This window comes from Oryctolagus cuniculus, unplaced genomic scaffold, assembly GCF_964237555.1.
Source record: "Oryctolagus cuniculus unplaced genomic scaffold, mOryCun1.1 SCAFFOLD_112, whole genome shotgun sequence".
NCBI classification, from domain to species: Eukaryota; Metazoa; Chordata; class Mammalia; order Lagomorpha; family Leporidae; genus Oryctolagus; species Oryctolagus cuniculus.
In genome coordinates, this window is record NW_027208386.1 from 73,338 (window position 1) to 145,426 (window position 72,089).

At 41.8% G+C, this 72,089-nt stretch overlaps 1 protein-coding gene across 2 annotated transcripts; it reads right to left on the reverse strand.

The window, feature by feature from the left end:
* Positions 1–19,612: 19,612 nt before the first annotated feature.
* On the reverse strand, positions 19,613–50,058 carry LOC103347594 (zinc finger protein 585A-like). Of its 2 annotated transcripts, XM_070067867.1 has the most exons (5): positions 49,758–50,058; positions 27,396–27,522; positions 27,059–27,151; positions 21,390–23,606; positions 19,613–21,221 (listed from the first exon to the last, which is right to left on the reverse strand). In XM_070067867.1, the coding sequence occupies exons 1-5, from the start codon at positions 49,782–49,784 to the stop codon at positions 20,950–20,952; spliced, it is 2,736 nt and encodes a 911-aa protein (XP_069923968.1). In that variant the 5' UTR covers positions 49,785–50,058; the 3' UTR covers positions 19,613–20,949. The 2 variants fall into 2 exon arrangements, with proteins under 2 accessions (XP_069923968.1, XP_069923965.1); XM_070067864.1 differs by having other exon boundaries at positions 19,613–23,606.
* Between the last annotated feature and the right edge of the window lie 22,031 nt (positions 50,059–72,089).

The window sequence follows — 72,089 nt, forward strand, 5'->3', positions numbered from 1 at the left end:
GGAAGTTCTCTCCTCCCTTAAGAGAAAAGTACATCCTTCTTCGATGGCCCCTTCTTTCTTTTTTTTTGTTTTTTTTTTGTTTTTTTTTTTGACAGGCAGAGTGGACAGTGAGAGAGAGAGACAGAGAGAAAGGTCTTCCTTTTGCCGTTGGTTCACCCTCCAATGGCCGCCGCAGCCGGCGCGCTGCGGCCGGCGCACCGCGCTGATCCGATGGCAGGAGCCAGGAGCCTTTCCTGGTCTCCCATGGGGTGCAGGGCCCAAGGACTTGGGCCATCCTCCACTGCACTCCCTGGCCACAGCAGAGAGCTGGACTGGAAGAGGGGCAACCGGGACAGAATCCGGCGCCCCGACCGGGACTAGAACCCGGTGTGCCGGCGCCGCAAGGTGGAGGATTAGCCTAGTGAGCCGCGGCGCCGGCCTATGGCCCCTTCTTTCTACTGGGATCTCACTCACAGAGATTCTTCATGTAGATCATTTTTTTTTTTTTTTTTTGCCACAGTGTCTTTGCTTTCCATTCCTGAAATGCTCTCATTGGGTTTTCAGCAGCTCTATGTTTTTAAGAATTATAATTCTCAGGCCAGCACTGTGGTGCAGTGGGTTAATGCCCTGGCCTGAAGCACTGGCATCCCATATGGGTGCCGATTCAGGTCTCGGCTGCTCCACTTCCTATCCAGCTCTCTGCTGTGGCCTGGGAAAGCAGTAGAAGATGGCCCAAGTCCTTGGGTCCCCGCACCCATTGGCAGACCAGAAGAAGCTCCTGGCTCCTGGCTTCAGGTCGGCACAGCTCCAGCTGCAGTGGCCATCTAGGGGGTGAACCAGTGGACAGAAGACCTTTCTTCTCTGTTTCTCCTTCTCACTGTCTGTAACTCTAACTCTCAAATAGATAAAATCTTTAAAAAAGAATTATAATTCTCTATACTCAGCTGCAAGTAAAGCCAGAACAAGCCTGTGACAACATCTGAGAAAATTTGTACTATGAGGTTCCTGAGTTAAAGGGATTTAAGTAAATAGATGTGGTTGATTTCCAATGAATCTTTATTTACAAAAAGAGGTGAATCTTGTTTTTTTCAGAATATCTTGCATGCATGTTATTACCCATTTTACAGATACCAATGTGTGCCACACCACATTTTTCAAGTGAAAATTCAAATAAAACTTTCAAATCTTTAATTATAAAATAAAGTTTCTTTCTGCTTTTTTTCTTTTATTTTTTAAGTAATTCAAAATTTAAATATGATTAAGAAATTTTATATTTGACTAGGGTAGAACTACCAAGTCTTTAAGATTTTCAAACATTTTATGGTATCTACAAATCTAAGCAAGATGATAAATAGTATACATAATACATATTTGGGAATTTTGAAGAGGTCGTTTTATTCTTTAGCTTTAGATGTGTATCATTTAGTACCTTGATCTGCCTGTTACTGCTATATATTCATTTTGCAGTATAAAAGCTTTGAAATATTGCCAATATAATTTGTAACTGTTATTTAAAGATTGGAAAACTCAGATAAAGTAAAATTAGATTGAGTATGATTATGTCACTCAGCAATGATGACTGTGAAAGGACTGTCTTTACGCATTGTCTCAAATATCCTTTTCCTTTAGTCCTTAACTCATTCCAGTAATTTCCAGTCCCCTGACCAATCAAAGTTTGTTCTCTCCAGGTTGACAGTTATTTTTATAAAATTAGAGGTCATTTCTTCAATGTCATTTAATATAACCTGTCAGTAGTATTGTTCTCAACAGAAAACTCTTCTCCAAAATAGCTTCCTCATTTGTCTTCCAAAATATTTGCATCTAGGGAGTGATTTTAGCTCATTTGTCAAATGTTAGTTGGTTGTCAATGTGTGTGTTCATTTCTGGGGGTTCTATTCTGTCCCATTTGTTTACATGTCTATTTTGTTCCAGTACTAGGCTGGTTTGATTACAGCAGACCTCGATTATGTCTTGGAATCTGGTATTCTGATGCCTCCAGCTTCGTTTCTGCTTAAAATTGAGTAATTGGGGTCTTCTTTTTTTCCATATGAACTTTAAAATCAGTTTTTTCCATAATCGTGAAGAATGTCCTTGGTATTTTGATTAGGATTGCTTTGACTCAATCAATTCCTTGGGGTAGTATGGACATTTTGATGATATTACTTTTTCCATTCTATGAACATGAGAGATTTTTCCCATTTTTATGTCTTTTGTTTCTTTAATTAAGGTTTTATAATTTTCATTGTAGAGATCATTCACATTCTTGATTAAATTTATCCCAAGGGTCTTTTTTTTTTTTTTTCTACTGTGAATGGGCCTAATCTTACAGTTCTTTCTCAGGCAGAGAATTGTTCATGTATAAGAATGACTCTGGTTTTTTGTGTGTTGATCTTACATCCTGAAAATTTTCTTAATTCTAGTATGAGTTCTAATAGTCTCTTAGTGGAGTCTTTTGGTTCCTGTATATAAAGGATTATATTATCTGCAAACAGGGATAATTGGAATTCCTCCTTTCCAACTTGTATCACCTTTTTTTTTTTTCTTAATGCCTGACTAAAACTTTCAGAAGTCTACTGAAAATATAATAATGAAAATGGTCATCTTTGGTTCCAGACTTAGTGAACTTCCTCACAGCTTTTCCTCATTCAATATGATGCTGCCTGTGGTTTAGTCATATATTGCTTTGTGTCAATGTATGCTTCTTCTATCCCGAATTTTAAGAGTTTTTATTATGAAAGGATGTCATTTTATCAAATGGTTCTCTACATCTATCGAGAAAATCAAATGACTTTATCTTTCATTTTATTGATTTTAAATAACATATTTATTCATTTGCATATGTTGAACTACCCCTGAATCCCTTGAATAAATTCTACTTGGGGTCTTATTGATGTATTATTGATGATTTTATTGGCGTATTTCATACCATTTTGTTGAGGATTTTGAATCTATGTCCATTATGGATATTGGTATGTAGTTCTTATTTATTGCATCTCTGTGCTTTTGTAATTGAGCTAATTCTTGTCTCAAAGAATAGATTTGGATTGATTTTATTCCTTTCAATTGTTTTGAATAATTTAAGAATGGGGATCAGTTCTTCCTTCAAAGTTTGATAAAATTCAGCTGCTTCTGGGCTGGCTCTGGGGCATAGAATGTCAAGCTTCCACCTGCAGTTTCTGCATCCCATCTGGGTGCTGGTTCAAGCCTCAGCTGCTCCATTTCCAATCCACCTTTGTTCTAATGCACCTTGGGTCCCAGCTCCCATGTGAGAGACCCAGAAGGAGCTCTGTGCTTCTGGATTTTACCTGGCCCAGCCCTGACAATTGCAGCCATTTGGGGAGAGAACCAGCAGACTGAAAATCTCTTTCTCTGTCTCTCTATCTCTCCCCCACCCCGTATCTCTGTCTTTTAAATAAATAAATAAATATTTTAGAAATGAATTCTGTCTCTTCTATAAATGATGTTTGGAAAGTTGGATTTCCACTGCTGTAGTTCAAAATCAAACCTATATCTTACTCCCTATACAAGAATCACAATGGATCAAGGATCTAAACCCAATACCTGAAACCATCACATTACTGATAAACAACATAGGGGAAAGGCTATTGGCCTAAGCAGTGAATTCTTGAATAAGATAGCAGAAGCACAAGTAATAAAACAAACACCAATAGACTAATGTGATTACATCAATCCAAGAAATTGTTTCACAAAAAAGAAAATAATTAACAAAGTGAAGAGGTAATCAAAACAATGAGAGAAAATATTTGGAAACTATGCATCCAATAAAGGATTAATATCAAGAATATATAAGGAGTTCCAGAAACTCAACAACAACAAAATAATCCAGTTAAAAATGTGCCAAGGCAGGAACCAGCATTTTCAAAGGATGAAATAAAAAGGGCCAACATAGGGCCAGTACTGTGGCATAGCAGGTAAAGCCACCACCTGCAATACCTGTATTCCATATGGGTGCTGGTTCAAGTCCTGGCTGCTCCACTTCTGATCTGGCTCTCTGCTATGGCCCAGGAAAGCAGTAGAAGATGGCCCAAGTCCTTGGGCCCCTGCACCCACATGGGAGACATAGAAGAAGCTCCTGGCTCCTGGCTCCAGACTGGTTCAGCTCTGGCCATTGCAGTCATTTGGGGAGCGAACCAGTGGATGGAAGCCTCCCCCCCTTCTCTCTGTGTGTAACTCTGACTTTGAAATAAATAAATAAATCTTAAAAAAAAGGCCAATAGACAGATGAAAAAACTCCATGATCACTGCCATCAGGGAAATGCAAATACAAATTACAGTGTGAGTCCCCTCACCCCAGTTAGAACAGCTGTCATTCAAAAATCAAAAATGGAAAATGCTGGTCATTATCACTCATAAACATTCTGAAATAAGTATTAAAACTATCACTCACCTGACTTTCCTATTGCTTTTCTAGTGTATCCATAATAGCCTGTTTCTTTTGATTTTTTCTCATCTCTTCCTTTTTAAAGAGAAGTGCTGTAGAGCTCAATCTTTGATATTCTTTCTAATGACTTTTACATCCTTGTTTGTACTAATGGTTTCCAAATTTGTATCTCCAGCCCAGGAACCCCTCCTTAATTTCAGATCGGTATATCACACTGCCTACTTGAGACCTCTCTTTGATTATCTATTGTGTATTTAAATCCCAACAGGTCCAAAATATTATTAATGTTATTCTTTCTCATACCTGTCCTTTAGGTAGTTTTCCCTATGTGAGTTAATGGCAACTTCTGCTGAGATCCACAGTGCAATTATTTATTTATTTATTTATTTGCCAGGCAGAGTAGACAGTGAGAGAGACAGAGAGAGTTATAGACAGTGTGAGAGAGAGACAGAGAGAAAGGTCTTCCTTCCATTGGTTCATCCCCCAAATGGCCACTACAGCTGGCATGCAGCACTGATCTGAAGCCAGGAGCCAGGTGCTTCCTCCTGGTCTCCCATGCGGATGCAGGACCCAAGCACTTGGGCCATCCTCCACTGCACTCCTGGGCCACAGCGAAGAGCTGGACTGGAAAAGGAGCAACCGGGACAGAATCCAGTGCCCCAACTGGGACTAGAACCTGGGCTGCTAGTGCTGCAGGTGGAGGATTAGCCTAGTGAGCCACAGCACTGGCCCACAGTGCAATTCTTGATTAATCTCTCTTTAACAACTCCTCTCTTGTCTGTAAACAAATCCTATCAAGTTTACCTCAAAAATGTTTCCAGAGACGAGAAATATCTACCTTTAGTTCACCAACAGATGCAGTCTATATTAGTAGGCTAATTGCTTTTCTTCATTGTTTTTTTTTTTAAATGAAATGCTCAGTTAATTGATTTTAATACAGGAGTCTGCTACAAGTGAATGATGAAAACTGTTTATGTGATCAGGATAAAAAAAGGTAAACTAAATCCGTCATTTTCTTTTGCAAAAATGTTAGCAGTGACAACTTTTCTGGAAATAAAACAGGATTGTATCTCCCCTGGGTCAAAGCAAGAAAATATTTCACTATATCAATGACCTTGAATGCTTTACAGCTAGCTGATAATTGAATTTGTTAAGGAACCATTTCAATAGATGGTTGCTATAGAATTTTGACTGATATGGTTAAGTTCAGAGAACTTAAAACAGTTTTACTAAGCAAGGCAATAGAAAAGTTGGTGATAATTGAGAAATGTGGAATTCTAAGAAGTTTTCTTTTAAAAATTAATCAATTACAATATGTTTTTACAGTGCTTTAAGTGATCTGGTAGAGAAGGCTGTGTTTATTCTATATACTTTTGTTTGCATGTGTAGGCAGTACAAATCTTGAAACATATTTTATAAATTTACTGTGACAAAATATACGTATGTTAGCAAAATTGAGACTGTAAAATGTGCATATTGTTTACTGCCCTTGTCTATACTCTTGAAGAACAGTGGTTTTCTTACTTGATATCTATTGAATTCTTTACTTAGTGGAGTTTTAAAAGTATGTCATTGTAAAAATTAAAAGAAAAATTAAGAAGAGAAGGAAGAGGGAAGAAGGGAGCTAGGGCAAGAGTGAGAGTTGGTGGGAAGTATTACTATGCTCCTAAATCTGTACATATGAAATGCATGGATTTGTTCACCTTATGTAAATAAAAAATTAAAAAAGAATTCTGTTTAGAACTTCAATTGCTTTATAGTTCATGGTTAGATGTGATTCTTTATTAAATGGCTCAGAAATAGAATTACTGTCATTTTTTAAATTTGGAAGGCATAGAGACAAAGAGATAGGAATGTAATGAAAGAGCTAAACTCTTCATGTCCACTCCATGAGTGCCTGAACACTTGGGGTTAGGTCAGCAGAAAAGGCACTCAATCAAGGTCTCCTAGGTGGGTAGCAAGAGCACTTATCTGTCTCCCAGGGTCTGGATTATCAGGAAGCTTGAGCCAGGTTCTAGAGCCAGAAATGAAACCTAGGTACTCTGACCTCTGACATGGGATGCAGGCATCTTAACTGCTAGGTTACATACCTGCTCCACAAATGAAATATTCTAGCACAACTGAACACTGAAATGCTGAACTGAAAGTTGACCTATCATAAATTTATGTGATAATAAACAGAAACACTAAGGACATTCTGAATATAATTTAGCCATTTCTTTCCCTCCCTAGGACTCCTGGAAAAGGATGACATGAGGCAGCTGTGACAATCTCTTCGGTGTAGACACTTGAAAATTAACTTTTTTTATTGGCAAGATAATACTGGGTTATGCTGCAAATTTGGGCTTTAGGTTTTGTAATTCACTTTCATGAAATTAATTTTATTTTCCATTTAGAGTTCTGATGGTTTCTTGTAGTAATAATTATTCCTTTTTATGCAGAAGTGTAAGTTTACTTACTTAGAGCTTTGAATGTAGTAAATTATCCAAAGGAGATAGCTGCTGTTGAGAGCACTGCATTTCTAGTAATAATGTCTATTACTGTATGAGTGTCTCTAGAGTAGTTGCCACAGACTTGGTGTTCTTTTCCTTTTGAGAATTACCCTAACAGTTACCCCAGGAGGCCAATGAAGTGATCTTAACCACCCCCAAACTTAGAGAAAGCAAATGAGGACATTGATTACATCCTGGAAGGTCTTTATTTGTGGTGAAGAAATAAGCAGAACTCATCATACATTTTGGTTATTAACATCAGTTTTGTTTAGATAATTCTGATTTCCTAAGCTGGGAATTTGTACAACTGTTGCATGTGCATGTATATTTTGCTGCATCAAAGTAGCTGCTATATGTTATTCAGATTTTTTTATATTCTCAGAGTTATATTGTAGGATTTGTGTCTAGTAAAATATAATTCTTGCCTCACGTGCATTTGGGATTGTCTTTTAATAAAGAAATAAGAATTTTAATTACTGTTTTCTGAAGGCCAACCTCATATGTATTTAAATTTCATAGTAGCTCTGCAAAGTCAGTGTTTTATCTCTGCAGATGAGGAGACAGATGCTGAGGAGCAAGATAATTGGCTCAAAGTCTTGTTACAGACTAACATGTTGTAGGACCTGGATTGGAACCAAGACTGGTGAGTTAAGTACATGTTGTCTCTAATACTCAAACCTGAATTACACACTTCTCCATATTTCTTTTTATTGTGCCTTGTCTTCACTCGAGTTTGGCTTACCCGTCTCTCTGGTCCATCCAGCTACAGAAGCTGGGGATGTTGAAGTAGGGCTTGGGGATAGGGTATAGGCTTCAGTGCTGCTGACCAGGGTAGGGGCCAGCCAATGAATGATGATGGCTACAGTTCAGCTAGGGGAGAAGTATGGCATCTGTTTGATGGCTGACATTACCAAGAAGGCACCAGACCCTGGACAGATGCTTCATGAGGTGGAGAACATACTTCAAGCATCATGTTGAAAAATGTGTTTCTCTTCTGGTCTCACTGGAGTCAGCCTAATTGGATTCTTTAGCTGTCTTTTCTTCCTGGGGCATCTCAGTTTCTGGGAAGCTTGCTTCTGAATTTTGAAAAGCAAGAACTTTTGGTGTGGACCATCACTCTTTCAGCTAGGGTTGGCTTTTGCTGGTTCAGAGCTTGCACTCTTGTCCAAACTCTTTTCTTCCTCAAACTGCCAGCTGCCTCCATGAAAAAAGGAAAAAATAGCAGCACCCTAGGTTCATTTTCTATTCATTCCATGATGCTATGTTATCTCTTTGTCCTAATGTAGTAGGTAGCTGATCTAATAATCTAACACATTTTAATTGGCTAACACAAATGTGTTAGAGGAAGACCTGACTTTTTTTTTTTTTTTAAATAGGGAACTCTATGCTGTCTGTCTTGATCCAACTCCTTGGTGACCTTAGCCATGAGAATTTTAATCTACAAGCTCTGGGAAGACACAAAACCCATGAAGTGTGGGATTCTCTTGTCTTTTTTTTTTAGTGCCTGTTTGTTGAAGGACGTAACAGTGACCGTTGAATGACAGAGTGGCTGTTTTTGGAGGTAGAAGCACACAAGTGTCCGAAAAACAGCATCTAAACAGGAGATGAAGTGATTTGCTCTTCACATTAGTTGGCAGGTGCATTCTTTTTCAGAGAGTGAAGATGATACAGAATCCAAGTTAGAGAGGGCAGTTTGTAGGGAGGGAGGTGCGGTTGGGAAAATGAGCTTAGGGTGAAGCCTTTCTAATAGTGTTCTCACAAGCATGCATCCAATAAAAGCAATTTGAAAGATAAAATTTAGCCATTCCTTAGCATTATATATATGACAGTGTCATTGACCCTGTTATCATAAACGGCTATGATTTTTCAGGGTGCTGTATAATAGTTGTTTATACTCTAGGGAAAATGAGAAGACTTGGTATATGTACTTTAGAAAATAAAATATTGGCAATCTATCACAGATTATCATTTTTATTATAAAATTTTAAAATTTAAAAGCCATGTTTCTTTCCACCGTGACTATTATGGACATGCATTGGTTGTTCAACAAGTATTTGTTGAACCCAATAATAAACAATTGAACAGATGAGTAAAAGCCTATTGATGAATTTCTTGAGAAAAAATAAATCAAGGATTGGATTAAGATGGAGGAAGAGAGGGAGCTTACTGTTGTAGAAGATAGTATGAAAAAAGTGGAGAGAGTACAGTCTCAAGGAAGAGTTAGGGAAAAAATGGCAGAGGAAACTCCACACAAATTAGAGGGACACTGTGGACCATGTGCAGGGTGTGGACATGCACAACTCAGAAACCCAGCAGCCAAGAACCTCATCAGCAGCTCAGGAAGTGAGACCAGACTGGAACAACCCAAGCCACTGGTGATGAAGTTGCAGAAAGATCCTGGTGGGAATCCAGCTAGGAGCCCTAGGTAGGACAGTGTACCTGCCATGTTTCTGTCTCCCTGACCACCCTGAAACTGGCATTCTGTAACAAGCTGATAGAGAGCAGGCATCATTTTGGACATATGTAATAGATGCACCAGTGTCTGCACACCCAACAAACAGCAGAGCAGAGAAACTTGAATTTGGTGGAGAGAACTGATGGAGGGCTGAGTGCTCATGACTGTGGGAGGCTTGTGTGCTGGGACTGTGAAAACACTGATGCTGTGTGGGAGGGCTCAGTGTGTGGCTGGGACTTTGGGCAGTCACTGTGGGAAGTTGCATGTACTCAGGGCTCGCTGATTATCTGGTGAGGATCACTGCATATCAGCCTCCCACATATGTGCCAGGGGGTCAGAATATGTGTGGAATCCACTGCTGCTTTCCCAGGAGCATTACTATAACTGGTTTGGAAGTATAGCAGCCAGAATTCAAATCAGCACTCATATAGAATCCCAGTAGTGTAGGAGATGGCTCAAACCCATTATTAAACAACAGCTCCCTCTCCTGTCTTCTGTGGTGAACTATTTCTAACATGCTTACTATTTTAGAATTAAGCGTTGTTTTGTTGGCATCTTATGTATTGCACTATAAAATTTAATTTATCAGGTACATTTTTCCTTTTTCTTTTTTTAAAAAAAGATTTATTTATTTACTTGAAAGTCAGAGTTACACAGAGCGAGAAGGAGAGGCAGAGAGAGATAGGTCTTCCAACTGCTAATTCACTCCCCAGTTGGCTGCAATGGCTAGAACTGTGCCTATCCAAGCCAGGAGCCAAGCATTTCCTCCGGATCTCCAATGAGGGTGCAGGGGCCCAAGGATTTGGGCCATCTACTACTGTTTTCCCAGGCTATAGCAGAGAGCTGAATCAGAAGTTGAGTAACTGGTACTCAAACTGGTGCATATATGGGATGCTGGTACTCTGGGCAGAAGCTTTACCCACTATGCCACAGAGCTGGTCTCATAGTATATTTTTCAAGGATTTTTTTTTGCTTTGACTTTCATTCTTTAAACAGCATTTTTTTTAACTTTTCTTTAATGAATATAGATTTCCAAAGTATAGCTTATGGACTGCACTGGCTTCCCCCACCCCCCCTGATGACTTCCCTCCCACCCGCAACCCTCCCCTTTCCTGCTCTCTCTCCCATTCATATCAAGATTCATTTTCAATTTTCTATATATACAGAAGATCAGTTTAGTATACATTAAGTAAAGATTTCAACAGTTTGCACCCCCATAGAAACACAAAGTGAAATATAATGTCTGAGTACTCATTATAGCATTAAATCTCAATGTACAGCACACTAAGGACAAAGATCCTACATGAGGAGTAAGTGCACAGTTACTCCTGATGTTGACTTAACAAACTGACACTCTTGTTAATGGCATCAGTAATCTCCCTATGCTCCAGTCATGAGTTTCCAAGGCTATGGAAGCCTTTTGAGTTCTCTGACTCTTATCTTGTTTAGACAAGGTCATAGTCAAAGTGGAGGTTCTCTCCTCCCTTCAGAGAAGGGTACCTCCTTCTTTGAAGACCTGTTCTTCCCACTGAGATCTCACTCATGGAGATCTTTCATTTAGGTCATTTTTTTCTTTTTTGCCAGAGTGTCTTGGCTTTCCATGCCTGAAATACTCTCTTGGGCTTTTCAGCCAGATCTGCATGCCTTAAGGGCTGATTCTGAGGCCAGAGTGCTGTTAAACAGCATTTTGAAAAGAAGTTTTTGGGGCCATGCTATGGCATAGTGGGTAAAGCTGCTGCCTGCAGTGCTGGCATTCCATATGGGTATGACTTTGAGTCCTGGCTGCTCCATTTCTGATCAAGCTCACTGCTACAGCCAGGGAAAGCAGTAGAAGATGGCCCAAGTGCTTGGGTTCCTGCACCCACATGGGAACTTCAGAAGAATCTATTGGCTCCTGACTTCAGATCAGCCCAGCTCTGGTCATTGTGGCCATCTGGGGAGTGAACCAGCAGATGGATGATCTCTCTCTCTCTGCATCTGCCACTCTGTAATTCTGCCTTTCAAATAAATAAGTAAGTCTTGAAGAAAAGAAGTTTTAGACTTTGATTAAGTGTAAATTATCCCTGTACTCAATTATAGATTTTAATTTTTTCTTGTATCTAGGAAATCTTTGCCTAACTTAAAGTAAAAAAATTTCTTCTATGATTTTTTTTCTGGAAGTATTGTAGTTTTCAGAACTACAGTTAGATCTGTGGCATATTTTCAATTTTGTAAATAGAAGCTATTTTCTTGGAAATTAGTATCTCATTGTGCTAACACCAAGTGTTGAAAATGCTATACTTTCTCCCCTGCACTGCAATAGTGCCTCTGTAGAAAACCTGTTCACTGTGTTTGGATCTTCTCTGGAACCTCTTTTGTGTTCCAGTCATCTGGCTTTCTGTATGACAACAGCACACTTCAGGTTAGTATAAATTTATAACACTTAAAAATCATCCCTTTGATTTTATTATTTTTTCAGAGTTATTTTGGCTATCCTAGATTCTTTGCATTTTCATATGCACTTATATCAGCTTGTTACTTTAAAAATAACCAGGTTGCTAAATGAAAGATCTCTGTGAGTGAGATCCCAGCAGAAAGAATGGGCCATCAAAAGAGATACCATTCTCTGATGGGAGGAGAGAACTTCCACTATGATTATGGCCTTATCTAAATAAGATCAGAATTTGTGAACTCAAGAGGCTTCCATAGCCTTGGCAGCTCGAGATAAGAGCCTTGAGTGATTACTGACATCATAAACAAGACTGTCAATTATTAAATCAACAATGGGAATCACAGTGCACCTGCTTCCCATGTAGGATCTCTGTCCTCAATATGTTGTACTATGTGAATTAATTGTAAAACTACTACTCAGGCTGGTGCCATGGCTCACTGGGCTAATCCTCTGCCTGTGGCACCAGCACACTGGGTTTTATTCCCAGGTGGGGTGCCGGTTCTGTCCCGGTTGCTCCTCTTCCAGTCCAGCTCTCTGCTGTGGCCCAGGAAGGTAGTGGTCATTTGGGGGGTGAACCAATGGAAGGAAGTCCTTTCTCTCTGTCTCTCTCTCTCTCTCTCACTGTCTAACTCTGCCTGTCCAAAAAAAAAATCAGGCAGATTTTATCTTTTTTTTTAAGATTTTATTTATTTATTTGACAGGTAGAGTTACAGACAGAGAAAAAGAGAGACAGAGAGAAAGATCTTCCATTTGCTGGTCACTCCCCAAATGGCCAGAACTGGGCCAATCCAAAGCCAGGAGCTTCATTCCGAGTCTCCCACCTGGGTGCAGGGGCCCAAGGACTTGGGCCATCTTCCACTGCTTTCCCAGGCCAAAGGAGAGAGCTGGATGAGAAGTGCAGCAGCAGGGACTCAAACTGGAGCCCACATGGGATTACAGCACTGTAGGCAGAGGCTTAGGCCACTACACCACAGTGCCAGGTCCCAGATTTTATCTTGAAACTTAACTTTACTCTGACTGAAGTTATCCCATCTCACAGATATTCATCTGCATGTTCAGGCTGTTGAAACAGGATGTGGTATAAAATGCTAATGGACCACATGATTTGTGAGCTCATTTCCTTTAGCAATAAAATTTTTTGTATGATATGTTATGCCCACTTAGATTGTCCCCAAAGACCACCAAGGAGCCTATACTGTTGTAAAACACATGAGTTTTATTGCAGGTCTGGGCTTGGGTGATCAACTATCACTGATGCCTTGGGTCTGGTTGAAAGCCCCAACTTCAGTGAAGGGGGTTTTTATAGGGTTTTCAGAGACAATCTATACATTCTAGCACCATTCAGCAAATCATCTCATTCCATGAGAAATTTAAAGAACATCTCTTAAAATTGATTAGTGCATCCAGCGGCAGGCGTGGACCTATTAAAAGTGGTGGGATGGCTTCGGGGTTGATGCCTTTTAAAATGATTGGCTAAAGTATAGGGTCTGAGCCACTAGGGTATATGTGCCAAACTGCAGGGTCTCAGGATATAATCAGTTACCTTAAGTGCCTGAAAAGACACCTGAAACTTTAGGTATCTCCCTGCTATCTGATGATTGGCTGTTGCTAGGTGGGGCTTATTGCAAGGGGAGTTCATTTATTTATTTTTTCTTTCATGAGCTTCAGGGTTCAGGGCCGGTCAGGCCCGAGTTACAAGATGGAGGCCTATTCTAAAATAGCTGTGCCTTGATCCAGGCTCAGGTCTCTCAGAGATACAACACAGTCTACTCATACATTCACCTATTGAAGAATATCCTGTTTCAAAATTTAGTTTGATTTTTATATTATTGCTCATGTGGAAATTTGATTTCTTCAGTCATTGCAGTTGGATAATGTTTGCATTTTGGATTAGTCCGGATGTATTCTTCTTCTTTGTCTTTTGAAAAGTGTGTAGAATTACATTAGTTTTTCCCACTTTTTCTCCAGTTTTATGGACGTCTTCATCCTGTCACAATGAAATTGATTATGAAAACAGGCTGGTGTTCAGACATCGGGATAGACAAGTGCTTTTGGGAGCTTGGCTCAGGGGCAGTGGTGTGGCTTCTTTATGTTGACACTATCCTTGCTGACAGAGGCCATGCCATGCACTGAGCAGTGCTCTGGGGCCTGTTTGGCCATGTCTGAGATTAATTCTAGGCAGCCAAGGCATGAGCCAAAATTTGCATGGAGCTAAGGCCTCACAGCCAGCATGATTCATGTAGTAACCAGTCCTGAAGTGAGCAATCCTCTGCCTGCAACAGGAAGTCCACCAGAGGCACACTCACTGTCCTCTGTGAGACATGGGGAACTCCTGGCCACACTGCCATGGGTCCTTGCCCCTTGTAGAGACTCCAGCTCCAGGCTCCACCTCTGTCACTATGGGACTGTCCTGTTCTCTGCAGTGATGCTGGCAACCCAGTTTCCTGTAACAGAGAATGGGGAGCCATGCTGGGATCATGCTGAGGTCAAGGTGGTCAAAGTCAGAGGGGCCTCTGGGTCCATGCAGGAGGTGCTGCAGATCCTCAGGCTAAGTTTTACTGATTTTCAAGTGCAAATGATCTATGGCCTGACCAGAGTCACTCCATTTTGTCCCTGATTGTCCTCTATTTTTTTCTAACCAGTCCCACAACTGCTAGCTACTCAAAAACTAATCTTCTGAGAGGTTTTTTGGTAAGTTTATTTACATTAAGTACTGGGAAACTTGTTAATATCCCCAAGATAAGCATAATGTTGCTTGCTCTAGCTCCTGTAACAAATGCTTGGCTTTGTAATTAACTTCAACAAGATATGGTTTTGGCCTTTAGAAGCTTAACCTTGAGCTCCTTCAGGGCAGTATGATTTGGAGAGTACACGCCCCTGTGCAGCCACTGGCTTTTAGAAATAAAAGACTCCATAATTAGGCCCTGAGACTTCAGCACTTATTAATATTTCTGAAATTAATAATCTGTGGGTTCTTGCCATGAATTCAGAGACAAATTCTGAATACTGGCTCAAATAGACCAGATGATAAGCTGAGTTTTTAAGCTTTTATTCAGTGAGAGAAACACATAGGAGAGTGAGGGTTCTATCTAAAGGAGAAAGGAAAGTTTGGAAATTAAGTAGGGGCCATACCAAGCAGGGAGCAGGCCAAGAGCTGTGGACTTGTCCTGTGAGGCCCACACCATCGGGGAGGGTGAGGCAATGGTGTTCTTCCACAGGAAGCACCGGGGACAGGCTTCAGTGAACATGTCCACCTTTATTAATGACCATGTACATTTTCAAAGGGCAGGCAGAAGGGGCATAACTAATTCAGGGCGACCCTAACTCTATACGATAGAACCAACACTGGCACCAATATGCATCTCCAATTAGCTTGAAGGTCTCATAGTTAGGGTAGCTTTCCATGTGGGCCTGGACCACCCCAGAAACAGTTTACCTAATTGGCAGAAGGTGAAGGTGGGAGAAAATGTGCCCGAGGTTCCCACCTCCTACTATCAGTCAGGCTAGCCACATGGGCTAGGCAGAAAGTCTCACAGGATCACCCACATCTCTCCCCTTTGTTTTAGGGCAAGTGTGACTCTGGTTAGTGTGGCACGGCAACAAGCCACAGCCCACAATAAGCTTTAAATTAAATTGAAGAACGCCTAGCATGGTGATTAAGGGCAGGGCGGAAAAGAAGGGCAAAGGGAAAAAGGCCAGGCCCACCATGTTTCAGGCCTTTGTAATTGGCAGGCGGTGCACAGGTATGGGAAAGCAGGGGCATGAGATCACACAGCGGCTGAGGACAGTGTGATGAAGGTGTAGCCTTCCAGTTCTGAAGTCTAATGATATATGACTGCCTGCATCATCCCCCTTCAGAGACTCCATTCCCTTAATCCTAGGGATGTTGAAGGGTGTAGAATCATCACATCTTCTATAGCTGCTTCCTGTTTATGAGGGATGTAGTGCAGTCCCTATCTCTGCCTATCTCATCTAACAAATTCTCTCTGTGAGCTGGAGCAATCTTGGTCACCACCAATGTCTGTGTCCCCTGCATGGTCAGTGACTCCCAGAAGTTGTTGAGTTCTGGAACATATAAGTTTGTAAATTCATATGAGCAAAACTGGAACATGACCAATTGTAAGTGGAGTGCCCCTTTAAGATGAAAAGACCACATCCTACAGACTCCCAGATAGTGGGTGGTGATACATAAACCCATTTAGCTTGAGTATAGAGAATTATATTAGAAGAACACATTAGGAGTTTTATTGTTAATAACAGAGAGAATCAAAGAGGCAGGTACACCATGCTTGCCTTCAGGTGCAGCACTCTTGATGTGAGGAAAGCAAAGGCTTTACTTTTCTTTTTGCTTAAGATCTCTGGCTTACAAGAATAATCAGGCATGTCTTTTGAGTACACCTGTGAGGACTTGAGAGGCAGACAATCCTAATTTTACTAAGGTAGTCATGTTCAGTAGCACCTGGTAAGGTCCCTTCCATTTAAGCTGTAGCCCATCTGAAGAGGATCTTTCTATGAATGGCTTGTTCAGGGAAAGGTGCTGAAGTTGGTTTGTAGAGGGTCAGCTTTCAGAGACTGAGTCCAGGGTTTGGCATTTCAGGCTGCCCTCCACACAGGCTGCAGAGTGATCTCTGGAAAGCACAAGCAAAACCTTTGCCCATCATTATGAGGGGATCAGGCCCCTTCCATTGTTGGGTGGTTGGGTCCCTCCATCAAACCAGAGGCAATTGGGTTGCACCTGTGAAAGGTCTCCAGTGTCTCACTGCTGGTGGCTCTCCAGGGGGTGAGACCAGTAAGAACTTTACGGTGAAAGGAGCAAAGTTAATACACTCATAGTGGGGGTACCGTACTCTCCCCTCTGTTTTTTAAGCATAGTCTTAAGGTCCGGCATGGGAAGTTAATGCAGTGACTCCTATGGTTAATTTCACAATTTACACTCTTTTGTGTGCTGTCAGTGATCACCCAAGGCTCTTGACATGAACTGTCTAGGCTATGGAAGCCTTCTGAATCCACAAACTCCATCAATATTTAGAGAAGGCCGTAAGCAAAGTGAAAGTTCTCCCTTTGAAGAGAGTACATCCTTCTTTGATGACCACTTCTTTCCACAGGAGTCTCACCCAGGGAGACTCTCCATGTAGGCACACCTTTTTGCACAAGTGTCCTGACTTTCCATGCCTGAAATGCTCTTGTGGGCTTTTTAGCCAGACCAGAATGCCTTTAGGGATGACTCTGAGGTCATTGAGCGTTACTTAGAGCAATTGCCATTCTATGAGTCTGCTGTATGGACTACTTCCCATGTTCAAGCATTTACTACTCTTTAATTCTGTTGATATGATCACTTTAACAATGGCTCCTACATGATCAACTTAAAACTTAAAGCAATCAAATACAGTCACTTTTAAACGTAATCATATATATATATAAATGTTAATACTTAAGATGTCACTTTCACCATGTAGCCCAAGGACCAGATTTGATCAAATCATAACTCCTTTAAAACTCAGTTGTTTTAAAAAATTAGAACTTAAGAGGCAGTAAGAGAGCATAGTAGATTACTTTAAAATAACACAGAATCTGTCTCTTTGGTTGTTCAAAAGTCAGGAAATAAAACCTTAAATTTAAGACCTGGTGCATTGAATCAAATCCCATAATTTGGAACAGTTTTAAGAGTCAGAACTAGGGAAGAAAGAATAGCACCCACATGGGAGACCAGGAGGAAGCACCTGGCTCCTGGTTTCAGATCAGCACAGCATGCTGGCTGCAGCGCGCCAGCCGTAGTGGCCATTTGGGGGGTGAACCAATGGAAGGAAGGCTTTCTCTCTGTCTCTCTCTCTCTCGCACTGCCTAACTCTGCCTGTCAAAAATAAATAAATAAATAAATAAATAAATAAAATAAATCAACAAATGACAAAACTGATGAGGATGTGGAAAAAAGTTACCCTGGCCCACTGTTGGTGGGAATGTAAACTGGTGCAAGCCACTGTGAAAGACTGTATGGAGATATCTTGCAAATCTGATCATAGGCCTACCATTTGATCCAGCCTTCCCACTCCATGGAATTTACCCAAATGAAAAGAAATTAGCATATGCAAGAGTTATCTGTAACCCCATGTTCATTGCAGCACAATTCACAATAGCTGAGATCTGGGAACAATCCAGATATCAATCAATTGTTGACTTGATAAGAAAATTATGGTATATACACACTATGGCATACTACTCAGTTATTAAAAAAGAAAGAAAGAAAAAGAAACCCTGTCTTTTGCAACAAGATAGATGAAACTGGAAACCATTATACTTATATCCTATGTTTTCCCTGATCTGAGGTAGCTAATAGAGTACCTAAAATGTAATGTATTGGAGTTAGATACACATTTTGAGATTTGATGATTGTTTAGAGCCCTTGTCTCTTCCATTGAGGAACAGTGATTTTTTTTTAATTTATTTTTTTGCTTCATACTATTTGCTGACTTGTTGAACTCTTACTTAGTGTAGGGTTAACTATATAATCATTAAGTAAACTGAAAACAGATTTTGTAAAAGTTAAGTGGGAATGTGAGAGGGAAGAGGAGAAAGGGTTGGAGTGTGTGTGGGAGGGAGGGTATCAGGGGACATGTCACATACATTCATTAGTCTGTATATATGAAATATATCAAACTTATATTAAATAAAATTTTAAAAGTAAATATTTAAAATTCAAAATATTTATACCAATAACAAGAAGAATTTTAAAGGTGTTTATATATATAATATATATGTGTGTGTGTTTAATTTATGACATTACAATATAAATGTACATATAATTTGTAATATAAATATATAGAGCAACCTTTTGAAATTTTTATAATGTATTTATCATCAGAAAAGAATAGCTCAGCTTTCTGTAATAATCCAGTTTCTGATCATTACAAGAATGAAGAGTAAGCCACAAAGTTGTAGCTCATAATCTCTGTTTTTCTGTGTCTCCAAGTCTACTAACCTCTAAAATTAAACACACACACATAATTCTGGGATAAAAATCACATTAAGATCCCACTATTTTCCTGCATAATTTTCAGGAAATATATTAGTATCTAGACACACAGTGGCAAATTTATCTATGTATAAAATATATGTATGTTATATGTTACATATATTCATATATATATATATATATATATACTACATTGAGAAGAAAGAATTATTACCCTTGGCTAATATGGCCCTGATACACTGTGTACCTGACAGTTTCCAGGGCAACTTACAGAATGTTGGGGGTGATGATGATCTTACAATAAAAGTGAAATCACCATGGCCATGGTACATGACTTTTCTATGCATGTATGTTTTCTCATTTTGGAGTCTCTTCATGTGAATTGATTAATGGCAGAAAAATTTTTTCACATGCATTAAATTGAAATTTTACTGTATGAATTCTCTGTTAGTTGATGTTTAATTTCTTGTTTTTTTTTTTTTTTTAAGATTTTTATTTATTTGACAGGTAGAGTTACAGACAGTGAGAGACAGAGATAAATTCTTCCTTCTGTTGCATCACTCCTCAAATGGCCACAATGGCCAGAGCTGCACTGATCTGAAGCCAGGAGCCAGGTGCTTCTTCCTGGTCTTCCATGTGGGTGCAGAGGCCCAAGCACTTGGGCTGTCTTCTACTGCTTTCCCAGACCACAGTAAAGAGCTGGATTGAAGAGGGGCAGCTGGGACTAGAACTGGCACCTATATTTATGCAAGCCTGAATTCTATGAAAATATACTTCCACATTCATTACACTCCTAAGAAACCCCTTGTGTGAATTTTGATGTATAATGCCATTTCTGACAAATGGCTTTTTGTCACACTAATAATATTTCTGAACTTCTTCATTTTTTTTTAACAATTTTTTTATTTGAAAGACAGAGTTAGAGAGAGACAGAGAAGCAGAAAGAGGTCTTCCATCTGCTAGTTCACTCCCCAGATGGATGCAATGGCTAGAGCTGCAGCGATCCAAAGCCAGGAGTCAGGAGCTTCTTCTGGGTCTCCCATGTGGGTGCAGGGCCATCTTCTACTGCTTTCTCAGGCCATAGCAGAGAGCTGGATCAGAAGAGGAGCAACTGGGACTAGAACCAGTGCCCACGTGGTATGCGGGCATTTCAGGCCAGGGCTTTAACCTACTGTGCCACAGCGCTGGTCCCAACCTTTCTTCCTTATGGGAGTGCCTATTGTATGGGATGTAATTTCCAGCAAAAGGCTCTATCACATGGTTATGTTGATTTTGCAAAAAGTCCTTCACATTCATTATATTCTTAAGTTCTCTCCCTTGTTTGATCTACATGTTATGAGGTATTCCTTCTGACAAAAGGCTTTCCCACATTTATTACAAGATTTCCACCATGTAATAAATTCTCTGATGTTATATTGTGTGATTTTGGCAGAGTTTTCCAACATTCATTCCATTCATAAGGTTTCTCCCCCATGTGAATTCTGATGTTTTATGAGGTGTTACTTATGGATAAAGGCTTTTCCATATGCATTATATCCGAAGTGTTTTCCCCCATATGAATTAGATGATGTGCAATGAGGGCTGAATTATGGGGAAAAGCTTTCCAAGTCATTATGTCCAAAAGGTTTCTCTTCATGTGCATTTTCTGATGCATTCTGAGATGTGACTTATTGCCAAGGGCTTTTCTACAGTCATTGCATTCATGAAGTCTCTCCCTGGTGTGAATTCTGTGGTGTGATATGAGCTATGATTTATAACATATGATTTATAAAGGCTTTTCCACACTTACTAGATTCATAAGGTTTCTGCCCTGTGTGAACTGTTTTGATATGAATATAACTTATAGAAAAAGGCTTTTCTGCAGTCATTACATTTATAAGGTTATTTCCCTGTGTGAATACTCTGATGCATTTGGAGTTGGAACTTAAGTTTTTCCACAGTCATTACACTCATGAAGTTTCAATACTGTGTGCATTCTCTGGTGCATTCAGGTTTGACTTTTGTCCAAAGGCTTTTCCAGTCATTACATTCATAAGGTTTGTGCCTTGTGTGAATTCTCTGATGCATGATGAAGGTTGACTTATAGCTAAATGCTTTCCTCAGTTACTACAATTGAGTTTTCTACCCTGTGTGAATTCTCTGCTGTGATATGAGGTTAGTCTTTTGTCCAAAGGCTTTTCCACAGTCATTACATTTATGAGGTTTCTCCCCTGTGTGAATTCACTGGTGTATGATGAGGTCTGACTTTCGTCCAAAGGCTTTTCCACAGTCATTACATTTATGAGGTTTCTCTCCTGTGTGAATTCGCTGATGTTTCCTGAGGCCCGACTTGTGTCCAAAGGCTTTTCCACAGTCATTACATTTATGTGGTTTCTCCCCTGTGTGAATTCGCTGATGTTTCCTGAGGCCTGACTTGTGTCCAAAGGTTTTTCCACAGTCATTACATTTATGAGGTTTCTCCCCTGTGTGAATTCGCTGATGTTTCCTGAGGCCTGACGTTTGTCCAAAGGCTTTTCCACAGGCATTACATTTATGAGGTTTCTCTCCTGTGTGAATTCGCTGGTGTATGATGAGGTGTGACTTGTGTCCAAAGGCTTTTCCACAGTCATTACATTTATGAGGTTTCTCTCCTGTGTGAATTCGCTGATGTTTCCTGAGGCCCGACTTGTGTCCAAAGGCTTTTCCACAGTCATTACATTTATGTGGTTTCTCCCCTGTGTGAATTCGCTGATGTTTCCTGAGGCCTGACTTGTGTCCAAAGGTTTTTCCACAGTCATTACATTTATGAGGTTTCTCCCCTGTGTGAATTCGCTGATGTTTCCTAAGGCCTGACGTTTGTCCAAAGGCTTTTCCACAGGCATTACATTTATGAGGTTTCTCTCCTGTGTGAATTCGCTGATGTTTCCTGAGGCCTGACGTTTGTCCAAAGGCTTTTCCACAGGCATTACATTTATGAGGTTTCTCTCCTGTGTGAGTTCGCTGGTGTATGATGAGGCCTGACTTTTGTCCAAAGGCTTTTCCACAGTCATTACATTTATGAGGTTTCTCCCCTGTGTGAATTCGCTGGTGTATGATGAGGTCTGACTTTCGTCCAAAGGCTTTTCCACAGTTATTACATTTATGAGGTTTCTCTCCTGTGTGAATTTGCTGATGTTTCCTAAGGCCTGACTTGTGTCCAAAGGCTTTTCCACAGTCATAACATTTATGAGGTTTCTCCCCTGTGTGAATTTTCTGATGTATGATGAGGTGTGACTTTTGTCCAAAGGCTTTTCCACAGTCATTACATTTATGAGGTTTCTCTCCTGTGTGAATTCGCTGATGTATGAGGAGGGTTGACTTCTGTCCAAAGGCTTTTCCACAGTCATTACATTTATGAGGTTTCTCTCCTGTGTGAATTCGCTGATGTTTCCTAAGGCCTGACTTGTGTCCAAAGGCTTTTCCACAGTCATAACATTTATGAGGTTTCTCCCCTGTGTGAATTTTCTGATGTATGATGAGGTGTGACTTTTGTCCAAAGGCTTTTCCACAGTCATAACATTTATGAGGTTTCTCCCCTGTGTGAATTCGCTGGTGTATGAGGAGGGCTGACTTATATCCAAACGCTTTTCCACAGTCATTACATTTATGAGGTTTCTCCTCTGTGAGAATTCGCTGGTGTATGATGAGGCTTGACTTTCGTCCAAAGGCTTTTCCACAGTCATTACATTCATAAGGTTTCTCCCCTGTGTGAATTCGCTGGTGTATGATGAGGTGTGACTTTTGTCCAAAGGTTTTTCCACAGTCATTACATTTATGAGGTTTCTCCCCTGTGTGAATTCGCTGGTGTATGATGAGGTGTGACTTTTGTCCAAAGGCTTTTCCACAGTCATTACATTTATGAGGTTTCTCCCCTGTGTGAATTCGCTGGTGTATGAGGAGGGCTGACTTGTATCCAAATGCTTTTCCACAGTCATTACATTTATGAGGTTTCTCCCCTGTATGAATTCGCTGGTGTATGATGAGGTCTGACTTCCACAGAAAGCCTTTTCCACATTCAAGGCATTTATAAAGTTTCTCTCCTGTGTGAATTCGCTGATGGTTTATGAGGTATGACTTTTGTGTAAAGGCTTTTCTACAGTCACTACATTCATGAGGTTTCTCCCCTGTGTGAATTTGCTGATGTTTCCTGAGGACTGAATTTTGTCTAAAGGCTTTTCCACAGTCATTACATTCAGAAGGTGAATTAAAACTGAGTGATTTTCCACAAGGTTTACATGTGTAAAGTTTTTCCCTTGTATTTAGTCTCTGGTTTATTGTAAGATGTGACTGGTGAATGACAGGTTCAACATACAAAATGTACTTATAAAATTTCTTTCTTGTGTGAGTTTGTTGATGCATATTGAGGCTAGAATTTTCATGGATAGCTTTTTCTATTTGCGTTGCTTTTCCAAAAGTGACAGTTGACTTATTACAGTTTTCTGCCATATGAACCCTCTCAGATTTACAGAACATCTTTCTTGTGAAGACTTTTGCTTGTCCAGTGGGTCCAAATGGCTGCTTCATGATGTGAATATTGTCAAGCTGGCTAAGAGGCTCACAGAACTGGAGAGATTTTCCAGGTATCTTAGTGTTATCAAATTTCTCTCCAGCCTGTAGTTGATCAGGCCCCCTGGGGGGATACACAGTGTGACATTTATTGCATTCCTCAGGCTTCAATCCTGAATAGATTCGCTTTTTAATAATCAGTGTTGGAACATGGCTTGAATTTAAACTAAGTGTTCTTCTTAATTCAATTCTCTTGAGAGCTGATGTCTTGTTATTTTTCATAAAATCCTGATTCAGATTTTTGTCCTGACTTTCCTGGTTGATCCTAATCAGGTCATCCCTTTTCATGACCACTGAAATGAGAAAAAAACAATCATGTCACTGAATCACATGTAACTGTTTCTCCTGCCATACTCATGTAAAGGGAATGAAGTTACTTGTTATCCAAGTGGTATAAGATGTTCACAAAATCAGTATGAGGTACTTATTTGTGACCATTATATGGTTTTTCTCCTTAATACATTAATATACCATGAGGTTTCCCAATGTTCAAACATGATCCTTTTTACTATGGGAATTTGTCAAGGATGGTAGAATGACTTTTGTGCTATGATGTGTGGGATGCCTGCATCTCAAAACAGTGTCAGTTTGAGCCCTGGCTACTCTGCTTTCAGTACAGCTCTCTGCCTATGTAAACTGGAAGGAAGCAGATAATGGTTCATGTGCCTGGGAACCTGTGAGAAACCAGGGACTAGAGGGATTATAGAGTTTTGGCTTCAGACTAGTTAGACCTAAGTGTTGCAGGCATCTGGGAAGTGAGAGCTAATAGAGGACCTCTTTCTCTCTCTCTCTTCTCTCACTATCACTCTGCCTTTCACAAAGATGAAATAACTATAAAATATTTTAAAGAATGGGCAAATATTTAATAAAAATATTCACCCACTACCTAGCAACCATTTTTTTCCTTGTGCTTTTTCTCCAGTTTATTTTTATAAAAATTGTGTGCTTTTTGCTTTTCTGATATCTCAACCATAAACATGAAAAAGTTTCACTAATCATTTACTTGCAAGTGGAGAAGAGTGAAATGTGCCTGTACTTTAAGCAGGACAACATTTAAGGAGTAGGATTTGAATCTATGAGTGTCTCATGCTCAGTCTTCCTAGGTAAACATCATTTGTGGGATTTTTCAAATGAAAAACTACTTTGTCTCTACTCTATGACAGCTTCCCCAAATTCCTAAGGACACCCAACACCTTCAGCTTCTCAGAAGTACAACAGGTACAGAAAATTCCCAATATACCACTTTAGTTAAACACTCCCAATCAGTTTGAAGAATTTGTTTCTGCAAATCGGGATGTGCTCATCTTCTTTGAAAAGTGTTTTCTAACTCATTCTGAAATCATCAGTACTGGTTACCTCCTCTAAATTCTTTCTAGAAACATTCCTGTGTGATAATTTGAATTTCTGGAGGCTTTTGATCAGTTGCCTCCTATTTTCACTGAAAGCTTCATTTCCTATGCTTTTCTTATCTTTTCATTGGCTTTTTTTCAATGATACTGAAAATAAGAGAGAAATCATACTTCAAACTCCACCCTTAAAGAAATCTGAGTCACTCAACATAACCCCATGAGGCTACTTGACCTTGGGTCTCAAAATCTCATTATTTTCTTGGTGAGTCTAGGATCACTTATTTTCATGTTTTATGTAAGTTAATGCTTAGTTTAGGATTTCTTTTTTTCAAAGATTTACTTTATTTATTTGAAAGCTAGAATTATAGAGAGAGAGACAGAGAGAAGTCTTCCATCTGCTGGTTCACTACCCATATGGGCACAACAACCAATGCTGGGCCAAAATGAAGTTAGGAGCCAGAGTGTCTTTCTTGTCTCCCACATGGGTACAGGGGGCCAAAGACTTGGGCCAACCTCTGCTCTTTTCTCAGGTGCATTAGCAGAGAGCTGGATTAGAAGGGGACCAGCTGAGACTTGAACTGGCACCAATATGCAATGCTAGTGCTGCAGGCTGGAGCTTTAACACACTGCACCACAGTGTCATTCCTAGCTTCATAATTTCTGATGTCACAGCACAGAGGCTTACTCATGACCATCTTTTATTTTTAAAGATTTATTTATTTATTTGAAAGTCAGAGTTACACAGAGAGAGGAGAGGCAAAGAGAGAGTAAGGTCTTCCAACCAATGGTTCACTCCCCAGTTGGCCACAATGGCCAGAACTGTGCTGATCTGAAGCCAGGAGCCAGGAGCTGTTTTTGGGTCTCCCTCAGGTGCAGGGGACCAAGGACTTGGACCATCTTCTACTGCTTTCCCAGGCCATAGCCGAGAGCTGGATTGGAAGTGGAGCAACTGGGTCCCAAACTGGTGCCCATATGGGATGCTGGTGCTTCATGCTAGGGTGTTAATTCACTGTGCCACAGTGCCAGCCACATGACCATCTTTTAACATTTACTTATTTACTTACTTGAGAGTCAGAGAGACAGAATGAGAGATAAAGACAGACTGAAACAGAGGTTAGCCAACTGTAGGCTCACTCTTCAAATGTTTCCAACAGACTATAATTTTCTTATTTATTTGAGAGGCACAGAGGAAAAAAAAGAAAGAGACTAAGAAAGAGAGAGAGTTCACATTTATTGATTCAGTCCTGAGCAAGTCCTATGCCTGGGCAAAATCATGAGTGGGAACGCAATCTGAGCAATGAGTTAGAAATAAGTTTCTGGGGGCTGGCATTGTGGCATAGCAGGTAAAGCCACCACCTGCAGTGCCAACATCACTTATGGGTACCAGTTTAAGTCCTAGGTGCTCCACTTCTGATCCAGCACTCTGCTATGGCCTGGGAAAGCAGTAGAAGATGGCCCAAGTCCTTGGACACCTGTACTCATATGGGAGACCTGGAAGAAGCTCCTGGCTCCTAGCTTCAGATCAGTACAGCTCCAGCCACAACAGCCAATTCGGAAGTGAACCAGTGGATGGAAGACCTCTTTCTCTCTCTGCCTCTCCTTCTTCTCTCTCTCTGACTTTCAAATAAATAAATAAATCTTAAAAAAAAAAAAAAAACCAGAAACAGGCTGGTGTGGTGGCTCAATAGGCTAATCCTCTGCCTGCGGCACCAGCACACCAGGTTCTAGTCTCGGTCGGGGTGCTGGATTTTGTCCCAGTTGCCCCTCTTCCAGGCCAGCTCTCTGCTGTGGCCCAGGAGTGCAGTGGAGGATGGCCCAGGTCCTTGGGCCCTGCACCTGCATGGGAGACCAGGAGAAGCACCTGGCTCCTGGTTTTGGATCAGCGTGGTGTGCCAGCCACAGCACACCAGCCATGGTGGCCATTGGAGGGTAAACCAATGGCAAAAGTAAGACCTTTCTCTCTGTCTCTTTCTTTCACTGTCCACTCTGCCTGTCAAAAAAAAAAAACAAAAAAAAAAAAACAGAAAAATTAATCTTAAAAAAAAAATAAGTTTCTGTATGTTACCTAATTAACAAGCACTGAAGGAACTAATAAGTGCATGAAGGGAAAGGTATGAAAGTGTAGAGAAGGACAAGTTAGAATTGGGGGAATGTATCAAACCTAGATAAAAGCCTTAGTAACATCAGAAAATGACTGGATTTTTTTTTTTTAATCAAAGAACATCTTCACTAAGAACAAAAGTTAGGAAGATACTGGTATCTCTAAATGCCTGTGTCTGATGCACAAAACCAGCTGTCATCAGGAGTAAGGCTTGAGAAAATTTCATGGAAAGAACACCAGTCAACATCTGCACACTTTCTGCCTTGGCCTCCCTGTCTCTTATGTGCAGACTGACCTGAAAGGCTCAGATTCAAGCATTCATCCACGATCCATGGCTCTTCTCCTCGCTCCAATTTGAAGATCAAGTCAGGTTTGGTAATGCAGTGCCCTATTAATGGAAACAAAGTAAGACTTTGTAAAATCACTATCTTGGGTTATTTAAAGGACTACAGCTTGGTTCAGGAGCTATGCAACAAATGTTCCAATTTGAATCTTTTGTTAGATGGTAGATATTCAGATTATTCATGGACTCAAATTCTAATCCTGCCCAATATTAAACATTATAAAGTGTTCCCTTATTTGTCAAATACCAAGAAAATGTTATCACTGGGCATGTGATGGGTGTCACTCACCCAAGGAGAACAGGCTGCTGTAGGTCTCCAGCATCACATCTCTGTACAGGATTTTCTGAGCATTGTTCATTTTCTGCCATTCTTCCCACGTAAAGTACACAGCCAGGTCTTCAAATGCTGTCATCACCTATAATAATACACTTCCAGTCAACATGTTAACTCTGTCACAAAATAAACACTGACAGTTGTGTATGGATATGAAGGAAAAAAGGAAGGATATGGTTTCACATTAGACTTGTGGAGTGTTTAGAAAGCCACACGGAGCATTCAACAGAGTCAAACCCATGATCTACAGGCTGTGAGACATGCCCAAGCTGGAGGGAAACAGGAGGTTCAAATCACAAAGGCCACATCTGTCAAGGGGAATTGCACAGCAGGCTAGAAGAGGGGCAATACTGACTCTTGACTGGGCAATGTTAAGGAGAAGTATGTAGAAGCATTGAGAAAAAAGGCAAGAAACCGTCAGTGAAACTACGATGGGAATGAACAGAAAACAATTTCCAGGAAAACACCATGCATATCATTTCCAATATGTCAGAGAAAAAATATATTAAAAGACAGGGCAGACATTTAGCTTAGTGTTGTTTATGATGCCACCTCAGAGTGTCTATGATTTCCAATGCCAGCTCTAGTTTCTAGCTCCCAGATAATGCAAACCTGGGGAAGCAATGGTGATGTCACCAATGAAGGAGGCCTATATTCCATTCCCCAATCCTGGCTTCAGTCTTGCCCCACCTGTTTGGTATGGTTATCTAGGAAATGAATTAATGTGTCAAAGCTCTCTATCTCTCAGTCCATCAACTTTTTTCTCTATCAAGCTAATAAATATTTTTAAGTAAGAGAGAAAATACAGGTAAGACAAAGAATACAAATTAGCTTTTGCCCTTGTCTATGATTATTCTAGTGATAAACAATTGAAATAACATTATACCTAATTAAAGTGAAAGCAATGGAAATACTTGCCCAAAACATTCAAATGATAAACATTTGAAATGACATTATACATAATTAAATGAAAGCAATGGAATTTTTTGCCCAAAAAGAGAACCTGGGAATGTCTGCAGTACAATCTGCATTTGTGACTCACTGAGAAAAATGCTTAGAGATTCATTTCAGAACCTGCAATAGTCACCAGAATTGTGATCCAGCAGGCTAAGCCTCCACCATCAATGCTGGCATCCCATGTAAACAGAGGACTTGAGTCCTTGCTGCTCCACTTCCAATCTAGTTCCCTGCTAACCTGATTGAAAGAGCAGTGAAAATGGCCTGAGTATTTGGATCCTTCCACCAATGTGGGAGACCCATGGAGTCCCAGGCTCCTGGCTTTGGCCTGGCCCAGTCCCAGCCATTGTGGGCATTTGGGGAATGAAACAGTAGATAGAATATAACACCTTTTGTCTCCCTGTCTCTCCCAATCTCTGCAAGTCCACCTTTCAAATAAATAATCTTAAAAAATAAATGAGCCTCCAGTAGATTCTTTTCTCCACACATTCCTTATCCTATTCCAGAATCCAATTCAGCTTCTCAAAGGTATTAAGAACTCCATTACTCTAACAATTTGAAAACAAACTTAACTGATTTGTGTTCCAGCACTAGGTAACTCTTCCTCTTGCAGAATGCTAAGTGTTTACTTCATAGGTAGCACTAAAACACTGTTCAGTACATCATCTATGTGTAGAATGTTTCAGACATGACCCCAAAAATGTAGCATATTGTGCTTAGTTTCAACTCAATTCATGTAACAAATATATATTTTGCTATAGCAACAGAAAGACAAGAGACCAAACTGCATTATTATAGATGACAGTAATGTTTCATAATCATGCCAAATTCATAATTCATTTCTGTATATTCTGTGAGAACAAATTTTATGTTTATTTTTCTATTTTAAAATTTTGTAAAGATTTATTTATTTATTTGAAAGTCAGAGATACACAGAGAGAGGAGAGACAGAGAGAGAGAGAGAGGTCTTCCATCTGCTGGTTTAGTTCCCAGTTGGCTGCAATGGCTGGAACTGCACCAATCTGAAGCCAGGAACCAGGAGCTTCTTCTGGGTCTCCCACATGGGTGCAGGGGCCCAAGGACCTGGGCCATCTTCCACTGCTTTCCCAGGCCATAGTAGAGAGCTGGAGCAGAAGTGGAGCAGCCGGGTCTCAAACCGGTGCCTATATGGGAAGTCTATGCTTTAGACCAGGGCATTAACCCACTGAGCCACAGAGCCAGCCCCATATTTTCCATTTTAATTAACTAGTATACTGGGACTGGCACTGTGGCTAGCAGGTAAAGCCACTGCCTTCAGTGCTGGCATCCCATATTGGTGCCAGTTCAAGTCCCAGTGGCTTCACTTCCAATCCAGCTCTATGCTATGGCCTGGGGATTCAGTAGGAGATGGCCTAAGTCCTTGGGCCCCTGAACCCATGTGGGAGACCCAGAAGAAGCTCTTCACTTCTAGCTTTGGACCAGTGCAACTTCGGCCATTGTGGCAAACTGGGGAGTGCACCAGCAGATGGAAGACTCTCTCTCTCTCCCCCTCTGCCTCTCTGTAACTCTGACTTTCAAATAAATAAAAAAAATCTAAAAAAATTAATAAATAAACTAGCATTAAACACCTAAAATGAGTACTGACAAGCTGGGGAATAATTAAAAAAAAAAAAAAACACTTACAGGTGATATATTAATTTTCTTTCCTCTTAGAAACATGTGGAGGACCCAGAATCATACCTGGGAGAGAAGGTGAATGGCAGGAGTTCAAAGAAAACTCGGGAGGCCAACACTGTGGCATAATGGGTAAAGCTGCTGCCTTCAGTGCCAGCATTCCATATGGGGTCTGGTTCAAGTCCTGCCTGCTCAACATACAATCTAGCTTTCTGCTATGTCCTGAGAAAGCAGTGGAACATGGTCCAAGTCCCTGGGCCACTGCACCTGCATGGGAAACCCAGAAGCTCTTGGGTCTTGGCTTTGGATCGGCTGAGCTCCAGCCTTTGCAGTAATTTGGAGGGTGAGCCAGCAGATAGAAGACTTTCTCTCCTTGCAACTCTTTCAATAAATAAATGAAATCTTAAAAAAAAAAAAACCCTCTGGTTTCCTTCTGCACTGAACAGTGGGGAAAAAAAAGGATATAATAGAATGAATAAAGAATAATAAATACATTAACCAAGAAAACATCAGCTTCACTGTGGAGGAATAAACCTCTAAAAATAGAAATACATAGGAAAATGCACCCACCTATATTAAGTGGCAAAGATTAAACAGAAGTTAGCATTGGTTTAACGAAAGCATTATCTACAAATTTTGTAAAATAATAATGTAAAAGTAAAAAGAAAAGTTGAGTGTTCAAATGAATAAGGTTATCAGAGATAAACATTATGTTGTTATTAAAGTTTATACTAAAGAATGTTAACAAATACACATAATGTATATTTAATGCAGTGCACTTTACCAGTAATGATTCCAAGTAGCACCTTTCCCTGTATTCATCCCTTCACAAAACCCTGGATTGGGGCTGGCACTGTGGCCTAGTGGTAAAACTGCCACCTGCAGACTGGCATCCCATATAGGCACTGGTTTGATTCCCAGCTGCCCCACTTCTGATCCAGCTTTCTGCTATGGCCTGGGAAAGCAGTAGAAGATGGCCCAAGTCCTTGGGCCCCTGTACCCATGTGGAAGACCCAGAAGAATCTCCTGGATCGTGGCTTTGGATTGGCACAACTCTGGCCATTGCAGCCAACTGGGGAGTGAACCAGCAGATGGAAGAGCTCTCTATCTCTCTCTGCCTCTCCCTCTCTCTGTGTGTAACTCTTTCAAATGAATAAATAAATCTTTTTGAAAAAGACCATGAATTTCACCATTTCAATTGATTTACCCCATGAGATACCAGTAAATGTGATAGAAATAGGCAATTTGTTAAAATATTTATTTATATGAAAGAGTTACACAAAGAGAGAAGGAGAGGCAGAGAAGAGAGAGAGAGAGAGAGAGAGAGAAGGAGGAATAAAGAGAGGTCTTCGAACTGCAGGTTCACTCCCCAGATGGCTGCAATGGCTGGAGCTGTGTAGATCCAAAGATATGAACCAGGAGCTTCTTTCAGGTCTCCCACAAGGGAGCAGGGGCCAAAGGACTTGGGCCATCTTCTACTGTTTTCCCAGGCTGTAGCAAAGAGCTGGATCAGAAGTAGAGCAGCTGAGTCATGAACTGACACCCATATGAGATGCTGGCACTGCAGGCGGTGTCTTTACTTGCTATGTCACAGAACCAGCCCCAGAAATAGACAATTTGTAAAGTATTTGCCTTCTCAGATTTTCTTTTTCTGACAGTTATCTTCTGAAAAACCCTGGGGCCTGCCTGTTGAAGAGATAGTATGTAGGCTGGCGCCGTGGCTCACTAGGTTAATCCTCCGCCCGTGGCACTGGTATTCCAGGTGACAGTCTCAGTTGGGGTGCTGGTTCTGACCCAGTTGCTCCTATTCCAGTCCAGCTCTCGGCTTTGGTCTGGGAAGGCAGTGGAGGATGACCCAAGTTATTGGGCCCTGCACCCACAAGGGAGACCAGGAGGAAGTGCCTGTCTCCTAGCTTTGGATCAGCACAGCATGCTGGCCATAGCAGCCATTTGGGGGGTGAACCAATGGAAGGAAGGCATTTCTCTCTGTCTCTCTCTCTCTCACTAACTCTGCCTGTCAAAAAAAGAAAAAAAAGAGATAATATGTAGTCAAGATTCACCACAAACCCCAGACACTTAAGTGAAGCCTCAATCAGTTCCCCAAATGGCTGAACTCTCATTTCTGCTCCTGGACTGATCATAGGAACTGCCCAGCTGAGTACAGCCCAAAACACAGAGTCAGAACTGCAAATCAAATGGCTATTTGTTAAGCCATTGTGTTTTCCGATTTGTCCTACATCAAATGCTGATATATATCAGTAAGTATGGCAGAAAGTTGAATTACATGCAAACTACAATGCATACAACTTCAAAATTTCATTTGGAAGTTCCCATAAAACAGGGCCAGCATTGTCACATAGCAAGTAAACCTGCCGTCTGCAATACAAGCACCCCATATGAGCACTGGGTCATGTTCTGGCTCTTCTGCTTTTGATCCAGCTTCCTGCTGATGGCCTGAGAAAAGCAATGGAAGATGATCCAAATACTTGGGCAAATGCTACCAATGTGGGAGATCCAGATGAAGATCTTGGTTCCTGGCCTCATTCTTTCCTGGCCCTGCTCAATGCAGCCATCTGTGATGTGAACAAGCAGAAGGGAGATCTCTCTGGGTCTCTCCTCTATATACAATACTTTCAAATAATTTTTTTAAAAAACTTAGAAAAAAGCTCCTATAAACACAATCTTTGCCTATCAATTAGACCTTAGAGGTTTCACCTCACCCTGGTTAGAATGGCTCACATACAGAAATCTACCAACAACAGATGCTGGAGAGGATGTGGGGAAAAAGGGACACTAACCCACTGTTGGTGGGAATGCAAACTGGTCAAGCCACTATGGAAGTCAGCCTGGAGATTCCTCAGAATCCTGAATATAACCCTACCATACAACCCAGCCATCCCACTCCTTGGAATTTACTCAAAGGAAATTAAATTGGCAAATAATAAAGATGTCTGCACCATAATGTTTATTGCAGCTCAATTCACAATAGCTAAGACCTGGAATCAACCCAAATGCCCATCAACAGTAGACTGGATAAAGAAATTATGGGACATGTACTCTATAGAATACTACATAGCAGTCAAAAACAATGAAATCTGGTCATTTGCAACAAAATGGAGGAATCTGGAAAACATCATGCTGAGTGAATTAAGCAAGTCCCAAAGGGACAAATATCATATGTTCTCCCTGATCTGTGACAACTAACCAAGCACCTAAAAGGAAGCCTGTTGAAGTGAAACAGACACTTTGAGAAACAGTGACTTGATCACCCCTTTTCCTAACTATTGATGAACAACTTAATACTTTATCCCTTTTAGTACTTTTTTGTTCTACTTAATACTTTGGTTGAACTCTTTAATTAACACACAATTATTCTTAGGTGTTTAACTTTAACTGAAAAGTGGTCCTTGTTAAATATAAGAGTGTGAATAAGAGAGGGAGGAGATGTACAATCTGGGACATGCTCAATCAGACTTGCCCCAAATGGTAGAGTTAAAAATGTGCCAGGGGATTCCAATTCAATCCCATCAAGGTGGCATGTACCAATGCCATGTCACTAGTCAAAGTGATCAATTTCAGTTCACAATTGATCATAATGATAGGATTAAGAGTCAAAGGGATCACATAAGCAAGACTAGTATCTGCTAATATTAACTGATAGAATTAAAAAGGAGAGAACTACCCAACATGGGAAGTGCGATACACAGCAGACTCATAGAATGGCAGATGTCCTAAACAGCACTCTAGCCTCAGAATCAGCCCTTAAGGCATTTGGATCTGGCTGAAGAGCCCATGAGAGTATTTTAGGCATGAAAAGCCAAGACACACTGGGAAAAAAAAATTAAAAAAATAAGAAGTAAAAGCCTAAATAAAAGATCCCTGTGAGTGATATCTCAATGGATAGAACAGGCCTTCAAAGAAGGAGCTACCTTTCTCTGAAGGCAGGAGAGAACTTCCACTTTGACTATGACCTTGTCTAAGTAAGATCAGAGTCGGTGAACTCAAAAGGCTTCCACAGCCTTGGCAACACATGACAAGAGCCTAGGGTGATTACTGATGCCATAAACAAGACTGTCAATAGTTAAATCAACAACAGGAGTCACCGTGCACTTACTCACTATGTAGGATTTCTGTACTTAATATGTTGTTCAATGTGAATTAATGCTATAACTAGTACTCAAACAGTACTTTACACTTTGTGTTTCTGTGTGGGTGCAAACTGTTGAAATCTTTACTTAATATATGCTAAATTGATCTTCTGTATATAAAGATAATTCAAAATGAATCTTGATGTGAATGGAATGGGAGAAGGAGCCAGAGATGGGAGGGTTGCAGGTGGGAGGGAAGTTATGGGGGGGGGGGGAAGCCATTGTAATCCAAAAGCTGTACTTTGGAAATTCATATTTATTAAATAAAAGTTAAAGAGAAAAAGAATACAGTGGGCAGAAGCATAGCCCAGGTACCAAGTATATAACAGACTAGATTTTAAAATGATGCTTGATCTTACCTATTAAAATAATTTGTGGACCATCAATGGATCATATTTTACAGTAAAATAGTAATAATTTGGTGCATTAATATGGCTGGAAAACAGGGTGAATGCCTTGTAAAGTCTTTGTCAATATTTAAAACTGCACTATCTAGAAATTCTTTACCCAAAACATTCTGAATTCATCTATCCATCACATCCAGTTATCTGTATATTTTTAACAAAGCTATATTTTAAAAAAAAAACTGCACTTATCTAGTGGTTTCTGATACAAATTAGGCAAGAGACAAATATTAGGGTATCGTGGAGCTCCTGCTTTTACTCCTCTTCTAGTCTAAATGAGAATTGCCATGAAATTATAGACAAACTCTTGAGGATTTGAGTGATGGTCTCATGGGCCATTGACTATTGGCCCACAGCTACTGGTCATTTTTTCTATGTATAGTGTATGAATTGTGCCATGCAAATGCCTGTATCAGCACTTATCTGGTAATTGCCTTTCAGTGACTTCATTCTGCAAATTGAAGGACCTCAGTCTTAAACTTCAATCTTACATAACTTCACCTCAGACCCAGAATAAAATTATTACTTAGTTCCCAGCATCATACAGTGTAAACAGAAAATGAAGTTGTAGGCATCAAACAAGAATAGTATCATGAAATAGTGAATTCCCTTGTCCTTTCTAAAAATTATTGCTCCCCATAGTGGTAGCCACACACTTCTGACAGCAGGAGTTGCTGATTTTAGAATTATGCTGGAAAATTCTGTGGGGATTCCTGAGAAGAAAGTGGGAAGGCAGCACACAACACTCAATTGTTGTTGATTGATCTTTTACAATTCATTTTCTCTCACTGATTTTAAATACACCTTTGTTTTTATTTGACAGGTAGAGTTATAGACAGTAAGAGAGAGACAGAAAGGTCTTCCTTGTGCTGGTTCACTCCCCAAATGGCCGCTGTCACCAGTGCTGCATTGATCCAAAGCCAGGAGCCAGGTGCATCTTCCTGGTCTCTCATGGGGGTGCAGGGGTCCACGCACTTGGGCCATCCTCCACTGCCTTCCGTGGCCACAGCACAGAGCTGGACTGGAAGAGGAGTAACCAGGAGTAGAACCTGGTGCCCATATGGGACGCCAGTGCCACAGGTGGAGGATTAACCAAGTGAGCCATGGCACCAAACCCTAAATACACCTTCTGACCAGCATTTCTAATTTCAAGCACTTAGAAATAGGAGCTCTAACACTTGATTTTACTGAATCAATAATGAAAAATATAGTCCCTAAGATGTAAAGAGAGTGAGGATCACAGACTGAAACTAATTCAGGATCCTACAAGGACTAAATTTGAGGTCAAGCTTGAGCTACTTATCACTAATAGAAGCAACCAGTGTTATCTGATCAAGTTTTACTAGACGGGAATTGTATCCCATATTTGTGCCAGTTTGTGTCCCAGTCTCTCCACTCCTGATCCAGCTCCCTGCTATTGAACCTGGGAAAATAGCAGCAAAAGATGCCCCAAGTGTGTGGGCCTCTGCACACACCAAGTGCCAGCCCTAAGAAGTCTTAAAAACCTAAAGAAAGAAAATGTATAAATATATCAATTATAGTTGTATATAGGTATAAATTTCTGAAAAGTACATAATTTCATCCTTTTTGTCATCTAAAACTTATTTATAATTATATAATTTAAAAAAGATAAAAAGACATTGATTCTTATGTCTCTTCAACATAAGACATCAACTTTTCCAGGTTCTAGATGCACTTATTCACAGATTTTCATAGAAGTAATCAGTAATGTGTCTCAAATAACAGTCTTACCCAGGGAATCCCCCTAAATTTAAACAGGGTGCTCAATACCATTTTAGAAAAGTTCCAAAATATGTATCAGAAGAAAAAAATTATTTATTTGGTACATCTCATTTTAACTATAGTATTACCTAAATTTCCAATAGTCAGATGTACTCAAAAATTCCCACAGGTGGGAGAGATGGCCTAACACAGCGAGTAATTATTAAAATAAAAATTTTAAGCTACAACTTAACCAGGGAAAATAACACTCCACAGGTCCCAAACTAAAATAATTAAGATGACATAATAAAAGGAAACTCAATGTCTTCATGCATTAAAATGTATTACATTAAACTTAATAAACAAAAAGGTGATTATTCCAGCTGTTTCCCACTTGGCAGCCCAATTTTACCTGTTGAATCTGGAAAAAAGTAAATGGCATCTCATGGTAGATTACTAAAATCTTAATGCTATATGCCATTGATTATGTCCACCATACTTTATATCTAATATTAACATATCTCATGCCTCTTAGTAGATAAATGACCTGTCTTAACTATTACAAAAGTGGGAAATGTGTTTTTGCTTAAAGCTTTTCCAACAGCTCCTCAGTCTAGTTTGCCTTCACTTTGGAAAGACACTTTTTCTAGGGTGTACATGAGCATCTCATTGACTTGGCCATCAAACATAATTTTTGCAAAGAATTTAACTGTACCCAGCTTTTATCAGGAGCACAAGAATATATCACATTGATGACTTCCTCCCTTCATGAGACTATTTGACACACTGTGAAGAACATACAATGCTAATACCTTTTAGTCCTTCCTGGGTTTTGGTGCAATGCATGCCTCATTTAAAAAATTAATTGTCATGGATGCTACAAATCAGTCCAGCTTATATGGCCCCCCTTCCAATGAAAAGTCAAATTGAATACTGTAGGCACTATCCTTAGTGCTCTCAGTGACTTCTTCACTCGTGGAGATCATATGCCTTCTAAATTCTCTGGATCATTTGTGATATCCACTGCTTCTCAAGGGCTATGATGCAAGGAATAACCTCTCTTGGAACCTTGCTATGTGCCAGTAAAATTAAATTAGATTTCTATTAATTGTGCTAGACTGGAAAAACAGTCACCTACACACCTTGAGCCTGTGATTCTCCAAACCTGGTTATCTAGTAGGACTTTGGCCATGGATATAGAACAGTAAAACATGAGAATGGCTACTAAGGCCTCCTTAATAGATGATGGACCCAAACTTGGCATACTCCATTTGGCAAAGGGGATGGCTTCCAATGTCTGCTGTCTATGTCCAGATGCCAGGGTACAGCAGGAGGTCACTATTCTAACAATAATAAAGAAAAACCATTTAAGTTCAGCTGGACACCATTATACTGACTGTTGATTTCATTACTATTAATCTGGATGCCTTCACTGGTGACAATCCAGAGACCCAAAGTAGTCACAGCCGTTATCTGCTAACAAAAACTTAAACCAAGAGTTATGGATTAATATCTGCTATAACACAATTCCTCAGAACCCATCTAGTCCAAACCTTGAGAGTTGGAAGCTGTTATACTTGGCCCACCCATATATAGAACGTAAATTGTGCCAAATGGGCTCTATATCCTTGTACTGCAAGGAAGATGTCATAGATATTGATGCTCCAAATTTATCCAGCTCCCTGCTAATGTGTCTGGGAAAGCAGCAAAGGCTTGCCCAAATGCTTGGGCCCCTGAACCCATGTGATATCTGGAAGAAGCTCCTATCTCATGAGATCAGCCTGGTCTAGCCCCAGTCATTGCAGCCATTTTGGAGAACAAACCAGAAGGAAGATCAGTCTCTCCCTTTCTCACTCTAACACTGCCTTTCAAATATATAAATAAATCTTTTAAAATGTAATCATTTCAATCGATTCCTCAGTGCTCAATCATGATGACTTTTACTATCTTAAGGACATTTTCATTTCTTTTTTAAAGCTTTGTTTATTTGAAAGGCAGAGAGGAGGACGGTGTGCTGCAGTATGCAAAGCTGCCATCTGTTATACTGGCATCCTATATAGGCACCAGTTCAAGTCACACTTGTTCCACTTCTGATTTAGCTTCATGCTAATGGCCTGATAGAGTGGAAGATGGCCCAAGTACTTGGGCTCCTGCCACCCCCATGGGTGACTCAAAAGATGCTCCTGGTTTCAACCTGGCCCTACACCGGCCATTGGAGAAACCAGGGGTGTGAAACAGATGATGGAAGATCTCTCTATGTCTCTCTCTCTCTCTCTGTAACTGTGACTTTCAAATAAAGAAGTAAATAACTTTTAAAATGATTTTAGAAAGGGCAGAGAAACACACAGAAAGTGGGTGAAGAAAGAGAGGAAGAGAGGTCTTGCATATGTTGGTTCACTCTCTAAATGTCTGCAACAGCTATGGCTGGACCAGGCTCTCAGGTCCCCTAATAAGTAGTAGATCTTGCACTTAGGTGAAAGGAACTGAAGAATTTGAGCCACTACCCCATGCTTCTCAGAGATATTAAGCAGGAAACTAGTTTGGAAGTGAAACACTGAAACTTAAGATTAGCACTGCAATATAGAATGTGGGCATCACATGCAATGACCAACAAATTAGAAAACCTGGAAGAAATCAAGACACATGCTAGGTAAAAAAATTGAGCCATGAAGACATATAGAAAACCTAAACAAACCAAAAACCAAAACAGACATTGAATCAGTAACAAAAACCCTCCAAAGAAAAGCCCAAGACCAGAAAGCTTCACTGCTAAATTCTACCAGACTTTTAAAAATAGAACTAATTGGCCAGTGCCGTGGCTCAATAGGCTAATCCTCTGCCTTGTGGCACCAGCACACCGGGTTCTAGTCCCAGTTGGGGCGCCGGATTCTGTCCCAGTTGCCCCTCTTCCAGGCCAGCTCTCTTCTATGGCCCGGGAGTGCAGTGGAGGATGGCCCATGTGCTTGGGCCCTGCACCCCATGGGAAACCAGAAGAGGCACCTGGCTCCCAGCTTCAGCATGCCAGCCGCGGCGGCCATTGGAGGGTGAACGAATGGCAAAGGAAGACCTTTCTCTCTGTCTCTCTCTCACTGTCCATACTACCTGTCCAAAAAAAAAAAAAAGACTAATTTCAATTCTCCTTAAGCTATTCAAAGCAATTGAAAGAGAAGAGTATTCTCAAACTCCTTCTGTTTGGCCAGTGTCACCTTATTTTCTAAACCACAAAATGATACAATAGAGAAAGAGAATTAAAGAACAATATCTCTGATACCCACAGATCCCAAAATTCTCAACAAAATACTAGCTAATAAAATCCAACAACAGATCATAAAGATAATTTACCTGGACCAAGTGGAATGTACCTATGGTATGCAGGGATAGTTCAACGTATGCAAATCAATAAATGTGATATGTGACACTGGCAAACTAAAGAATAAAAACCACATGATGATCAATAGAGGAAGAGAAAGTATTTGATAAAAAACAGCCTTTCATTATAAAAACCTTAAGCAAGTTGAGAATAGAAGGAACATTCCTTATCACTATCAAGGCAATATATGACAAATCTTCAACCAACATCATATTGAATGGGAAATCGTGGAAGCATTTCCACTAAGATCTGAAACCAAAGTTGCTCTCCCTCACTACTGCTGTTCAATACACTACTGACAGTTTTAGCCATGGCAATAATGCAAGAAAAATAAATCAAAGGAAAACAAATTAGAAAGGAGAAAGTCCAATAATTTGTTTGCAGATGACATGATCCTAAATATTGGGAAACCAAAAGACTCCACCAAGAGATTATTGAAACTCACAAGAAAGTTTGGCAAAGTTGTAAAATATGAAATCAACACACAAAAATCAATAACCATTATATACACAAAAATGCCATGGCTGAAAAATAACTTATCAGATCAGTGCCATTCTTGATAACCATAAAATTTTTTATTACCTTGGAATAAATTTAGTCAAGGGTGTGAAAGATCTCTATAAGAAAAATTACAAAACATTAAAGAAAAAAAGAAAACACAAAAAAAGGAAAAATCTTTGATGTTCATAAATTGGAAGAACAAATATCATCAAAATTCCCATTCTACCAATAGAAATTATTTTTAATTTTACTTTTACAATCATTTATTTATTTGAGAAGAAGTTATAGACAGAGAGACGGAGAGACAAAAAGCAATGCCTTCTAACTGTTGGTTAATTCTCCAAATAGCTGTAATGGCTGGTGCTGGGCTGATCTGAACCCAGGAGCTAGGAGCTTCCTCCTCATCTCCTATATGGATACAGGAGCCCAAGCACTTGGGCCATCTTCCACTGCCTTCCTAGGCCATGAGCAGAGAGCTGGATCAGAGGACCAGCTGGGACCCAAACTGGCATCCATATGAGATGCCAATGCCACAGACAGAGGCTCAAACTACTATTCCACAGTGCCAGCCCCTCAAAAGTAATTTACAGATTCAACATGATCTCAATCAAAATACCAACAACATTCAGAAGGAAGACCTTTCTCTCTGTCTCTCTCTCACTGTCTGTAATTCTACCTGTCAAAATAAAAAAATAAAATAAAATAATTTAAAAAATAAAAGAAATACAGCATCACCTGATGGTTCAGGAGCATGACAAGTAGGGCCCTGTGGTGGCCTATTACTGAACAGTTGCTCAAGAATTGATCTGAGGGGTGTTTCTTGTCAGCCATTGTTTGATCATTATGTATTTCATCAAGGGGGTCATTTATATGCCATGCAAACTAGAATGAAGATTCATAATAAAACTCATGAGTGTCATAAATTTTTATCAAAATTAACAGGTGAGTTAGGAGCTCTTATTAATAGTTGGGGGTTGGCACTGTGGTGCAGCAGGTTAAAGCCCTGGCCTACAGTGCTGACACACCATATGTGCTCCAGTTCAAATCCCAGCTGCTCACTTCTGACTCAGCTCTCTGCTCTGGCCTGGGCAAGAAGTAGAAAGATGGCCCAAGTCCTTAGGCCCCTGCACACATGTGGGAGACCTGGAAGAATTTCCTGGCTCCTGGCTTCAGATCAGCACAGCTCTGGCCACTGTGGTCATTTGGGGAGTGAACTAGTGCATGGCAGAGGCCGACTCTCTTTCTGTTAGACCGAACTTGGATGGAACTCAATTATCCCAATGAGAGACTTCAATGATGCAAAAGCAAAGAGGTTTATTGTTCTAGCTTGATCTAGGGTCCACTCCTCCAATCATCACAGTGGTCATCTGATGAGGACCCATCCCATATACTTTGTGGGGTTTATATAGAGTTTTCAGAGACATTTTACATATTATAGCACCATTCAGCAAATCACCTCATTCTGCGGGAATTTAAAGAACATCTCTTAAAATTGATTAGTAAATCCAGTGGTGGGAATAGACCTAGTAAAGGTGGTTAGATGGCTTTGGGGGTGATGCTTTTTAAAATGATTGGTTAAAGTGTAGGGTCCAAACCGCTAGGGTGTATGTTCCAAACTACAGGGTTTTGGGATGTTATCAATCACCTTAATGGCCTAAAAAGACACCTGGAAAAGATTCAGATTCCTTTTGAAGCATTCATCAGTAGCCTCAACCAGTTTTTATTGTCCATTTAATGGCTCCAATAATTTATGAGTACATAGGGCTGATGTTGGCAAGATCCTAAAAACACCCTTTGAACCCTGCTTCAGCAAATGAAAATACAGAAAATATATATTGGAAATAAGCTTTATTAATTTACATACATGAAGAGAAGTTTTTAAAAGGCATTCTATTTGGACAGATCATATTACTTTGCTGTAAAATTCTAAATCTAATGAAAGAGTCCAGAATTGTCTAGATTAGAGATTATCTTTTTGTTTTCCTTAAGGCTTATAAAACAAATACAAATGTCCTAAAGTGCTAGATTAACCTGAAAAAATTATGTTCAAAACACAATTTTTATTCATTAGAGTTTAACATTGACAGAAGGGAAAGTCATTCAGTAAAGAGGTAGAAATGTTTTCAGACTTAATATTAAGAATGTTGGTTTCCCAAATGCTTTTTCTTATCCATTCAGCTTAAGGTGAATTGGTATTTGCTGCATCAGCAGTCTGACTGCATGTCTTAGGGAATGAAAAATAGAGGTCTGTAGAGATGCCTGAAGAGTTGGTGCTTTTAAGTTAAGATTCTTCTCAGCTGCTGAGGAGTACGTTCCATTGAGTGCATAACTATGAATGATTCAGAAGATTTATAAGACTTAAGATACTCAGTTGTTAAGTTTATGAATTTTGTGGGAAATTATGGACTTACTGTGTCACCTGAGTTTGCTGTGTTAAAAAAAATGAATACGAAGATTCTTTTTAAAGAAAACTTAAAAAAAGTATAGGCTTGTATTGAACAAGATGTATCTAAACTTCATAAAATGCTGTTATTTTAATATAAAACATACATAAGCATATGTTTTAAACATAAATAATTGATTATGAAAGCTTGTGTTTCTACTCAAATACACTTGTGAAAAGAAATTACAATTTATCCCCAAATAATCTAGAATTTCCTAACAGTATCTAACTTAAATAATGAAGGAAAACATCCTAAAACATCTTTTGTTTGTGTGAACTTAATTACAGTACCTTAAATTAGCATTCTCCATCCCAAAGGCTATTAAAAGTTTTGAAAGGGAGATAAACTCCATGAGGTTGGTAGATTTTCTGTTCTAAATTCTTCATGTACTTGGGGCTGGTGATGCAGTGCAGAGGTTAATCCTCTGCCTGTGGTGCCAGCATCCAGTATGAGTACCGGTTCTAGTCCCGGCTGCCCCTCTTCCAGTCAGTTCTCTGCTATGGCCTGGGAAAGCAGTGGAAGATGGCCCAAGTGCTTGGGCCCCTGCACCTGCATGGGAGACCAGGAAGAAGCAGCTGGCTCCTGGCTGCAGATTGATGCAGCTCTGGCCATTGCAGCCATCTGGGGAGTGAACCAATGGAAGGAAGACCTTTCTCTCTGTCTCTCACTCTCCCTCTGTCTGTAATTCTACCTCTCAAATAAATAAATAAAATCTTAAAAAATATATTCTTTAAATATACATATTAATTACAACCTCTTATTTTAGAAAAATGAGGGTTAATGGTTAATGACTTCTGCTAGTCTGTGATTGTTACAAAGTAAAACTGCTAGTCAAGGTATGAATTTGTAAATTCCTTATTGGCAATCAAATTATTATAACAAGAATTGTCATACTGAGTTAATAGTCTTTAAATAAATACAAATTAGGAGAATATTTAGCAACTTAAAAACACCTGGCGGCTGTCACCATGGCTCACTAGGATAATCCTCTTCCTTGTGGAGCTGGCACACCGGGTTAAAAAAAAAGTAAAGGAGCAAGGGGCCCAAACCCTGTGTGGCAGGCTGGCAGTCCCCTTCTCACTCTGCATCTGAGTTTCTGGTTAGAGATGGAGACAAAGGCAACTCCAGATGCTGCAGTGGTACACAAACAGCCTCAATCACAGACACGCCTTGTGTGTGTGCAACAGAAGGAGAGCACAGAGCACTATGTAAGGGAGGAATACAATGAACAAAAAGGAAAGGATGTGAATGGACATAGCTAAGAATTTTCCCCACTCTGCTGATCATGATCTCAAGGATGTCCAGGCCAGAATTCCATTTCACTTTGGAAAACCCACTCCATAAAGTTTTCTCCACCTAGGTGTATTCTTCTGTGAGGAATCTGTCCTCCTGTGAGAGAGGACACCACCACAAATTGAAAACCAGTCAAAAAGCAGAGTGATGGCTTTAATTCTCAGAGGTGAATGGACAACCACATCTATGAATTCTGCATTAAAAAATAAGCTTCCTTCTGCTCTAGGAATCTGATGTAGGTTTGGGCTAAAATGAGAAACACAGAGACCAGCTGGGTCTGTTAGGTGAGAAGAAAGGAAGCTTGATTTCCAGTTGTTACTTTGTAGCATGTTAGTTTTGAGAGGATTTCATTTTCCACTTCTACTTGAAGAAATGGAAAGGTAGAATCAGTGCCAGCCTAACACCCAGCAGCTTTAGCCACTGATGACATCACAGCTTGCTACCCAAAAGTGGCAGCCAAAATAAACTCAACAAATGAGAACCAAAATAAAACAGAAGAGTCTACCATAATACCAACAGTTGTTCAGCAGATATTACCCAGATCTTGACACACAAGTCACCAGGATAAAGGGTAGGGCTGGCTTTGTGGCACAGTGGATTAAACCACCACCAAATAAAATGCTGGGATCCAATATGTGTGTCCATCCTTTAAAAAAGATTTATTTATTTGAAAGTCAGAGTTTTGGGGGCCAGTGCTGTGGCACAGCTGGTTGAGACACTAGCCTGCATCCCATATGGTCCCTGGTTCAGGTCTTGGCTGCTCCACTTCCAATCCAGCTGCCTGCTAATGTGCTTGGGAAAGTGGCACAGTATGGCCCAAGTCCTTGGTCCCCTATATCTACGTGGGAGATCCAGAAGAAGCTACTGGCTCCTAGTTTCAGATCAGCTCAGATCTGGCCACTGTGGCCATTTGGGGAGTGAACCAGCAGACTGAAGACCTCTCTATCTGTCTCTATCTCTATCAGTAACTCTGTCAAATAAATAAAATAAATCTTAAAAAAAAATGTCAGAGTTATGGAGAGGAGGGAGAGTCAGATGGGATGGCATTGTGGACTACCAGGTAAAGCTGCTGTCTGCAGTGCTGGCATCTGGTATAGGCACCAGTTCATGTCCTGGCTCCTCCACTTCTGATCCAGCTCTCTGCTAGTGGCCCTGGAAAAGTAGAAGATGGCCCAATACCTGGGTCCTTGACACCCAAGTGGGAGACCTGGATGAAGCTCTTGGTGCCTGGCTTGGGCCTGGCCCAGTCTTCGCCATTGGAGCCATCCAGGAAGTAGACCAGCAGATGGAAAATCTCTTTCTCATTCTCTCCCTTTCTCTATCTTTGCCTTGTAAATAAATAACTAAATGCTAAAAAAGAGAGAGATCTTCCATCTGAGATGGCTGCCATGGCCAGGGCTGAAGCACACAGAAACCAGGAGCCAGGCACTTCATCTGGGTCTCCCACATGGGTTACAATGGCCCCAACACTTGAGTCATCTGCTGCTGCTTTTCTCAAACCATCAGCAGGGAGCCAGGTTAGAAGTGGAGCAACTGGGACATGAATGGCTGTTCATCTGGGAAGCTGGCATTGCAGATCGTGGCTTTCCCCATTGTGCGACAATGCCAGCCCCATGAGTGCCAGTTTGAGTCACAGCTGTTCCACTTCTGATCCAGCTCCCTGCTAATGCAACTAGGGAAGCAGAAACAGATGGCACAAGTACTTGGGTCCTTGCACCAATGTGGGACACTGGGTTGGACTTCCAGGCTGGGCCAGCATTATTCATTGCAGTCTCTTGAGTGAACCAGCAGATGCAAGATCCCCATCCTTCTGTCTCTGCCTCTTCCTCTGTAACTCTGCTTTAAAATAAAATTTTTAAATCTTAATAAAATACAGAGGGTGAGAGAGTAGCCACAGTAAAGTAACAGAGCAAAGCTACAGTTGTGCTGTCCCTCAGCAGCCTTCTGCCTTAAGTGGGAAGTCTCCAGCTTACAGACACTGACATAAAAGACACATTCACAACACATTCCAAAACAAGAGATGAGAGGTTTACAAGGCATATTGACTTTATGATGACTTTCATTCATTAGGTACACTGGGTTTAGATATATGCCTTTTGTGCAGCCAAGTTAACCCAGGGTCTAATTCAAAGAGACGTACTGAGGGAGATGTGCTGCCAGGGGAGAGAGCTGCAATGTCCCACTGCTCCTGTAACATCATAAAGGGAAGGAAAAGGGCTACTCATGTCCATGGTTATAAGGAGGACAGAAGCACAAACATTTCAGAAGGGAGGAGCAAATTTCAAATATAGTTATTTTCAGAAAATAAAAGGAAGTAAATTTCAGAATATAATGTGGGGTAGAAACACACCATCAGCTCATCAATTCTCACAGGGATCCAGGAAAACTGCCCTGCCTACCCACAGACCAAATGTTTCAAAACACATTTTTTGATTAAATTCAAAAGATTACAGGAATCAGCACTCTGGGTGTTCAAACGCCAAATTAAGTTTTAGTTTCCACTACGGGCAGATGTAGCCAATCACTCAGATCATGAGAAAAACTTTTCCATAAGAAGGAACATGAAATATGCAGTCACACAGAATAACTGTGCTTAGTACACCCAGAAAACCTGTTAGGTCTTGGGGCCAGCACAGTGGTGTAGCATGTAAAAATTTATTTATTTATTTAAAAGGCAGAGTTACAGAGAGGCAGGGCACAGAGAGAAGTCTTTCATGCACTGATTCACTCCCCAAATGGCTGCAATGGCCAGAGCTGGATCTATCTGAAGCCAGGAGCCAGAAGCTTCTGTCAGGTCTCCCATGCGGTGCAGAACCCAAGAACTTGGGCCATCTTCCACTGCTTTCCCAGGCCATGGCAGGAAGCTAGATCTCAAACAAGCACCCATATGGGATGCCAGCACTGCAGGTGGCGGCCTCACCTGCAATGCCACAGTGCCAGCCCTCAAAATAAACCTGTTTTAAAAAACATTTTAACTGAGGGATGGGAGAGAGTTTGTTTATCCAAAGCAAGGATAACATAACATAACTACTACACAGAAGAAGCTCCTGGCTCCTGGCTTTGGATCGGCACAGCTCCGACCACTGTAGCCAATTGGGGAGTGAACCAGCAGATGAAGACTTCTCTCTCTCTGCCTCTTCTCTCTGTAACTCTGACTTTCAAGTAAAATAAATAAATCTTAAAAAAAATAAGATAACTACTAGTACTCATTAACTTAAAAAATATAGAAATTTAATGAAACTCAAAATATAGCCAAAATCATCATCTACTACACATTATAATCTTTATTTTGAGAGTTATATTAGAAAAAATGTAACCCCTCCCCCTCTTTGAAACATGCACATGGGACTGGTGTAGTAGGTTAAGCAGACCCTGGCAGTGCCAGCACCCCACATGGGCACTGGTTGTTTCCCGGGTGTGAAGCAGTTCTTCTCAGCAGAAACACATAACTGCTTGCCCACTCGCAAGCACTGTGATAGGGAGTACATGCAAGAAAAGGTCAAAACACACTGAGTTTGAGAGGAAGAATGCTGTCACCCTAGCAACCTCTATCCAGGATTCCCTTTCTATTCTTACTTCCTAGGTAACCTTACTATGCTAAATGAGTTTCACAGATTAGTAATCTGGTGACAACAGGACTCTAACAGAATCTATGAATCACTCAGTTAATCAAGTGAAAACTTCATTACACTGAAAGTTAGTCTATAGCAATAGTTTTCAGGGCCACATTTCTCGTGTTTTAAAAGATGTTTTATTTATTTATTTGAGAGGTAGAATTACAGATAGTGAGATGGATAGACAGACAGAAAGGTCTTCCTTCTGCTGGTTCACTCCCCAGTTGGTCAAAATGGCCAGAAGAGCTGCACTGATCTAAAGCCAGGAGCCAGGAGCTTCTTCTGGGTCTCCCACATGGGTGCAGAGGCCCAAGCACTTGGGCCATCTTCTACTGCCTTCCCAGGCCTAGCAGAGAGCTGGATCAGAGGAGCAGCTGGGACTCAAACTGGTGCCCATATGGGATGCTGGCACCACAGGCAGAGGATTAACCTACTGAGCCACAGTGCCAGCCCAAAGCCACATCTTTTACCGTACTGTGTGGGCATCTCTGTGGGGGAGAGGGGCACATTTTCTCTTTTCTTCCTTACCCGTCTTCACATCAACACCTTGTACAAAGTCTTCCACAGACCAGTCATTTTGCAAATCTATCACTAATATCCTCCCATGTTGAAAATATCATGGTGTTAAACACAGAACCCAGAATAAGAATAGTAACTTGAAGCTGGTGTTGTGGCTGAGCGGGTAAAACCATATGGGTGCTGGTTCCAGACCTGGCTGCTCCACTTCTGATCCAGCTCTCTGCTATGGCCTGGGAAAGCAGTGGAAGATGGCCCAAGTGCTTGGTCCCCTGTACCTGTGTGGGAGACCTGGAAGAAGGTCCTGGCTTTTGGCTTCAGATCCATGCAGTTCTCGCCATTGTGACCATCTGGGGAGTGAACCAGCAGATGGGAGCTCTCTCTCTCTCTCTCTCTGTGTGTGTGTGTGTGTGTGTGTCTTTGCCTCTCTGTAACTCTGCCTTTCAAATAAATAAATAAATAATTTTTTTTAAAAAAGTAACTGGCCGGCACCGTGGCTCACTTGGTTAATCCTCTGCCTGCAGCGCCGGTATCCCATATGCACACCGGATTCTGTCCCATTTGCTCCTCTTCCAGTCCAGTTCTCTACTGTGGCCCAAGTGCTTCGGCCCCTGCACCTACGTGGGAGACCAGGAGGAAGCGCCTGGCTCCCGGCTTCGGATCAGCACAGCACGCCAGCCATAGTGGCCATTTAGGGGTGAACCACCAGAAGGAAGACCTTCCTCTCTAACTCTGCGTGTCAAATTAAAAAAAAAAAATGTAACTGGCCCCCTTAATTAAAATCGTATGGACTGTAAGATAATCAGCTTCGTGGAGCATTGAGTGACTGTAAAGAACTAGACAAGAAAAATTGATACTTTTCTGTATTTATGTTTTTGTAGCTCTCCACTATGAAAATGCAGATTGAAGTAGCTCATTATTAACTCACACGGTAGACTTGCATTAATTTCAGCTCACTTCTCACTTTGCAAAGGGATTAGCAGCAGGTAATAAAAGTTCACATCCCTAATAACATGAGAAGAAAGAAGGGTTGAAGACAGAAATCGAAACGCAGGAAAATAAATCAGCTAGGTTTCCATGGCCTCAAGCTCCAGATTGAAAAAGAGTCTGTTAATTAAACACGGAGGAGCGATCAATCCACAAAGCTACTGCACAAGCTTCACGTGCTGCTGGGAAAGTCAGCCAAACACACAGCGCCCCAGCTGAAAATGTGTCCGCGGGGTCCAGCATGGGGGCCAGGAGCCAGAGCCTACTCTGATCTTCCATCTCCACCTCTCCACTGCCTCAGGCTCTGGCTGAGGGCCACCGAGCCCCGCCCAGCGGGAACTACCAGGGGATATAGCCGGAGGCCAGCCACAAGGCATTCTCTGATCCACCCAAAGTGAGAACTGGGCTTATTTAAATCTAGGGAATGGGACTCCTTCCTTCAGCGTGCTCTCAACTGCCCTGCTGGTGCTGTTCCTCGTCCAGTGTACTTTAAGGAGAATTTGAGCGAGGCAGCCCGTGGGACTGGCCGAGCATCGGGAGACTGGGAAGCGGCGGTGGGAGACACAACACCTGGGCCCCAGACTTGACTCTGCCGGAGAAGCTCCCAGCATCACTGAGAAGCAAGTGATCGAGGTCTGGGAGCCGCCACCCGCCATCGCACCCTCCCCTCTCCCACACACACATCTGTGCCCCTCCTGTTCTCCATACTTGCTGTGGAAAATCTCGGGAGCACATCCCCTTCCTTCAGGACACACAGGGAGCAAAGCGGAGAGTGTGGGACAGGAGAAGTCGCTGGAACTTGGGGCCCACGGTGGCAGATGCAGAGGCACAGAAGCAGTGGGCGGCAGGTCCGGGGTGTGTGCTCCCGAACCGCCTGCAATTGCACTTGCGCAGCAAGTCTCCCCAGTGAATGTGGGAGAAGGAGCAGCGCGGCCTCTCAGGGACCTCTCTGATCAGTAAATGAACTTCTGTTCCCAGCCCCGAGCCACAGGGAAAGGCACGCATGCGCACGTTCTCCCACATGCACACGCACAGGCGTTCAGAGCACGGAAAACGTTGGAGCACCAGGTGACTCTGGGAAATGGAGTCCAGGCCAGGGCATTCCTAGATAGACTTACTGGCCCTCTCCTAGGGCTTCAGTGCGGGGTGGGTGGAGACAGGCTGGGAACCAGAGAGCGTTTGCTTTTGTTTCCATCCCTCCTTCCCTTCCTTCCCACCCCAGATCTCAAGGGTCAGCTGCTGTTCTTCCTTTCTTGAACAAAATCTTAAGAAGTGACAGCCACTGCTGCTGAGTCCCAAATCCCGGTTCCCTCACACACGCTGTTTCCCTCAGGAAAATCCCCTGCTGCTTTATTCCTGGACAGCTTCTCTCAAGTAACCCATGACAAGGATTTCAATGTAACTCTCAGCACAGGTGTACACGGCACAGTTTAACATCTAGATTTGAGAATACGATTTTTACTTGTCTTTTATTTGTGGTTCTTTTCAAAGCATTTTACACCACCCTCTAATTCACCAAGTACAAAAAAAAAAAAAAAAAAAAAAAAAAAAAAAAAAAAAAGAGAGAGAACTGGATACAGGACTAACATTGCCAAGTATCTTCTAGGGGCCAGATTAACAGAGTAAATGCCTTACTTTGTATCAATTATACCTTGGGTTAATTCTGGAGACCATATTCTCAATTTACAAAGAGAAAGCTCAGGTGGAAAGAGATTAGAATTGAATTTGCCCATGGAAGTATGGTAAAAAAAAAAAAAAAAAAGTCTAGGTTATAGGCCAACCAACATGAAATATTGGTTTAAGAAGTCTTTCGGGACCAGCACTGTGGCATAGTGGGCTAAGCCTCCGCCTTCAGCACCGACATTCTATACGGGGGCTAGTTCAAGTCCCTGCTGCTCCACTTCCAATACAGCTTTCTGCTGTAGCCTGGGAAAGCAGCAGAAGATGGCCCAAATGCCTGGGACCCTGCATCCACATCAGAGACCCAGAACTTCCTGGCTCCTGGCTTTGGATCAGCTTAACTATGGCTATTGCAGCCATTTGGGGAGTGAACCAGTGCATGGAAGACTTCTCTCTCTCTCTCTCTGCCTCTGCCTCTCTGTAACTCTGCCTTTCAAATAAAAAAAATCTTCTTTTAAAAAAAGAAATATTTATTTTATCTTGGAGCTCAGTTTCTAAAACCCCAGATTTCTCATCTCTAAAATAAAAAGTGAGGGAGAGGAAGAGTATCTACAATCCTAATCTTCACTGTAGAGAAACACATAGGATTATAACTTATCTAAAAAAGAAAGGAGGTTCAAAATTGCTATTGCTGTATGGTTATTTTTCTCATGCTTAATATCAAGATAGCATATAAATATTATGCATTCTTAGGTATATTTGTGGTGTTTGATTTTTAAGATTTTAAGTAGAAATGTAAATGGAAGCAGGATGACATGGAGTTCTGTTTGTGATTACTTCTGTCAATTATAATTCATGGGATTTGAATTGCTGGATTAGGAATGCTTAAATGTATCCATTCATTTCACACTAATGTTTATTATGTCAGGTGATATTCTTTGTGTAGACTGCTTTTTCTTGCCAGATTGAAAATTCAGGAGGGCAAGAAACATGTTTGCTTTGACATTGAAACTCAGCATCTTGATAGAGTCATTCTTTTAGTTGAATGAATAAATGAGGCTATAAAAATTAAACAAATACAATTTCTGATCCCCAATAACTACCTAGTTGAAGAGACAATGAAATAGATATCTATTTGATAACACACACAATTAGATGAATGTATAATTTGTTGCTCAGAGACAACTTTGATAATAAAAGAGACATATTCATAATGACACAGGGTTGAAATGTATAAACAGAAACCATCCAGGGCCAAGCAGGTTAAATGTTCAGCCTAGCTTTGTAAGGCATTCCATTCATTATTTAGTAAGCATTTACTGAGCATTCTTTTGTGTGGTGTGTTGAAAGAACTAACAGCCACATGATTTTCCTAGTTATTGGAGTAAGAGAACCTGAGCAATCAGAAAAATGTTTGGATGAACTAAGAGGCTTTACACAAAGGTAAGAAAAACAAAAAGCAGAGAGGTCAATTAAAAAGTATATCAAAGGTAATTTAGTAGGACCTGAACCAAGGTATGGTGGTAGTGGGAATGAAGAAGAAGCAACAGATTACAGGGAGATCCAAAAGGCAGAAACAACAGGATTTCAATGGTAGATGAAGGCAGGAGGGAACTCATGTGTAAATCTTCATTTGGATTTTATTATTTAATGGACAAGGAGTTCTCAGTACATTCATGTTCATCAGTAATTAAATGCTACCTCCAACTGACATAAACTTTCCCTAAATCCAAGACACAATCTCATGGGTAGCTACTATCTATAAGCCTTATGTTGATCATCAAGCCAAATATTTTTCACTGCTACAATCTACAATGGTCCTCATTATGATGCAGTTACTTAGAAACTAAAAGACATAATCCATTTCTATAAGAAAGGTCTAAATAAAAAAGTAAAATTCAGGGGCTGGCACTGTGGCACAGCAGGTTAACACCCAGGCCTGAAGTACTGGCATCCCATATGGGCCCCTGTTCAAGACCTGGCTGCTCCACTTTCAATCCAGCTCTCTGCTATGGCCTGGGAAAGCGGTAGAGGATACTTGGTCCTCTGCACCCACATGGGAGACCTGGAGGAAGCTCCTGGCTGCTGGCTTTGAATCAGCACACTTCTGGCCATTGTGGCCAATTGGAGAGTGAAACATCAGATAGAAGACCTCTCTCTCTCTCTCTCTCTCTCTCTCTCTCTGCCTCCCCTCTCTCTGTGTAACTCTGATTTTGAAATAAATGCTAATAAATATTTTTAAAAAGGAGTAGTAATGCACAATATTTATAAAAAGGCCAGCGCCGTGGCTCAATAGGCTAATCCTCCAACTTGCGGCACTGGCACACCGGATTCTAGTCCCGGTCAGGGCGCCAGATTCTGTCCCAGTTGCCCCTCTTCCAGGCCAGCTCTCTGCTGTGGCCAGGGAGTGCAGTGGAGGATGGCCCAAGTGCTTGGGCCCTGCACCCCATGGGAGACCAGGAGAAGCACCTGGCTCCTGCCTTCAGATCAGCACGGTACGCCGGCCAAAACACGCTGGCCTCGGAGGCCATGGGAGGGTTTAACCAATCGTAAAAGGAAGACCTTTCTCTCTATCTCTCTCTCTCACTGTCCACTCTGCCTGTCAAAAAAAAAATTTATAAAAAAAAGTTAAGTTAAAAAACCCACAAAATCATATATTTCAAAGCTAAATTTGGAATACCACACTAATTCACAATTTATAGATTCATCAACCTTAGGTAACTAAAGCACAATTAAGCAGGAAAGAAGTAAAAAAAAATTCCTTGGGGAGGGCCCAGCACTATGGCATTGTGGGTAAAGCTGCCACCTGCAGTGTGGCATCCCATATGGGCATTGGTTCAAGTCCTGGCTGCTCCACTTCTGATCCAGCTCTCTGCTGTGGCCTGGGAAAGCAGTAGCAGATGACCCAAGGCCTTGGGCCCCTGCACCCATGTGGGAGATCTGGAAGAGGCTCCTGGCTCCTGGCTTCAGATTGACACAGCTCCAACCATAGCAGCCAATTGGGAATGAACCAACGGATGGAGGACCTTTCCCTCTCTTTCTTCCTCTCCTTCTCTTTCTGTGTAACTATTTCAAATAAATAAATAAATCTTTAAAAAAACAATTTCCTGGAATAGCCAAAATGCACATTATAAAGTCCAAGTAAGGTGTCTAGCCACTGGCTCACCATCATGACTCATAAAAACTCACTGTCCTGGCTACTCTGATATGAGTGGATGGACACAAAGCAGAAAAGAAAGCAATAGGTTTGAGCAGTGAATAAATGGAAAGGGCTCCAACAACAATGCTGCAGAGCTCTGTGGCTCCTAACTGAATGGGATATGCAGGCAGGCATCTCCTTAATTTCTGCCATGCTCTCAGCTGTCATAGGACCATAGAACTGAGCACAAGAATCAGAGCTTTCAAGGCCAACATCCACAATTCACTTAGTGATAGTGGAGCTCTGTAGCTTCGCTTCATGAGTACAACTAAACCTCCACACTTGATATGTCATCCTGTTAGGATCCACTGGAACTGGAGAGCGTATGGGGTCAGAGGGAGTAGAGGAGCATGGTGTGTGGGTCTCATGGTGGTGGTAGCTGTGCAGAGGGAGGGGTGGAGGAGGAGAAGAGCAAGAGCCCCTAGCACTGTGGGAACGAGGAGCAGAGGAGGAAGGGAGACAGGGGTGACTTGTCTGCATTATGCCTGGTACTCTCCTGGGTATGATTGATGCAATACGAATAATGTGAATATCATGATTACCCTAAAGTTGATTTCAGTCCTGGTGGACAAATGACAAGGACATAGATAATTCAAAACAATGTGACAAAAGTTGTGGGTGCAGAATACAATCACCTACATCATTTGTGGATGCCATGCCCATCAGGCAGGAACCCACCAGGTTAAGGTCAGATCTCAGGGCTGGCATTGTGGTGTAGAGGGTAAAGCTACCCCCAACAGTGCCAGCACACCATATGGGCACTGGTTCAATTCCCAGCTGCTCCACTTCTGATCCAGAACTCTGCGGTGGACTGGGAAAGCAGATGGCACAAGCCCTTGGGCCCCTGCACCCTCATGGGAAGACCTGGAGGAATCTCCTGGCTCCTGGGTTCTGAGCAGTGCAGCTCCAGCTATTGCAGCCACCAACTGTGAAGTGAACCAGTGTATGGAAGACCTCTTCTCTCTCTGCCTCTCCTTCTATCTCTGTGTAACTCTGACTTTCAAAGAAATAAATAAATCTTTTTCTAAAAAAGAGTCAGATCTCAGAGGTAGCAGAGCCCAGAAATGACACCATTGTATGAAATGAAAATAGGCAGATGGTAGGTAGAAGCTTGGTAACTAAAGCTGGGATCAGCACATGGATCTTGACTGGCAGGCTGTCAAACCAATCATCAACTTGGACTAGACTGGGATCTCCCAACTTGTATCCTAGTGCCCATGTCTTGGCAGAGAGGCATAACCAAGAAAGAGAAAATCATCTCTGGCCTTGGCTGAGGGGACTGTGGGAGCTCCCCACATTTGAAGCCAGAATCTTTTTAACCCTGAGATTCCCTCTTTCATAGGAAGGCTCATTCCTGACCTTGTCTTCTTAGCATAAACCTCTCAAGCCACCAGACCTCCCATAGCCCCACATCACTGGGCACATGTGAATGTGAATGGCTGAATGAAGAGAATCTTGAGGTATCATGTAAATGGAAGACTCATGAATCTATTCTCACCTTATCGGTGTACTTGAAGGTGAGAAAACTGAGGCAGGGGACTTTGGTCATGTTCAACCATAGAGTCCTCCTTACAAAGCAAAAAAAAAAAAAAAAAAAGAAAGAAAGAAAACAAAACAAAACACAGAAAATCCTGTTCACACTTCAGAAGTGCCCAGCCATCCACCCCTGAGTACATGCTCCTGGAACAATGACAAATCCCCTAAGACCAGAGTTGGGCAGGCACTCTCTTGACAGTGTAGAAAACATCTGGGGAGGAAAGGCCCTGCTCCTCTAGAGCCCATTGGTTAAAGGATCCAGCAAAAGACTCAGAGGCTTGCCACATCACACATCTGCCCACAGAATAGGATGGTCACAGATGTGCTGTGAGCTGTGGCCTCGTGGTACTGGCTGCAGCTGTTGACACATCAGGGATGACTGGTGGCAGTGGTTTGAGCTAATCCTGCCTCTGTCTGGCCAGCATTGCAGTATGCATGGAGCGAGTCTGCTCCTGGAGTGCCTGATGAGGCCAAGGGATATGTGTAGACCTACAGGCAGAGGAAGTATGCAGCACTGGCCTCAAGGTTGGAAAGTTGCCATAGCAACAATATTTTCAGAAGGTGATGTGGCAGGGGTAGCCCTGCAAGGCAGGGTGGACTCCTGACTACATGTCCATCCCCTTATGCTACTCTGAACTTAGAGGAGCCTGAATTGAGTACAACAAGCTGGGTGGGTGATATTGAGAGACCACCAGATGAGATTCTGGTTAATGTATGCAGGTTATGGGTCATAATGACAACTTGATGTGCAATGTTGGGTGCTGTCCCATGTGTTCACTCACATGCCTGATATGAATGAGGGTCAGACAGAGGGAGAGTGGGCAATGGGATTTTCTTTTCTTTTTCTTTTTTTTTTTTTTTTTTTTTTTTTTTTTTTTTTTTTTGACAGGCAAAGTGGACAGTGAGAGAGAGACAAAGAGAAAGGTCTTCCTTTTGCTGTTGATTCACCCCACAATGGCTGCCGTGGCCAGCGTGCTGCAGCCGGCACACCACGCTGATCTGGTGGCAGGAGCCAGGTGCTTCTCCTGGTCTCCCATGGGGTGCAGGGCCCAAGCACTTGGGCCATATTGCACTGCAAACCCTGGCCACAGCAGAGAGCTGGCCTGGAAGAGGAGCAACCGTGACAGAATCCGGTGCCCGGACCAGGACTAGAATCCGGTGTGCCAGTGCCACAAGGTGGAGGATTAGCCTAGTGACCCACGGCACTGGCCGTGCCATGGGATTTTCAAGAAGAACCTATGAGCAAGTGAAGCAGGCTGATTTCTTGCCTGGGGCTACTAGAGAAGAAGAAAGGTTTGCAGGCTAGAAAATGAGCAAAGAGACAGGAAACACAGCATCTCCTTTGCCCCTTCCCCAAGATGCACACCCAAGGTTAGCAATGGCCTTCCTCTTAAATCTGAATTGGTGCCAGTAATGATGTTGGAACTTGTGAATAAAGGGCCTAATGTGGCTAATATTCTGCTTATCTTTCCTACACATGGCCCAACAAATGATATTTGCTTAAAACAAATATAGGCATGCACATAGCTTGAGACTTGACTGAGAGTTCTTGCAAAATGTAAGTACTCCTTGCTGACTTGAAAGATGCTAAATGTGTGGCTTTATATTGGGATTGGGAGTTCTGTCATTAGAGCTGGATTTTGCCATTGGTGGTGCACATCATTTTCTCAACTAGGTCTCTGACAACTCCTATGGCATTCACCCTTGCTAGACATTTCCTCAGGTTCCCAGCTGAAAGGCAGCCAAACATGAATCCCATTACCTAAAGACTGACATCTGTGGTCTCTTTGCGTGAGACCCTCAGCTGTCTGGCTGGAAGAGCAACAGCATCTCTCCACAAGAAACACTGGAGACAGGCCTGATGAGCCTGTCTGTTTTTTAGCAATCAGGCTCAGAATTTATAGGGGAAGAGGGGAAGAAAAAACCTTGGGTGGCAACAGCAAGTCTATAGAGCAGAAGGGGCAACATGCCAAAAGGCCTCCAACTAATTGACTTCTAGGTCACTTAGCACACATAGGCCCCTGGGCTCCTTTGTGCAACCAGCCCATGTCTGGGAGTTGCTTATCAGCTCTCTGTTTATGAACCACAAAAGCATAGCCACAAGGCTTCCAACAGGAAGAGGGGATGGAGGAAATGGGCCTGGAGTTCCTGCCACTTGCCAGCAGCCAGGCTGTGGGGTCCCTCCTGGGAGGCATAGCGCACCATGCCCTCTCAACCTCCTGCATGGGCAGGGCAGGCAGTCCCATGGGATCACCCACAGAAATCTATCTGAACTGCAAAAGATTGTGATTGGCTAAATTTTATTATAGAATTTATATCAGAAATTTCCCACCAAAGTCTGCTTTATTCTGACTTTGTCATACACAGTGATGGAGAAAGGACAAAAATCCTTATGTCCATGTTGATCTCTCACCTACACAACAAGCAGTCCCCTGTTTCTCTGACTTGCTAATACAGCCTCTCCCCCCCACCCCACCTTGACCAGCCATGCCCTGCCTCAACTTTTAGACACAACACTATGTGAAAACTCTGCTATCAGCCTGAGATCTCCCCCACTCCTCCCAAGCTGTCTCCCTCTATCTCAGTGCTCAGCCTCAGAGCCCAGCCTCAGCCCAAACCCCTCCCAGCTCACACTGTGACCTCAAAGGACCTTTAAATCTAGCCCAAGCTCTTCTCTATCTCAGCAGCCCTGCTTTAGCTCAGACCTCCAAGCTCCTTCCCACCACTTTGTGCTATATAAAGCACCAGTCTGTAAGACAGGGGGTTCTCTCTTTGCTGTGTTTGCTGGGAACTCTCTGCCATGCATTCACCTTGGAGGAAATCAACATTCTGAATAAACCTGGTCTGCCTGTGGCTCCATGCTCTGTCTCCTCTTTCTTGGCACACAGCTTGTCTTGTTTTGTGGACTTGTGCATGGAGATTTAAGATTACTACCCCAATCCCCGACCATTTGAAAGCTAATTTATAAACATGGACTTGGCATATTGCTCCATTAATGTGTGTCTGTGATCTTCGAAGTTCTTTTGGCTGCTTTTATTGGGAGGTGACTGTCAGGAAATAAACTGCTAGGAAGAGATTGATGAGATTTCCTTTGAATTCTGTGGTGCTTCACTGAAACTTGGAACACTTTGGTGATCTAAGATGAAAAGCTCATTAACAATTCTTGCTCAAAGATGCTAAAAATAATCAGCAATCTAGATCATAGACCTTGGATAAATGTTCTCTCCAACTTGAAATTTCTTTTCTTTTCTTTTTAATTTGACAGGTAGAGTTATAGACAGTGTGAGAGAGAGAGAGACAGAGAGAAAGGTGTTCCTTCTGTTGGTTCACTCCCCAAATGGCTGCAATGGCCAGAGCTGCACCAATCTGCAGCCAGGAGCCAGGTGCTTCTTCCTGGTCTCCCATGCAGGTTCAGGGGCCCAACCACTTGGGTCATCCTCCACTGCCCTCCTGGGCCACAGCAGAGCTGGACTGGAAGGGGAGCAGCTGGGACTAGAACCTGGTGCCCATAGGGGATGCCAGCACTGCAGACAGAGGATTAACCAAGTGAGCCACGGCCCTGGCCCATCCAACTTGAAATTTCTAGAGAAGACTTCACTTAAATGTTTTCAGCATTGATGTTTTCAGAAAGGAAATACAAAGAGCTACCCTTTTCCTTTGACTTAGCTGAACTTAGTTGTGGGAAGGAAGGGGAATGTGGAACCCAGTGACTGGTGATGTCTGGAGACCTAAGCTCCTAATGGCTACTCCCATGATTTCCTACAGCTTTTAAATCTGAGTGAAATCAGGTGAGAAACTCTAGTGTGCAAGCAAAGCACTCTGACAATCAATATGTGGTCCACAGTAGAGACTAGGGTACCTGAGGAGTCAAATAGTCATTTTTCAGCATGGTGACTGCCTTGGAGCCATGAGCTTCAGCCCCCTGGATGTAAGAAATTCCCAATTTTTGGTCCCCCAAATCCAGAGAGGATTTGGTACAGCTCATGACAAGAGAAGTTTTGACCAAACATGTGAAGCCCTTTTTGCATTCTTGATAGGATTTCTCAGGATCAAGGTTCTAAGCATTTTGACCTTGAGATTTCTAGCTGGACCCTTGGATATGTCAAAGGATAATTTTGTATTTTCTAAAAACATTTGAAATCAGTTTAGCAGAAAATATTCTTAAATACAGATCTTAGGCTACTTTAGACACTAATTTCCAGAATGCTGCGGCAAAGAAAAAAACTAAAAATCCCATTAAACTGCTAGTAGAGGGGCCAGTGCTGTGGCACAGTGGGTTAAAGCCCTGGCTTGACACTCCAGCATTCCGTATGGGCACCAGTTTGAGTCCTGGGAGCTCCACTGTTGATCCAGCTCCCTATTCATGTTCCTGAGAAAGCAACAGAGGATGGCTCAGGTCCTCGGGGCTCTACATCCACATGGGAGACCCAGAAGAAGCTCCTGGATCCTAGCTTCAGATTAGCTCAGCTCCAACTGTTTCAGCCACTTGGGGAGTGAACCAGCAAATGCAAGTGCTCTCTCTCTCTGTGTGTGTCTCTGTCTCTCTCTGTAACTGTCTTTCAAATACATAGAATTAGTTACATGAGATTGAATTAATCATATTTATGGATTTCTATGCTTTTATTTAAATGTTTTTGGTTCTGCATTTCAGTGTTTCATCTAGATTCAGGAAGATTTCTACAATTTCTATTGGTTACTATACTTTAGTATAGTTTTATAAATAGGTGGAAATGTTTACCTTTCTACCTACTTAATTCCTCTAAAATGCAAAACTTTTTTGATTTCTTGTGGCAACGTTATTGTATGAGCCCAGTAAGAATCCATTACCAGGGCCGGCACTGTGGCATAGCAAGCAAAGTCGCTACCTGCAGTGCTGGCATCCCATATGGGCAATGATTCAGGTCCCGACTGCTCCACTTCTGATCTGGCTCTCTGCTATGGCCTGGGAAAGCAATGGAAGATGGCTCAAGCCCTTGGGCCCCTGCACCAGTGTGGGAGAACCAGAAGAAGCTCCTGGCTTCAGATCAGCCCAGCTCTGGCCATTGTGGCCATTTGGAAGAGTGAACAAGCAGATGGAGGACATCTTTCTCTCCCTCTTGCCTCTGCCTCTTTGTAATTCTGGCTTTCAAGTAAAAATGAATAAATTTTAAAAAAGAAGAATCTATTATCATCATACCACAATATCCTTGAAAACGTTAGCATATACAAAAATTATGCACAGAATATCTGGCATCATGAACTCCTACCCTTGCAATTAGTGAATAGAGTTTTCACTTCTTAGTGAACCCCAAAACTTGAAAATACCAGATATTGCTGGTAAAAAAGAAAATATAAGCCTGTCTTGGATTCAATTTTTAACTTTCAGAATTTTTGGATCAGACATTATACATATTTAATGTAAGTAGTTAGCACACTGTAATACTCCTTCTTTCAGATCACAACTCTGTTCATTGTTTTTGTTTTATTGCAAAGATTTAGTTTTTCATTTATTTGAAAGGCAGGATTACAGACAAAGAGGGAGAGACAGAGAAAGAGAGGTCTTCCACCCATGGTATACTCCACAAGTGGTTGCAATATATGGAATGGGGCAAGGCTGAAGCCAGGAATCAGGAACTTCATCTGAGTCTTCCCCATGGGTGACAGGGGTCCAAGCACTTATGTCATCTTCTACTGCTTTCCCAGGTCCATTAGCATGGAGCCAAATAAGAAGTGACTCAAATTGGCACTCGTATGGGATGTAGGCATCAAAGATGGCAGCTGAACCACTGGGCCACAATACCAGCCCATGTTCATGGGCCTGAAAACTTTCACTGAGGTTAATAAGCATTTCCTGTGTACTTATATGATGTTAATTATGGTATTCTGGTATTCGCTTGTAACCTTGTTCATTGTTTTAACATATAACTTCTGTATAGCTTATATGCATAGATGTAACTCAATTTGTTATCATCTTGTTGGTTTTGTTAAACACTTTTATTTTGAACTTTGGGCCTATTGAATGGCATACTTCTGCAGAAGTACAATTCCCAGCAAAATAATCCTGGCTAGGTACTTCAGGGCAACGTCTTCTGTATACAGAACAGATAGATCTAAGTTTAGCAATGGACTACAGATAAAGTTAGCCTGATGACCACTCCTAAATCTTCCTTGTTAATCAAATGTGACTAAAAACATATTTACACTGACTTCTTCTCATCAAATGTTTCTATCTTGACATGGGTCTGCATGAAAAACCAGGTCAAATACAACTTTGCAACAAGAGACAGATGGAACATGATTGATCAGCTGTGATTTCAGAACTAGATCTTGATCACATGGAAGAAACAAAAGTCAAGATGTAGTGAGTCACTGGTGTGAACTCTAAAGCAAATTAGATAAAGCAAAGAAGTTATAAAGATTTTTAATGAATGATGGATAGTAACTGGCACAAAAAGACTCTGCTAGAACTACAATCTCTAGAGTGCCCTCCCATTTTGAAAAAGAGAGGAGAACTAGATATGATACTTAATATTCTCACACCTAATGCTACATCTATATGCTATTTAAAATGATTGTCATTCTATGAGTCTGCTGTGTGGACTGCTTCCGAACTCAACATGTCTTAAAATGCAATGTCTGGCCTCATTCTAAGTCTTTTTTATTTTTGCTAAATATTTATTTATTTATTTGAAAGATAGCCTTACAAAGAGAGAGAGGGAGAGACAGAGAGATCTTCCATCTGCTGGTTCACTCCCCAAATTGCTGCAACAGCCAGAGACGGGCCCACCCAAGTCAAGAGCCAAGAGCTTCTCCAGGTCTCCCAAGTGGTTGTAGGAACTGAGGACTTGGGCCATCCTCTGCTCATTTCCCAGGTGCATTATCAAAGATGGATCAGAAGTGGAGCATCTGGGACTCAAACCCATGTCCATATTATGCTGCCAAGACAGGCAGTGGCTTTATCCTCTACACTAAAGTGGAAGCCCCATGCACACAAAGTCTTAATCAATGACTCTTCCTGGTTTTAAACTGAAAGTTTTCAGGCAGAAAAATCACTAATTTCTCTGGTTTCATTTGAGGTACAGAAATACTAGCATGTTGCTTTTATTACTGCTGTAGAATGGTGATGCACCTGCAAGATAAAGCTATGCAGAAACTGGCTGTGTAAACCTTCTATTTATGCAGAAGATCACTACAGCTAAACCCAGAACTTGGGAGTTTTTTCTTAAAGAAACACCTACAGCAGCTGCTGTTGTGGTGTAACAGGTAAAATTGCCAACTATGACTCCAGCATACTGATTTTAGTCTTGGCTGCTGCACTTCCAATCCAGCACTTTGCTAATGGCCTTTCAAAAGCAGTGGAAGATGTCCCAAGTACTTGTGCCCCGGCTGCCCAGGCAGGAGACCATGAAGAAGCTCCTGACTCCTGGATTTGGCATGATTAAGCCCTGGCTGATGCCACCATCTGGGGAAGTGAAACAGCAGGTGGAAGATCTCTCCCTCTCTCTCTCCCTGTTAATTAATAAGTAAGCAAATAAAGAAATTAAAGAAATGCCTACAACCTCCTCTCTTTTCATCCTTAAAATACCCTCACATGACCCCATAAATTTCATGAAGCACTCCAGGCTCTCAATGTTATCTGGATAATTTCTCTTCAAATGCAAAAAGAATTGGTTGACTTTTCCAAACACTTTGTATTGAAGAGACTACTTATTTTTCTTCATCTGTTCTAGACACCTTCAAAGTCAATTGACTGGCCACCTCCACAGCTCAATAGACTAATGCTCTGCCTGCGGCACCAGCACACCGGGTTCTAGTCCCAGTCGGGGTGCTGGATTCTGTCCCGGTTGCTCCTCTTCCAGTCCAGCTCTCTGCTGTGTCCCGGGAAGGCAGTGAAGGATGGCCCAAGTGCTTGGGCCCTGCATCCACATGGGAGACCAGGAGAAGCACCTGGCTTCAGATCAACGTGGTGCGCTGGCTGCAGCGGCCATTCGAGTGTGAACCAATAGAAGGAAGACCTTTCTCTCTGTCCACTCTGCCTGTCCAAAAAAAAAAAAAAAAAAGTCAATTGACTATAGGTTAATGACTTGTTCTCTATTCTGCCCCATTGCTTAATGTATCTGCTTTAGTACTAGTGATATGCTATTTTGATTACTATAGCTTTGTAAAATAAAGTATTGTGACCATTCCAGCTTTCTTCTTTTACTTCAATATTGACTTGACTATTCATTATCCTTCACAGTTCTGTACAATTCTGGGGACTTTAAAATATTTTGTTAAAGAGGGGCTGGTTGGCACTGTGGTTTAGTGGGTAAAACCACCACCTGCAGTACCAGCATCCCATAAGCGTGCCAGTTCAAGTACCGACTACTCCACTTATGATTCAGCTCTCTGCTGTGGTCTAGGATAGCAATGGAAGATGGCCCAAGTCCTTGGAGACCTGGAAGAAATCCTGTTTCTTGGCTTTGGATCAGCACCCTGCCACAGCCTTTGTGGCCATCTGTGGAGTGAACCAGTGGATGGAACAATTGATTCTCTGTCTCTGTCTCTCCGCAATTCTTTCACATAAATAAATCTTTTAAAAAGTTTTGTTAAAGTATAGCATTGAAACTTCGCAATTGCACTGAGTCTGTATATTGATTTGGATAGTAAGAATATCCTAATACTATTCTAACTTATGAACTTGAGTAATGTTTCAATTATTTCTGTTGTATTCAATTTCTTCATCAACATTATAAAATATTCAGCATTCAGGTAATTATCTTCCTAGATTAAATTCATTCCTATATATTTATTTTTTCTGCTAGAATTTGTTTTTCAAAAAATTGGTTCTTAGGTTATATAAATTCTCTTAATTTTGTATTCTATAACAGCTGCAAAGAAAAAAGCATCTGGCAAAACAAACCCAGATTCATTATTTAAAAATTTCAAGAGAGAGGGCCAGGGGCTGATGCTGTGGTGCAGCAGACTATCGCCCTGGCCTAAAGCGCCAGCATCCCATATGGGTGCCAGTTCTAGAACCAGCTGCTCCTATTCCAATCCAGCTCTCTGTTGATGGCCTGGGAAAGCAGTAGAAGATGGCCCAAGTCCTTGGGCCCCTGCACCCAAGTGAGGACCTGGAAGAAGCTCCTGGCTCCTGGCTTTGGATCAGTGAAGCTCCAACTGTTGTGGTCATCTGGGGAGTGAACCATTGGATGGAAGACCTCTCTCTCTCTCTCTCTCTCTTTCTCTCTCTCACAATCTGGGGAGTGAACCACTGGATGGAAGACCTCTTTCTCTCTTTCTCTCTCTCTCTCTCCCTCTTTCTCTCTCTCTCTCTCTCTGCCTCTCTTCTCTCTGTGTAACTCTATTAAATAAATAAATCTTTAAAAAAGAGAGAGAGACAGGGCCAGTGTTGCAGTACAGATGGTTAGGCCACTGTCTACAGCATCAGCATCCCACATGGTCACTGATTCAAGTCCCAGCTGCTCCACTTCTGATCCAGGTCTCTGCTACTGTGCCAGGAAAAGCAGCAGTGGATGGCCCAACTGCTTGCACCTATGTTGGAGACTTGGATGAAGCTCCTGGCTCCTGGCTTTGACCTGGCCCAGCCCTGCCATCAGTTGGGCATTCATTTGGGGAGTTGAACTAGTGAATGGAAGATCTCTGCCTCTGCTCTCTCTTTGTAACTCTGACTTTCAAATACTAAATAAATCTTTTAAAAAAAGAAATGCATCTCAATAAAATAAAGGCCATAAATGACAAGCTCACAGCTAACACCACAGTCAACAGTGAAAATTTGAAAACTTTTCCTCTTAGGCAGACATCGTGGAATACTGGGTAAAGTCATCATCTAATGCCAACCTCTCATATGGCATTGTTTGTGTCCCAGATACTCCACTTCTGATGAAGCTCCCTTTTAATGACCAGGAAATGTCAAAAGAAGATTCTCCAAATGCTTGGGCCCTTGTAACCCATGTGAGCCCCAAAAGAAGCCCCTGTCTTTCGGCTGGCCCAAGGCTGGCCATTGCAGCCATCAGGAATGAACCAGAGCATGGAAGATTTCTCTCTGTCTCTCCTGACTCCTTGAAAATATAAACATTTCCAGGGCCAGCGCTTGGTGCAGTGGATTAAGCCCTGGCCTGAAGTGTCAGCATCCCATATGGGTGCTGGTTCTAGTCCAGCTGTTTCTCTTCTGATCCAGCTCTCTGCTGTGGCCTGAGAAAGCAGTAGAAGATGTCCCAAGTCTTTGGGCCCCTGCACCCATGTGGGAGACCTGGAGGAAGCTCCTGGCTCCTGGCCTCTGATGGCATAGCTCTAGCTGTTGCAGCCATCTGGGGAGTGAACCAGCAGATGGAAGACCCCTCTATCTCTCTCTGCCTTTCCTCTTTCTGTGTAACTCTAACTTTGAAATAAATAAATAAATTTTAAAAAAAGAAAAGAAAAACATTTCCTATAACAACAAAATATACAAGGATGTCTACTCTTATCACCTCAATTGTGTATAGGACTGAAACATCTAGTGGGAGCAATTAGTGAGAAAAAGAAATAAAACTGGACCTTAGCTATTTAGAAAACCCTAATGATTTCATGAGAGGCTATTCATTATCCTGAATTATGCAGCATGTCAAGCCATTGTTTGTGCTGCCAGCATTCCCTATCAGAGCACCAGCTCTAATCCCAGCTACTTTGCTTCTGATCCAGTTTCTTGCTAATATGCCTGGGAAAGCAGCAGAGGATGGTCCAAGCCTTATGTGCCTGTTACCCAATGTAAGAGACAATGATGGCTGCTGGCTTCAGCCTGCCAAAGATCTGCCTGTTGTAGCCATTCAAGAAATAAACTGTCATTCTTACTCTCTCTCCCCATCTGTCTCTGCCTATCTCAGAGTCTCCTGCTTTTATGACAAATAGGGACCAGCACTGTGGCAGAGGAGGTTAAGTGGCCTCGTGTAATAACAGCATCTCATATGGATACCAGTGTGGGTTCCATCTGCTCAACTTCCATTCCAGTTCTCAGGTAATACACCTGGGTCCAAGGTCCAAGTGCCTGGGCCCCTGCAACCACATGGGAGACCTGGAAAGAAGCTCCTGGCTCCTGGCTTTGGCCTGTCCCAACCCTGGTTATTGCAGAAGTGAACCAGCAGATGGAAAAACTGATCCTCTCTCTCTCTCTCTCTCTCTCTCTCTGTAACTGCCTTTCAAGTAAATAAATATTATAGCAAGCAAACATAGCAAATAAATATTTTTCAAGATTTCTTTCATTTATTTGAAAGGCAGAGTTACAGGGAGATAGAGAGATCTTTGATCTTGGTTCACTGCCCACATGTCTACAGTGGCATGGCTGGGGAGCCAGAAGCATAGGTTGCAGAGGCCCAAGCACCTGAACCATCTTTCCCTGATTTTCCAGTGCATTAGCAAGAAGCTGGATAGGAAGTAGAAGAGCCAGGACTCTAATCAGTGCACACGTGGTATAGCGGAATGGCAGGTGGTTGCTGGACTAAAATAGATACATCTTTAAAAAGGAAAATTAAAAAAAAAAACTATTAAATCCAAAAATGCATTCCATAACATTGCAGGATACAGAATCAACCAGGTTGTAGTAATTGTGCTACATCAAAAATGTTTGAAGCAATGTAGATTTATCTTGGAGAAGGACAGACTGAAAGATTAATGCCAACCGGCGCCGCAGCTCAATAGGCTAATCCTCCACCTGCGGCACCAGTACACCAGGTTCTAGTCCTGGTCAGGGCACCGGATTCTGTCCCAGTTGCCCCTCTTCCAGTCCAGCTCTCTGCTGTGGCCTGGGAGTGCAGTGGAGGATGGCCCAAGTGCTTGGGCCCTGCACCCCATGGGAGACCAGGAGAAGCACCTGGCTCCTACCATTGGATCAGCGCGGTGCACCGGCCACAGTGCACCAGCTGCAGTGGCCATTGGAGGGTGAACCAATGGTAGAAGGAAGACCTTTCTCTCTGTCTCTCTCTCTCACTGTCCACTTTGCCTATAAAAAAAATTAATGCCTTGCTAATGAATAAATGCGGAATCTGATGTCACAGAGTAAAAGATGTCAGCATTGTGAACGTGTATTGTTTCCTAGGCTGCCATAAAATCATGACAAAATAGGTGACTTAAAACAACTAAAATGGGATAGGCATATAAAAATGTGGAATAAATATATATTCTTTTTCTGTTCTTGAGGCCGGAAATCTGATATCAGGGTGTTGGCAGGGCCATGTTCCTTCTAATGGCTCTAGAGAAGAATGCCTCCTTGCCTTTACCTAGCTTTTGATGATTGCCTTCAATCATTGATATTCAGTGGCTGGAAGCTGTATCTCTCTAATTTCTGCCCCTGTTGTCATGACATCTCCTTTCTGTGTGTCTTCATATGGCTTTCTTTTTTTAATATTTTATTTTTTTGACAGGTAGAGTTACAGACAGTAAGAAGCAGAGACAGAGAGAAAGATCTTCCATCTGCTGGTTGACTCCCCAAATGGTGGCAACAGCTGGAGCTGGGCTGATCCAAAGCCATGAGTCAGGAGCTTCCTCCAAGTCTCCCACATGGGTGCAGGGGCCCAAGGACTTGGGCCATCTTCTACTGCTTTCCCAGGCCATCAGCAGAGAGCTGGATTGGAAGAGGAGCAGCCAGGACTAGAACTGATGCCCATATGGGATGTCGGTGCCACAGGTGGAGATTAAACTTCTGTGCCACAGCACTGGCCCCTATATGATCTGCTTATAAAAACAATACATATTGGGGGCCAGCACTGTGATGGAGCAGGTAGGGCTTCCACCTGCAGTGCCAGTATCCCTTATGAGCACCACTTTGAGTGCCAGCTGCTCCACTTTTGATCCAGCTCTCTGCTGTGGCCTGGGAAATCAGTAGAAAATGACCCAAGTCCTTGGGCCCCTGCCCCCACATGGGAGACCTGGAAGAAGCTCTTGGCTCCTGGTTTTGGATTGGCACAGCTCCGGCCATTGCAGCCAATTGGAGAGTGAACCAGTGGATGGAAGATCTCTCTCTCTCTGCCTCTCCTTCTCTCTCTGTGTGTAACTCTGACTTTCAAATAAATAAATAAATAAATGTTCAAAAGCAAAAAAAGTAGAGAATGAGATTTTGACAAAACATAAAATGTCTTTTCCTCATTTAATAATCAGAAATGTAAAATATTCTCTTGTAGTCTGTTTATTTTAACAAGCTGCTCAACCAGATAACTTGGAAATCAAAGCTGATGATAAAGTACTAAAATTTAATTAGAAATTAGAATAATGTTCTTTCCAAAGGCTTGGACTCTGTCCCAAGTGTGGGGAGCGGGTCCCTGTGGGGAGCAGGGCCCATCTCCTGCAACATGGTGAAATAAGTACTGAGACTACCAAGACTAGACTAGACTACTGAGACTATTGAGACTAACTCTATGCGCCTGATCTCCCACCATATGGCTCTCTGAGGAAGTAAACAAATCTTACACAGCTGCTTCATCAATTAGCTGATTCCTGATCCAACCTCTGATTGGAGGAGAACAGCATGCTCAGCGCGTGGGCAGCAGAGCACGGATTGGTGGAAGAGGACTATAAAGGCAAGATAGAAGCAGCATGGAGGGATTCGCTTATGCACCACAGACATCTCACAAAATGCACCAAAAGAATAACAAGAATGCGGACACACACCAAGTAGAATGCGGTTAGAATGCAGTTAGCACAGGAGCAAACTTGAGCACACAACGCAGAGTCATTCGCTTAAACAACAGCGTCCAGTCTGGTGCAGCTCCCCCTGTGAGCCCGTGGGGGAGTGACAAGTGGTTCCGTGACTCAGATACAGATGGGGACAAAAAGCCACGGGGAGCGAGAGACAAAAAGCCGCGGGGGAAAAATAGAGAGAAATAAGAAAGCTGGAGAAAGGAAAATAAGAAAAAGCCGCAGGAAGAAAACCGCAGGGAGAGAAAGAAAGCTGAGGGGAAAAAAGCTGCGGGGGGGATAAGAGAGCCGGGAAATAGAAAAAAAAAATAAGAAAGTCTCTCCACAACATGGCAATGAGAGGGCTTGGATTCGGACTGCCTAGGGTGATAAACACCTGTGGGCAACTCTAGCAGAGCAGAGTATGTGCCAAGGGGCACCGAAGACAGGCGTGTATGAACACCACAAAGAATAAAAAGAAGGGGGAGCTGTGGGGAGCAGGGCCCTGTGGGGAGCAGGGCCCATCTCCCCACAGCAAGTGCCAATTAAAATAATGAGGACATGGTTTTGGGGAGAATACAACAGAGCAGTTAATCCTTTGCAAACGAGGACACAGAAGTCTATCAAATCTCAATGATAGTTACCAAATAATCAGGCCCTTGCTGCTTGCTGCTCAGATGGTCAATTCATCAGAGTGTTGGTAAAAGGGAAGGGTTAATTTAAAAAATCCAGTACTCTTGGGGGAAAGAGATCCCCCAATCCAAAGTGAGCTCTTTCCCAACAAGCCAACAGGACAGTTGCAGAGTGAGGTTGGAAATAGAACAATGAGTCTATTTGATTAACAATTATGCAGATTTTCATGCTTTGTTCTGATGAGGGTCCTACCTTGGCAGAGGAGTGTAGCATGGATCCCTCAGCTGGCAGTTCTTGATACAGAGCTCAAAATCAGTTGGGAGAGCTCAACATCAGTTGGGAGGAGACTTTCTGTAGCTGGGTCAAAAGTCTGCCATTCCAAATCATCCCCTTTCAGTGGACTCCTAAAATTCTTATGAAAACAATATTCACAAGACTAGGGTTAGAGTAGATGCCTTCATGAAAGTAAAATGTGGGAAGGGAAGGTGCCTTTATTATGGCTAATAATTCCTCACTGTCAAGTTTTCTGATCCATATGTATGGAATAGGGGAATTGACTCCACTCTGGCTACTTTCTGCTGAATGAAAGTAATGTAGGGGAATTTTTGGAATGGAAAATTGACATTGTTTTGACCCTTGCTTTCTCCCTTTGAAGAGAGATAAAGGCAAGAACATTTGTTTAGCTTCTGGCTCATAGGTTCATTTGTAAAGTTTCTGTAACATAGTGACTTTAAACCCTAAGTAAATTCCCAATAACATTATTAGAATGTTAGTCCTCATTTAAAATTCCTCCTAAAATAGACCTGGTTCCAGATGGTATCCAGGAAATGAATTTGAAAGCCAGTCTCTACCTCCTTGGGAAAGGGGAGCCACACAGGTAGTTTCCACATGTTTTACCTTGCAGGTGCCTTATCATTTCACAGTAATAATAAAAGCAACAACATATTAACATTACTCTACCTAAACCGCAAATCATAAAACTGTTGGCAGCTTTCACTAAGAATTTTTAACCTCAAGTAAGTAAAGCCATTGACTAGGGCTCAGTTTGTAGGTCAGACATAGTATTAAACTGGATGGGCATGTTAGCTAGGAAAATGATCCCAGAGCTATTGGGATTTTATACACAATATCTTGTTTTGATGGAGGCACAAATTTCTTCTTTGGATGGCCATGAGGGTGTTTCAAGCCATTTGGCTTTGGGGGATTGCCTTCCTCAGTAGGGAAATTTAAGCTCAGTTCTATCTCTCCTTCACCATCCAATAGGCACCTGCATAATAAGAAAAAGCATAGTTTCCTACCGCTTTCTCTCTCTATAACCCTGCTGTTTAAATAAAGAAAATCAATCTTTAAAAAAAAATGAGTTCCAGATCCGAATTTCTAAAGGGGATGTCAATCACATACAGGCTTGCTGGACTACAGTGTTCCAAGCATCCATGCACATGTTCCTCGGAAGGCTTTAGAAGAAAGGTGGCTGACACTCATCGTTTTTAGATTAATGAGCAGGTCATGTGACTGTGAGCTGGGAACCTCCCTGTTGTTTATGAGGTTGCAATAGTGAGATGGGCTGTCCAAGAGTGAACTGCTCTGCCTCTCCATAGTACATCATCAGTGGCTGTTATTCTTACATGCATTAGGCAGTCTTGGCTAGCAATGCCCAGATTTTTAAATATTTAAATTTTTAAATTTGAGTCAGTATTCTGAGTCCTATTTCTTGCTTCTTGATTACCAGGAATTCCAAGATCTATCTCAGATCTGAAAACCCCAGTATGGATGCTGTATATAGATTCTAGCATAATGTGAGAGTGTAAGATGAGAGAACTCCAAACATTGTATTTAGTTAGTATACCTTAGAAATAGTGGCAGTCTGCAGAGGTTGCAAATCTACCTACCAGGGTGGTGAGACATTTAAGGGATTTTAATAATTCCCCAAAATTTATTAAAAGGAAAAACAGCAACATGATAAAGGCTGGCTTCCCATGAGTCCTAACCCTATTCATCTTCCTGCACTATACACCCTCACCCATCCATGATCCGTACCCACCCTGCATAGCTTGTCTGGGCCGCAGCTGAGAGAAATTTGATGGGGAGCTGATGACAAATATCCTAAGCAGCATATTGACAAAGGAATCAGCCCATAAGACCTTTGGATCTAGCTGAAAAGCCCATGACATCATTTCAGGCAAGAAAAGCTAAGACACCGTGGCAAAAAAAAAAAAAAAAAAAAAAAAAAATCTACATGAAGAATCTCTGTGAGTTAGACCTCAGTGGAAAGAAGGGGCCATCAAAGGAGGTACCTTTCTCTGAAGGGAGAAGAGAACTTTGCTTATGGCCCTGTCTGAATACCGACAGAGTTTGTGGACTCAAAAAGCTTCCATAGCCTTGGCAGCACATGAGAAGAGCCTCAGGTGATCACTGACTTCATAATTAAG

Bases quoted from the DNA above. Each gene is read 5' to 3' on its own strand.
- LOC103347594 (XM_070067864.1), bottom strand. From the start codon at position 49,784: ATGTGCTCCCGAGATTTTCCACAGCAA. The intron at 27,152-27,395 runs GTGAGTGACACC...TTCCATTAATAG, and splicing joins CAGCAGCCTGTTCTCCTTGG to GGCACTGCATTACCAAACCT. The intron at 23,607-27,058 runs GTCAGTCTGCAC...TTCTCATTTCAG, and splicing joins CTTGAATCTGAGCCTTTCAG to TGGTCATGAAAAGGGATGAC.